The 60,948-nt window shown below is 37.4% G+C and overlaps 1 protein-coding gene across 1 annotated transcript; it reads left to right on the top strand.

Moving 5' to 3' along the window:
* Nucleotides 1-9,990: 9,990 nt before the first annotated feature.
* LOC129438171 (sialate:O-sulfotransferase 1) lies at nt 9,991-46,087 on the top strand. Its single transcript, XM_055196785.2, has 9 exons — nt 9,991-10,148; nt 23,449-24,143; nt 24,308-24,422; nt 34,936-35,120; nt 38,018-38,139; nt 41,610-41,781; nt 43,297-43,461; nt 44,153-44,353; nt 45,010-46,087. Exons 2-9 carry the CDS (start codon nt 23,726-23,728, stop codon nt 45,360-45,362), a joined length of 1,731 nt encoding a protein of 576 aa, XP_055052760.2. The 5' UTR covers nt 9,991-10,148; nt 23,449-23,725; the 3' UTR covers nt 45,363-46,087.
* The last annotated feature ends 14,861 nt before the right edge of the window (nt 46,088-60,948 follow it).

The raw sequence follows: 60,948 nt of genomic DNA, 5'->3' as shown, positions 1-60,948 counted from the left end.
ACAATTACTCCCTTACAATATAAAACGTGCTAAACAAAGGCGTTGAGAGAGGCATCGTGGGTATGAAGAGATTTACGACAATGCTTATGTTAACTTAATGAAATTGTAAATGATAGCGCAAGTAGGTCTCTGAATGCTAATACACTCATTGTCTGGTGCTGTAAAACTCTATACAGTATATGAGGTAGAGCTCATTTGTTATAAACAGGGGGGTGATAGAAAAGACTTAAATTATCCACTAACCCCACTTTGAAAAATATGTATCTGGGCTCTATCCAATTACCCTCGCAAGCATGATAACATAATTGCAATCTTGTTGTTGAACATTCATCATATCTACATTCAAACCTAAAGATAATCCCGAAGTATAGTAAGACATTACTCCAATGAAATGATCACTTTACCTATTTAGCAATCAAGCAGCCACGACACACTTCACACATAGCGGCGTTAGAAAAAGTCTATGTAGCTTTCTGCTAAAAGTGATTGGGCAACCTTTTCCACCTTTCATGCATTAGACTGCATTCATCAGCGTCACAATCAATCTGCATACAATTTATCTTCCTACTCCCAGTCAAGTGCTGCCAGAACACAACAGGCATGCGAGCATGGGAACCTATCCATCGCTTTCTTTCTCTCTCTCTCTCTCTCTCTCTTTCCGTGGACTTTAATTCAAGACCCCTAAATTGCTTCGTATACGTGCTGGGGGGCCTGAAAGAAGCTGCCAGTGTAAACTAGTCATCTAGCCAGTCATCTGATCTCTTTTTCTATCTAAAATGTTGCCGAGGGAGTTTTCAGTATAAATGGCAGTCCCTGTTTCTGTCTTCAGACCTGGAGTAAATGGGCCCCGATTCATTTTGTGCCTTGCATCTAAATATGCTCATTAGGTTACAACAACAGTTGCTTCCCTCTCTCTTGCATCTGCAGTCGTGGTACTGTATGTAGGGCATATGTGCTGCTGTTTCATGCACATACATTTACATTTATTCATTTAGCAGATGCTTTTATCCACACTGACTTCTAAAGCCCTCAAGGCTGTACTGTGTTAACCCTTGAAATATAACCGATGGTGTAGCACCTTAGCGCTTTACCAGTTGAGCTATCCAGTACAGCATGTGCATTTGTGTGTAAGCAACAGAAGCATTGCACACACACACACACACACACACACACACACGCACACACACGTTAGCATATTCTATAGACGCAATGCATTTTATACTGTACAAACTGTATATTTTATTCCCTATACCCCATTCCCTATAACCCCAACCGTCACAAAAACCTGTTGGAAGTCTATGAAAATTAAATACTTCCTGTGTCTCCGTAAACCATGTTTATAGCATAATAAACATGTCATTACTATTCATGTCCCCGTAAAGCACATATAGACTAACCCACACACACCCAAATACACACACATAAACATCAGCGAGTTTCATGATCATTAGTTCACAACAGTAGATGTATGTCTATTCTTGCTTCTCTCAGCCACTGTGTCTTTATTAATTCATAAATTATTTATTTCGTGTCTGTGTGGGTTTATGTGTAGCCTATGTGTGTGTGCATTGGTGTCATATACGACTACACAGGCAGCAGTGTTTTTTTTAGAGCTGATAAATGTTGGTACTTCTTTAGCAGCATACAGCGACTACACTCCCAGAGAACCGAGCGTGAATGTGATGAGCGAGCTCTCTGTGCTGTAAGCTCGCTTGTTAGCAGTATAATGCATTGGGTATTCAACCAAAAAACATTTACATCTGTTATCAATTAGACTGTGGCTTGAAAATAAAAAAATTAATGTTTAACTTCCTTATTACAGAGTATATTCATTTTATTGAATGCATCATATTTCAAGACTCAGTGACAGTGAAAGAAATGGATGGATCTTAGATGGTTGCCTGTGAAGATGACTGAATAGGTTTTCTTTAGCTTTTCTGCACCCCCCCCCCCACACACACATTAACATACAAATATTTTAATATTTGAATTGCTCTGAGGCTATCTCTAATCTTATTGTCAGATTTTAACCCACTTTCCTTTCAAGCCAGCCTTCACCACTCTGAACTGAGATCAGTGTTAGTAGGTTTACTGAGATATGCACTATTACTTCTTAGAAACAGAAAATGTTGTTTACAAGATCAAATAAAAGAGCAAAAATAATCTATTGTGTATATGGATAAACTTTGTCTAATTGTATTCTGTGAATAGACGGTTTCAGCAGTAACCAAGCGGCTGTCGCGTATGGAGGACCACAAGGGTCATGCAAAATGTAATAAAGAACTTCAATATTTAATAACTACCTGGACACCAAAAATAGCAATTAATACATCCGTTCAAAAATTCATTAATTAATTTATAAATGAGATTATAAAAATAACGTAGAAAGTAATAAAACAATTTACAAAAACAACATAAAACACCCAATAAGTTCATCATTTTAAAAATTGAACCACAAATACAGGTCCAAACTAGGCATTTAAAAGGGCACTTCCGTTCAACATTCTTGTCTTCACTTCCCGATGGTTTTCCCCATTCTTTTTGCTATTCGATTTGCTTTTCATTTCAGCCTCTCCACCTAGCCCCTCCGTGACTCCTTGTGTCCTTGCAAATGGTCAAATGAGAAATGCAAATTAGCTATGGCCAGGTGGATGTAACAAGCTCCCTGATTGGCTCTGATTGTACATCATGCGCAGATTTATAGATCTTGGATGAGGACCCAAAGAGTCACGGAAAAGCCAAATAGAGAGGCCAAAATGAAAAGCAAACCGAATAGCGATCAAATAGCGAAAAGAACAAGGAGAACCATCGGGAAAATGAAAACAGAAATGCCAAACGGAAACGCCCATTTAAATGCCCAATTCAACCCTGTATTTGTAGTTTAATTTATAAATCCAGTTATTTATTTCTCTTTTTAAATCGCTTTTTGAAATAAATTTTGAAATTCCATTATTTAATTTGTAAATGCAATTTAAAATGATGAACTTATTGAGTGTTTTATGTTGTTTTTGTGAATTGTTATGTTAATTTGAACTATTTATTAAGGGATTAATATTTCATTATTTTTATAACCTCACTTTTTATTGCCTAATAAAATGTTACATAATTTTTTTTGTAACTTTGTCTATTTATTTATAGATTAATTAATGAATTTTTAAACAAATGTACCAATTGCTACCCCTACTGTCCAGGTAGTCACCAAACATTGAAGATCTTTATTACATTTTGCATGACTCCCGAGGTCCTCCATAGTCGCGGTCCGCACGTAACTTCCGGTAAACTCCTCTAAGAATAAATAACAACAAAGTTCTTAACGTAGTTTATTTATATAACAAGCAAAAAAACAATAGATTACCTAGGAAACCAAAACATTTGTTATTTTCGACGAGGCATTTGTTCAAGAGATCAGTTTAGCAACTAGTCAGATCATTCAAAAAACGAAACCGGAAGTAAGGTTCGGATCCAGACGTGTTTCACGTGCGTCCGATGAAACTACTATAAATGAATAATATAATCTGATCAATACTCCAATCTGATCAATTTACTTTTTGATTTTATTTTATTTTTCAATTTTGAGTGCTTGACGATCAATACCTATAGGCTACTTAAAATGTAAACACGATGAAAATCAATTAAACATTTAAATATGTTTAGTGTTTGATTATGTTTATAACAAAAATACTTTCTTGTTATGCCAAGTTAAATGATATTTTTTGTGTGTAAACATAAAATGGAGTGTCTTGAAGTGAAAAAGCTCGAGATTCACAGCTCATATAACCGTGGTTTGCATCAAGTGATTATTTTCTGATCCGAACTCTCTTCCCCTGGTGCGGTCTGGTCCCTTCGACTTCGGCGCATGCGCACACAGGCAGCGCTGTCCGACTTAAAAACAGCTGGGCTCTTGTGTGCGTTCCCAAAGAAACGTGGGACCGCAAAGCGATGGAGACACAACAAGGATTTAGATACGGATTATAGCGGTTTCACAGACGTGCGAAATAAGAAAACGCAGGAGGATTAGTGACACGCGTGAAGTGGAGCAAAATAGCGAAAAGAGAGTGAGATGTATGGCGCTCGTTTTGTGTCGATTGGAGACGAGACTGACAAGCACGACAGATAACACACGTGTATACGTGCGTGTACGTCTCCATTTGTTTTATATGGAGACGTACACGCAAATATCACGTCGCGTAAACACGTCAATAACGTGTAGCTGTTGATCTATACAGACGTCATGTTGGCGTCACGTTAGAAATCACCGTGTGGATTACGTCTGTATGTAGAAACGTCTAAAGGACATGCGTCTGCCATACGTCTGAAGAACGTGCGTCTGTCTGGCGCGTGAACCGGTCTATTTTTCATTATTGTCTTCAGTGCTGGGCAGTAGCTTCACTACAAGTAGCGAAGCTAGTAGTTTTTCAGTAGCTTGGCGGTAGCTTAGCTGCTTTCTAAATCAAATAGCTTTTCAGTAGCTATAAGCTCTTTTTTTTGACCAAGTAGTGAGGTAGCTTCCACACAAGCTACAATTTTCCAAACATTTCTGAAGTCGTCCTGAATTTGAGAATAAGCGCGTCATTTGAATCGGCATAGGACGTCGTTTGTTCCATATTTTCGAGTTGTGCAGCCTTCATTCATACAAAACATTACCACTCGCATTCTGTGAAGACTCGTGCTCTACCTCTGACTGGGTTATGTCATCAAGCCAAGCTAATATAAAAACATGTAATAAATATTACAATTGAAACTATTAATAGAATGTGCTTTGGCGGGCACCTCACAGACTCTGTGCAGGCTACCTGCGGGCCGCCGTTGGAGACCCTTGTGTTAAGATATGTCAGGGCCAGGTGTTTTTAAATAAAGACAGCTCAAACATGCATTTTATTCTGGGAGTAGGATAAGTCTAGCAAACAGCCCCAAAATGTGAAGTACCTAGGCCTACATTATGCTTGTATTGCCTATAATTACCAAAATGATAAATTGAAACTGAATACATAATTACATAATGAAAACTGGTTAAAAATAAAAAAGTAGCTTGGATGTAGCAAGCTACTATTGATGTAGCTTAGCTTGCTACATTTCCCAGGGGGGTAGCTTCAGTGTAGTGAAGCTTCATTTAATGTAAAGTAACTGGTAGCTTAGGTCACTACATTTTCCAAGTAGCTTGCCCAGCACTGATTGTCTTATACATTTACTGAGCACTTGCTATTAAATCAATGATGAATATCAGACAGGGGCCAATCAGATTTCATTGGCCAATTGTCATTAGAGATAATCATGTTTATTTTGGCAAAGTTTACGTAGGACTACATTTGATTATATCGAATGCTGAATTTCTGTACCATACATCATGTATCCCAATGCTAGACGTAACTTTGTTATTTAAGTGTATCTACTGTCATGTATTGTCATACGATCTGCTGAGGGGAAAATAAAACAGCAGTATGCTAAAAAATTAAGATAAAGTGTTTTATTATTGTATTAAACTGTTGTATTAAAAGTGTTCTATTTTTTTATTGCTTCAACTAGGCTACTACTGAGGATGTAATGTCATTACATTTAAAACTATTTAAGATAAATGTACTATTTAATAGAGCTATAAACATCAAAGTATTTATAAGTCTAGCAGTTTATTAAATCTTAGCCTGACTACAATTTTTTGCAACTACAATGTTGAGAGCAGAGCATACAAAAATCTCACCCAAAGTCAGACAAAACAATTTACAGCTCGGATAAATACACAGAGGAGCAGTAATAGAGAAGCAACTGATGCATTTTGTTTATGGAAAAACAAACACTTGAAACTAAATTAAAACAAGAAATTACCACTAATTCATCTAACCAGTAGATGGCTGCAGAGGACCACTTGCATTATCACTTCCACTCCCTAAATCGACTAGAGTAGAGAAAATACTGACCCATAGAACAATTATGATTCATGCTTTCCTTTATCCCCCCCAAAATTATTTTCTTTAAAACACCTTTGATAATCAATAAAAATTGATTTTGTTTGTTTAAATGTACGGTTGTTGATTGCAAACTGTACAGAAACTGTCGTCCACATTACATGGAACAGTTTCACATGAGTGTATTTTTGTTTTGAGCAAAAAGGGGGGAACAATGTTTCACATGTTGTAACAATTTAGCAAATCTACATCAGATCTAAATTTCTCTACTTAGTCTTGTTTAAATAGTCAGAATAAACTGACAATGTTATGTTGAAAGACGTAGTTATAACGCTCACCTTAAAAAATGTTTGCACTACTAGATGTTGTGTATTCAAAGGAAAATATTTCAGTCAATTTCATTGGCGGAGTTTTACGTTTATGACTGAGGGGCACCTACAGGCAAACAAAGGTACTGTAATACTTTGAGATTTGCAAGAGTGCGGTTTCATGATTTTCACGTAATTTAATTCATTTCAACCATCTTATTCTTAAGTGACTTAATCTACCTATTAAAATTAGACAAATAAAATATGAATTCTTATATTTCTATTTCATTAGCTCATACAAAATCCCCTTTGGCTCTGGTCTCCATTCATGTGTTTGTTTGTCCCAGTTTTGGCAAATAAGTCTTGATGTACTGATGAAGCCAGTCATTTTAAATCCAAAATATGCAAATTCAAGCACCTTTAAAAATACTGCACTGCACCTTTTTCACAGCATGTCAAAGCTCTAAATGTTATCCTAAATGTTATTTTAAGTACATCCAACTTAATATAGTTTGTTGGCCGAAATTTATTTCAGAAGTAGTTTTCTTAACTCAAAATAATTGATGCAAACTGTTGCATGTTAGTTCTTTTGTTGAGTTTAAGCAATATTTGTTAGAGTGTAGCGGTGTTGGTCTGTCTAATATTTACTAAAAACAACCCAGGACTTTATTTACTATCCTTTTGCACATACTGTTTGGCCTTAATGTAGGTTATAGACTTTGATACATTTCTTGAATCATCCTCAAAATTTGCTAACCAGTAAATGCATTTCTCAAAGCAATTTATACTCACAGCATCACAAAATGAATTTTCTGCAAAAGCATGCAACTTGCTCAAATTTAATCTTTGTTCATTTCTCAAAAGAATGTAAATTAACATATCGGTGCCATCAGAATGAGAAGTTCTTGTGTCATTATTCACAAACAAGTCAAAATACTTAGTCATGTTGTCAAAATAAAAGTGTAATTGAGCAGTATTTTCACCTTGGCCAGAATGTTATGATGAACAGACAGTTATTTAGTTATTTAGTTAGTTAGTTAGTTACAGTTATGATATACAGTATGCACAGGACTATATGGACCAGAATGTTTATCCATTTGGCTAAATCGTTGAGACCATCAAGGCTTAATTTTCAAATAGTCTGCTATAGTGTATGTGAACAATGCTACTCTGAGCTTGGGTAGCAATGAGAGTGATAAAGTGTGCACAGACTATCTGACCCCCTCCCCCACCTAAGGTTTTTAACTTGAATATAGAGCACACCAAATGAAAATGATAAACACATTTATTGAATGGTTATGCTATTATTAATTTGCCATTGAATGTAAATACCAAAATTTGTAATCTATGATAGGCTACAGTTTTCTTTGTGTTCACTGTATACTTTACTTTGTCGTCCCCCAGGGGAAATTTGTCTTGGGCCTCACAATCACTGCATTACAAACGTACACAGCTCATACATGGCAATTAGAAAACAACAGTTACACATACAACCCCCCCCCCACACACACACACACACAGTACACACATTACAACAAGGAACAATCCAGTCCAAAGCTCCATACTGGGTAACGTACAAACAACCGGCTATTTATCATTAATCATCTTTATGGCAGTTGGAATAAAAGAGTTTTTATATGCATTTAATTTGCATTTTGGTACTCTGAAACGTCTACCTGAAGGTATAGGAGGACAAACTCCTTATACAAGATGTGTGTGGGGTTATCTAAAATTTTCCGTGCCTCCCTGAGAACTGACTTTTTATAGAGTGCCTGCATGTAGCCCTGGTCTGAATGACCTACAATCTTTAGTGCAGTTTTATCCAGACGCCCCAACCTGGACGTTAACTGAACTTTCAAATTGCCATACTAGGTCTGCATGCCATACTGTATAACATTCTCTAAGATTAGATGGAAAAATAAGAACAAGAGCCCGCTAACGACACCATACAGTCTCAATCTTCTAAAAAAATACATCCTCTGCCGGAGCTTAGAACAAAGACTTTCTATATGAACATGCCATGTAAGTGAGCAGTCCATAAAAACACAAAGATATTTATAAGAAGAGACCTGACGTATATGAAGAGACCTGACGTATGGGAGTGCTATGGATACTCACTAAACTTGATTCAGAAACTGCTCTAGGGTCAAAGATCATTTCCTCAGTCTTTTTCACATTCACAACTAGATGGTGAGCGTCACACCAATCTACAAACTGCTTAATTTTGGAGTGATAGGATGCTGTGTCTTGATCCCTATATAATAAGCCCAAGATGGCAGTGTCATCTGAAAATTTAACAATATAATTGTGTGGGTGTTTACTCACACAGTCATTTGTGTAGATGGTAAAGAGGACTGGGGAACTCACACACCCCCGAGGGGCCCCTGTGCTTATAGGCTTTAGTTGTGAAACTTCTTTATTGACTCTAACATACTACATCCTATTTGTTAAGAAAGAATAGTACCATCTAATAATAAAGGGGCTAACACACATATTCTTCAGACTTTCTAACAGTAAATAGGGCTGTATTGTATTGAACGCTGAACTAAAGTCAATAAAGAAAAGACGTGCATAGGCCTTAGTGTCGTCAAGGACCAGGTGGGTGATGCTACTTATGGCATCGCCTGTGCTTCTCTGGCATTTGTAGGCAAACTGCCAGGAATCAAGTTTGTGGCCTACCTGAGTTTTTAAAAGACAAACCATGTATTTCTCAAGACATTTCATGACTATTGAAGTCAAAGCTATTGGTGTAAAATCATAATTTTCTACAGGACATTGACATTAACAGGATAACATTGTGTTATAGATCATTTACAGCCAAGATTATGTCATTAAAACATTAAAATATAACATGCCATATGAACCAACAACAGCGCATATAATTACCTAGATTGCAATTTATAATGCAGCAACTTTAAATTCACATGTTTCAATTCTGTGTGATTGAATTTGGAAAATAATTTTTAAATATAATGAAAATCTGCAAACTGAGAAATTTTTTTTGAGGATTTAAAAAATATTTACAATTATGTTCCTGTAGTAAGTAGTTTTCATCTTTAAAATTGTATTAGAAAATCATATGTCCTTTTGAAAGAAGTGGAACATTTGCCAAAATATAACAATGCCTTGCCGCCACCTACTGGCGGTCTTATTTTTTATTTAGTTTTATATATGTTTGGGTTCCTTTAATTTTGGCATTTACAAGTTTATATGAGCTTGCTAGGATTTCATTTTTATAACAGATACACAGAGCATAATGATGCCCGGCCTAGTCTAGTTTATTTTATTATTCATTTTAGTATATTTCCTGTCCCAATGCATGCATTTGTTGTGAGATTACCTTTTTGATCAAAGTATATTGCCTTGATTTTTCTCAAGGATGTTAAATATTTACTTTAAAAGTCTATTTTAAATAGCTATTTATGTGATATTTCTATCTGCTGTTGAAATTACTTATCTAATTTGAAAATATCTTAAATGATCGGATTTTACAGCCATCACTGTTTGAATGGTGTCCTAAATAACACAAGCCCTTCATACAAGTAACTGTATAACAGTTTATGTGCACTATTTTGAAATTAGACACGATAAGTATGACGTTAAGACGAACGCACGTTCTCCACGCGCATATAAATTAGACACGGTAGTATGACGTTAAGACGAACGCACGTTCTCCACGCGTATAACAGACGCACGTTCTTTACGCGCATGTCACGCGCACGTTAACACGTCTTTAAGCTTGGTTTGGAAAGAAATGACACAAAGCGAGCGCCATAGAGATGCGGCTCGCTTCAGATGAGAGAGATGCTTGTTGCGACTGCTCGTGCTCGTCAAGACGAGTCTCAAAACACGGGCACATCTGAAGATTCGCAATGCGTGCGCATTGTTGCTTTTGTATGCTGTCGTTTACTTTATTCTTCATTGCCAGGAGGTAAAGGAGGTAAGGGTAATATCTTCTTTTAAAATGCATTTCTTTAGGGTTAAGTGTAACACGTTTCCTTAAATGTATCGCAAAGTTTATGTGCATTACATACAATTGAACTTTAATACATTTATATTTATTTTGTATAGTGGGATTTAAAATGAATGCAAACATGTCTTGTGCAAATGAATAGTCGTGTGTAGTGCTCAAATAATGTTAAATCTTCATGAGTAAAATATGACTGTACTTTAAAGCAATACACAAAAGAAGACTTAAGCTTGCTCGTGTGTGGTAGGTCATAACAGTTACTAAGTCTAAGGTTATTAAAATAATCACTTCTTTTAATAGGCTACAAAGAACCTTTTGTGCAACGTAAAGGTTCTGTGAATGTTCTTCATGGAACCATACAGCCCCACAAAGAACGTTTTACGAAAAAAAATTCAATAGTTTATTGGAATAATTTTGCCATAAAAGGTGAAATAGTGAATTAGCTTATCTTACCGGCAGCACTCATGTGTCTTGAGTGTGTGCAGATGGCATAGATTTCATTAGGTCTCCCCCTCTCATTCTTCATCATTATATCTTTAGTTCTTCATAGCTATGAATGTGGAATATATCCAGACCGACTGTTAATGAGGCAGACTTCAGCATTCATGCCTCACACGGTTAATCAAGATCATTTTGTCATGGTTGACCTTTCAGCAGCATACATTTGCCGCCAATGGGGCAACCAACCTGACCTCAAGAGTGGCATCTGTGCTATAGAGTTGAATGAATACATAATCCTTTATGATTACATTGTATCAGGGGTCTCTGTGTCAAAGAACTCTCCTTGTGCTAGTGTTTTCGACCTGCTCTGAAAAGGTGCTATTAAAGGTGCATTTATCATTTTCTTGACTTTATGAAAAGTTTTTAAAATACCCAGCAGACCTTTACTTTTGTCAAAAAGCCTCAAAGGTTTTCATTATGTGATTAATTCTCCGGCGACAAGGTCAAGTCAGTAATTACTGCAAGACATATTTTAGGTTAAGGCTCAGTTACTGTAACTGAAGCAGTCAAAGTGTTTTACTAGCCTTGATCAGGTCTTAATTACTGGGCGGTATATTGAGTTTTAGTAATATATTTGTGTTTTCCCCTGCGGGATAATACAGAGACAATACCAAAATGTCCCTCATTTGCAACCGAAGCTTTGCCAGAAATGTTCACTGAGGTCAGACCAGACGTAAGCTTTACAACCAGGTTTTGCATGTTGTGCAGATGTATTTTTATAGTAGGTACTAGGTAACCCCACGGAGGTAACCCTTTGATATATTATTTTATTGAAGGTGAAACCCTTGATAACCCTTGATACATTATTTTATTAAAGGTGATTGTGACATCGCACATGAGACTGTGACTTGCATGTAAATACCTTGTAGAAAACACCAAGATATTTATTGTATACCGACATTCATCCCAAAATTACCGATATATGAATTCAGGTAAATACCGCCCAATCCTTGTCCTAGTAAATGGAAATAAATTGGCAGTTCAGGCAGTATAAGCATTTTAATAGACTAGACTGATTTATGCAACCCATTTTCACCAAAAAGCGTACAAATGACACGCTGTGTGATTATCGTGCAATAGATACGCCAAATTCCGATTTTGCGTGCATATGATACGCCAATCCTTCCCATTCACTTATATGGCGAATTGTTTCGTGTCGTTTTATTTATTGTTTTCTGTTTTTTTTTCCATTGTCGCTTGGGTTTAGGGTTAGAACAACTTTTTGTTATATAAAAATGACATCCTAACCCAAACCCCATCTCTAACCCCAACTCCAAGCGACCATGGCTTAAATATAGACAAAACATGGAGAAACGTATATTAAATGACCTGCTTAAACAAATCTTAAATCTAACCCTAAACACAAGCCAAAATGGTTTAAAAAAAACAGAAAATAATGAGAAAACAATAAATAAAATGACGAAACGATTCGCCATATAAGTGAATGGGAAGGACTGGCGTATCATATGCACGCAAAATCGGAATTTGGCGCATCTATTGCACGATAATAACACTGCGTGTCATTTGTACGCATCTTGGTGAGAATGGGTAGGATTTATGCCATAACCCTTCACTGTAAAAAAAATCTGTAGAAATTGCAGCTGGGTTACCGGTAACTTACCGTAGATTTAAATTTATGTTATTTACTGGCAACATTTTGTTCAAAGTTAAATGAACATTTAAGATTTACAAGTCTTTGTCTTTACAGAGTAAAACTAAAAAAACAGCATCAAGCAAAACATTCTGGGAAACAAAATCTGAAGCAAAAAACAGAAAGGTAGATGATGATTTCTGGTTCCCAGAATGCTTTGCATGAGGCTGTTATAGTTTTATTCTGTAAAGATAAAGACTTGTTAATATTTAAAATTTATTTAACTTTGAACCAACTCTTGCCAGTAAATAACATACATTTAAATCTATGGTAAATTACCGGCAACTCAGATGCAATAACATTGTAATTTCTACGGAATTTTTTTACAATGTTGTTTTATCTGTTCGTGAAATGGATTTTGTAAAATTGGGTAAAGCCATACAGTAGTCTGCACAGATTTACCTAATTCATAAAAGATTTACAATTAAAACCTACTATGCACTTTCAGCAGCAGAAAAAAATAAGTAAAAATAAAAACAAGTCGTTATACTCTTATTAAATATGAATACAATATACAATCTAATACAACGTTATTCAATTTTTTCCAATGCCATTTCTTGCTATAGTCATGCAGAAGTAGTGCCTGTTTACACAATGCAAGGAAACAGTACTGTAGTATTTACAGTTTATTCCAGTGAGGGCTACAGTACATGCGTATGTGTGTTAAGTGTTCGTGTGTTGCAGTTGCCAGGACTTGCTCAAATCCCTTAGAGGCCCACAGAACGATCACATTTATCTGTGGTCTGTGGGTGTTAAAGGGGTAGTTCACCAAAAAATTAAAATTCTGTCATAACTCTTATGTTATTCATATTCTGTGTTTCTTTATACTGTAAACACTGAATAAGATATTTAGATGAATGATAGGAAACAAGCAATTAATGGTACCCATTGACTTCCTTAGTAGGACAAACAAATACTATGGAAGTATGGATGCATAAAGATTAATCGCGATTAATCTATAGCAGAGTAAAAGTTTTTGTTTACATCTAATATTTGTGTGTGAACTGTGTATAGATAAATGCACACACATGCATGTATATATGAAGAGTTTCGTTGCAAAACGAGATAACCACCCTTTTTTTAATTGTTCAGAAATCTCGTTTTTTGGTTGTGCATTCCAATTAATATCAATTCAACTGCAGTTGGTTTGTTTTGATTTAAACCTTCATAACTTAAAAAATACAGCAAAGTAGCAGCATAAAACAAAATTATAACATGATAACATAATAATAAACATGTTTTGACAAAAATGTAAAAAAATGGATTTATCTCGTTTTGCAACGAAACCCTTCATATTTAAGAAATGTTTGCATGTTTATATACATTTGTAATTTATTTTATTTATATAAATATATATATTTTTCTTAACATTATACATGCATGTGTGCATATTTATTTATACATAATTATTATACACAGTTCACATATATGATGTAAACAAAAACTTTTATTCTGCTATAGATTAATCACAATTAATCATTATGCATTCCTATATGGAAGTCAATTGTGTGCTTACCATAATTTCTCAATATCTTTTTTTGTGTTTAAAGAAACTCATTCAGGTTTTCTGGGTGAACTATCTGTTCAAAGCACTGTGGTGTCAGCACCCCAGCTACATATTTTGTGCACATATCCGATGTAGTTTAGTGGTCAATAAACAGTGTCCAGGGGCTGGCGTTCGGCATCAGCCAGCATTTATTGACCGAATTTTAGTTATAGTGCCTTGTTTACAGCCAGGCTGTAAATCTGCAGATGTTAATGTGCCTTAAGCAACACAAAGCATAAATAAGCAAATGAAAGAACAAAATTTTAATACATGTCTAATTTATCTGCTTTCCTCTATCTTGCTACTGTAAGGGTTCGGTAAATACTGTATGTGACCCAGCAAAACAATACACTTACGGTAGTATACACACATGCACTTAATATTATACACTTGCTCTTCAATATGTTAATAGTTGTCTCTCTCACCTCACAACAAGTACACACACAACAGTCTTAGGTTTTTAACGAAAAGCTTAGTTGGATTACAGGCAAAATCATGTGAATTAAAAACAAATAAACGTTTTAATTTGTACGGAGGTTTTCGACGCTGCAGTGAAATCAATCCCTGCAGTGGGCGATCAATAGTTTGAGTAGACTGTAAATAAAGTGATTGACAATCACCTGCGGCTCAGCTCACAGCTAGACATTCCTCTTTCAGAGGATTTGGATTAGCATTAAGTGTGATTCTTAAATAAGTCTTTCAATTTCAAATCAGATCAGACATGTTTTTGTCAGAATATCGGCAGACTTGGGATAATAATTTGGTTTGACTGAATAACATATCCGCTTGTTAAGTCAGGACATAAAGAATACTGTTTCTGGGTCCAAGCCTTCATTCATTATATTATTTAAACGGCTGTTCATAAGCACTTTTTATTCATATCACACATTTAAGCAAACATTTTATAAACTTACAGTGTACACTGCAGTTTCCAGCCTCGCAAAATCCCTAACTGAAAAATATTAATAATTTGTAAAAAAAAAAATCCATGAGTCCATTTCTGGTCCTTTCGGATTTTGCTATGCATGGAGATAAAAATTAGGATTGGGTGTATTTGGTAGTTTTGCATTATGATTCGAGTGTATATTAGCATGATTTTTTTGTTATTGTCTATGGCATTTTATAACAAGCAGATTGCCTGTTTTTGTTCTTTTTTCTCTATAAAATTATTTAAAACTGAGAAATTAATATTTTATCAAAAAAAGTTTTGCTTTTTTTACCCAAAATCATGTTATTTAAGCGTATGCTGTCATTTTTTCAATTAATAGTACAAATTTCTCTAATTCTTACATGACTCTTGCCATACAATGAGTGCGTTTACATGCACAGTCTTACGCCGATTATGCTAAATAAACTGATAACACATGGGGTCATGTAGACGCGTAAAACAGGTTTCCTTTATCGGGGAAAGCCCATAAACGGCGTAAGCAAAAACCGATCGGCACAGGTAGTTTTTTGCTCATTACGCCAATTTCGTGTGGCATGTAAACACCTTAACAGGCTTTCTCACGGTTTTGTCCATGTGCGCATGTCTCCGCGTATGAAAGATAAACGTCACACGCGGAAGTAAGTGCAAAGTAACGCATAAAAGTCTCCGCTCGACTAAAGCAGTTGGCAGAGAAACTGTTAAAATAGAAGCTCATGTTACATTTATAGGTTCTGTAGACACAGAAGAGATACAACAGTAGAGCTTAAGACAGATATGCCGTCGGCTTTTTGATCGACTACTATGTACTATAGGTGGTGACGTCACTGCCTGCGAGAAAACTGATAAGTATTCAAGTCCCATGTAAACACAGTTGTCTGCATAGCCGGCTTATTGAAAACAACAGAAAATACAAAACAGAGGGATTATTAATATTGACTTTTTAATCTGTTCTCACCCAAAGCTATCAGATGGCTTTGAAAGATACCTAGATACCCAGAAGCCACATAGTATGATTTAATACTTTTATTACACTTTTGTAATGGTTGTTGTGTCCGTATATCTGGCAGAAGCGGTGTACTACTGTACTATTCTTCCAAAATATTAACGTGTTCCAGGGAACAATTACAGCAAATAGGTTTGAAATAACAAACGGGTGAAGTCAATGGAGTACGTTCCATTTCTGGGGACTATTGCTTTAATGACCTCATTTGGGATATTTATAATCTATTTTATTATTAGCTGTGCCTCACATTAAGCATTTCAATGTACAATACTGCCACTGACAATCTGTACACTTGACAAATAAACTTGAACTTTTCATGCACTATTATAAATTCACTCAGACTGCAAATCAGTGACCTGCTAGAAGCGTCTTCCTATATCTTTTTGATTACAATATTCAACTTTCTGAAGCTTGTGATTCAGAGCAAGGTTATTACCCAAAACATATGAGAGAATATATGAAACACACATCAAGTATAAAGACTTTCTGAGACTCCATTAGCCCTGCAATATACTACTTAACTGCTTTCAAAAGAAATAAATCCTAAATTTCAAGACTTCCGAACTGCTTATTCGAATGGAGAAAAAATCAAGTTAAAATTCGCTTCATATTGTGACAGATTAATAGCATCATCTAAACAGTTTTTCTTTTCTTAGACTCGGCCTTGAAGAAATATTAAAGGAGAACAGATTGGGTTCACTGCAGGCCAGGGGATCAGCAAGCAATCTGTCACATGTCTGCTGTCCCACTGTGACAATATTCAGAATCAAGATGATTGCTATAGAAATTCAAAACCTTTAATAACTTTTAAAACATATTTTTACAAAAGCAACAAGAAATGATGTACTCGGAAGTGCTAAGAAGGACTTGTTAAGCACATGAAAACCAGATGGTGGCAAGATGCTTAACCAAAAGAGCTCCATGGGTCAGTCCTATCAGACTCCGTGATGGAAGTGTGGTCACCCTGGTGTAAGTAAGATAATAACATGCTGGGAAAGCAAATAATGAAGACAAATTAGTGCACCAGTTTAGACCCACTTGCTGCTATCCACTCAGCGGGATGAGGTGTTGGGCATATTATGCCAAGCGAACAACAGAAACATTAATAAAATGAATAATACAACAACGGTATGATATAATATGCTTTTGAACTTAATGTCCTCTAAAATGCAACTCCAAGCAGACTAGCCAGAACAGATAATGGCACCTGTGCAAATAGAAATGACCGTGGCTCTGTTATTACTCATGAATGTATTTGTTTCTATGTGAAATTGAATACGACTTACCAGCAGGCACACAATATAGCTAAATAGAAGGTAAGACTATCGAATTATGCAGCCCACACATCTTATTGCAATAAAAGTCATTATCAAACTTTATAATGCGGTCCTGCAATACACTGCACCACTTTACATTGGCTCCATGAATTACAGTTAATAATATTAGAAGAAAAACTACACGAAGACTGTCATACTTCAAGGTTAACCGATATGAAAACTCACATCTCCAGCATTTCACAAAACTGATTTTCAGCAGAATAAAGTGACATTTTTGGGAGTATTTAAAACTGTGGCTTTTACAGGGTTCTCATGGGTCCTTGAAAGTTTGTGAATCTGTGGGGGGGGGTCCAAGGTCCTGGGAAGTTTTTGAAAATATATATGCATAGATACAGGTCATTGAAAGAGCTTGAATCTATTTTATGCAAGAAGTTTTCTGGAAAAAAATCCATATTATTTCCTGTGTAGTGTAGGAAAATATCACAAAATTTCTAGACTTTTTAAGCACACGTGCTAAACTGTTTGCTTTAAATGCTTATATCTTCTGTATGCGAATGTAGATTTATACCAAAATGCTTTTTTGCATAGTTGTGTTTGACACATGAAAACGTCTCGGGTTACGTATGTAACTGTTGTTCCCTGAGAAGGGAACGAGACGCTGCGTCTCCCTTGCCATACTTCCTGCGTCCCTGTAACGCCGTCTTTGGCAATATTTCAGATAGCGATATACTTCCTGGCTCCCGCGTCACCCTGTCTTTGTCGTTAAGCCTTACCATTGGTTAAATTTGATATACACATTCAGACGCACTTACCCCTGGAGGCGTCCCCAAAGTGTCACCGCAGTGACGCAGCACGAGTTCCCTTCGAAAGGGAACTGTAACAATGTATTTTAAAAGGTAACACAATGTAACCTTGCTCTAACTAGAAATGTGTCCCCACATTTAGTCATTGATTTGAGGATATTGGACCTGGAAAGTCCTTGAAAGGTCCTTAAATTTGAAGCTATCTAAGGTGTAGGAACCTGCTTTTAGACATTGTTTCAGAGAACATAAAAAATAAACTGACATCAAGATACAATATACAGTACTTATAATAAATGAACCTTAAGACGAAACTCAACATAATTTTAAAGCAAGCAACATGAAAAATATGCAACTCTTTGCTCTCTGAATTGAGGAAACAGCTATTTAGATTTAGTGATTTGAATCTGGCTGTTTAATAGTCAACGAGAGTTTTATTGCTAGCTCTTTAAGAAGAAGAAGAGAAATAATGATTTGTGACAACATGCATCGACGTTTACATTCAATCATGCTGAGATATCTTCATCTCAGTTGAAAGTATTGAGATTTGACCTTCACTGCCTTCCCATGATCCTTTGCATGCAGTTTAGCAGGTAGAAGTAATAAAAACGTTGTGCCATAGAGTGCTTTAAAATGTCATACATAAATAAATCTATTACTACAGAAATAAAAGCATTGTGTTCATCAAATGTTAGTGTGGTTATGTCTCTAGCGCACTTAAATTTGTTAGGATATGATTTAGAAACTAGTCTCCTTACCTGTATTCACCTGTCATTTACTGAAAAGTGAGACAGGAACACAGCTGCTGTTTCAAGCACAACCATAAAGTCCGCAGAGGTTTAGCATGCTAGTTCAGCTGATATTGTCTCGACAATAACTCTCATTATGCAGAGTGGTATGGTAATCCAAATGAACAGTTCAAATGAAGCGTAACGCCGTACACTGTTGGGTGTTGACATAACGCGGCATGCTGCCATGCGCTGAGAAGTATCACGAGACAAATTCACCTGTTAATAAGGTTCATCTTTTGTCGTGTTTTAGGGAACTACTGTACGGCAAGAAAATTATGGATTTGGTAATGATTATGGGAAAAATTGGTTTATATTGTGATTTCATCTGGCTGGGTGTAAATTATCCTGTTTATTTTGTGGTACATTAAACACATAACAGTAGTTATGGTTAAGATGATACGGAGTACATGGATGAGCGGTACATTATCAATTTCAGTGGTTGCTTAAACAGACATATATAAATACATAGATGGGACATTGGCCACTTTGTTCCGTTCGTCAATGACACCTCATATAGATCGAAAGCCACTGAAATCTGTTGAGTAATGTAAATGATATTATGATTTTTATCCAGATACGACACAAATGGCACACAATGATAAATACACAAAAATTTTAAACTATGGGGTTATCGTGATTGCCGCAGAGGCCCGTGATGTCACATTTAAGAAACAAAAACAAAGACACACCCACACAGACGTAACGTTGTATAATAAAAAAGTATATGGCAGGGATAATATAGGTTGTTATTTTGATCGATGCATGCATGTTTGTCTTTTAAAGTCACCATGAAACTGAATTTTTTTTAATGAAATATTGTAGTTTTTTTATGAATGACTTATCTGTGGGCTTCATTTTTTTTATTCATGTGCCCTCATATTTTTATATCAAAAACATTGCTTCTTCCTAGGAAATTGATCGCCACGATTAGCAATTAGCAATGTAGCCCAGCTTCCAGTGATCCAATCAGTTCTCGATGGATGAAATCAAGCAGCACGCCCTACATTTTTTCTTATTTCAAAATCCATTTTACTCAGATGTACGTCATGATACAGCCACTTCCATTTCATGGAGTCACATTTCCGGCTGACCTCAGAGGTATTCAGGCCAATCACAATGTACAGGGGTGCGTTTCCCAAACAATGATGTAACTCGTTGCTGAACGACCATAGTACGATGCATCGTTGGAGAAACGAACTGCCTTGTCACGACTGTTTCCCGAAAGCATAGTAACTTTGTCGCACATTCGTCATTTGAACGATGTTGGTTTAACAACATAGTTGATGATGTCACGTGGGAGGTGAAGTACTAATTAATCTGTGCAAATCGATTTAATGTCAGATTACTGCTGTAAATAACATATATTGCATCGGAAGACTGATTTTGTTATCATGATTTAGTTATCTATTGTTAATTTTCAAGATATTTAATTCACGCGCACGTTCCCTCATACGTCACTCCTCCCAGGGATTTCCCAGGGTCTTAAAGCTCGTAGGACTGCGCACATGCGCAGTTTTCAAATGCAGCGCTTTCATTCTGTTTACAAATTTAAAGACGTACAGTAAAATAAAATTGTAATATATTTAGAATGATGGATATAGACTGCACTACATGTTTTTTGCTTATTTTGTTCAAAAGCATGATCAACGTAAGAATACATATGATAATAACAAAGCCCTATGCTTCTCACAACAGGTCAAGAGCTGTTGTTCCAATGTCACAAGTTAGCGATGCAGTTTGCGAATGTTTGTTTGAACGATGGTTTCGGGAAACACCAAATCGTTGAACGATGTTAGTAACGATAGAACTTACGATGGTCGTTGGCTAACGATGCTTTTGGGAAACACACCCCTAATTAGCTAGCCAATCGGGGACACAGCATTTTTGTACAAAATCAGTGCGTTTCAGGAAGAGAGGGAAATCTGGAGTTACAAAAATGTACGGTATGTGAAAAATAATGTGTAAACCATGCAAACACATACCAAATACACAAAATAACATTGTTTTTAGCAATGAAATAGGTGCTCTTTAAAGCATAGGTTTGTAGAAAGCCTCTTTATATACAGGCATAGAAAAAATCTACCAGACGGCAGTCACTCACTGTTCATAACTTGAAGAATAATGAGCCCCAGGGCTGATCGACATTCTCAGCCCACTCGTAGTTATGATTTCGCCTTTTGTTGGCAGGAATATCCGCCCCTGAATCTCAAGTCTTTATGCAAATCTAGGCCTTTTGCCAGTTCTGGGTTAGGGGTACACTGACAAAAACATGTTTCTTTACCCAAGCTGCAGAGTTGCAAAGGGCCCATTTATCTTTAATAAAAACACTCTTTCATAAAATAAGGAAAGGAAATGTGACATTTTAACCTCAAAGTATGAATCACAAGTGAAAATAAAAATAATACAAACATCAAAAAACTGGTTTACACTTCAAGTTTTACACATTAAATCAAATCCACATTCATATAAGGTCTTGTGATTATACTTTTAATGCCTTATCAATGTGTGGCTCTGTTTTTTTCTTCTGCACACCCAGCAGACATAGATGAAAAAGACTTGATGAAAATGTGGGGCGCATAGTGGGTTCTGTCAAGCTAGGCTCTCTTGATTGGCAAGAATGAATGGAACCAAGGGACAGCCCACCCCAGAGTTTAGTTAGACTTGTTACAAGGCTTGTTTTTCAAGTTTTGCCACACAAAAGGATTCTCAGTGGAGCTGAAATAATGGGCTGAAAGCTTCAAGAAATCAGTGGAAGAAAACAGTGCTGCATGTTGTATAAACCATTCGGTCCAAGATAATGAACCAGATTTCAGCTAAAGAGATACATTATGTCAAACTGCATTTGACTTTATTGCAGTGAGGAGCAGAAATTATATTTTTTAAAGATTTTTTTACCCCTTACTATGGATTAAAGATTCATCAAGCGATTAGTCAAATAATAAGGAATAGTTTTAGAATAATTACTTTTTGTTTTGCATTTTAAAATACATTTCTTCTGCAACACTGATTCCCTACCTGTCCTAATATAACCATGGCATAGTCCTAGTTTTAATTGAATTCCTGTCCGGGAAATTGCCCGAAAATGTTCAACTAATAATTTTTCATTAAAAAAAGATTTTTTTTAATCATATGCTTACAGTGAAACAATGAGGAAGTTACTGTAAAATGATCTTTTATGTAATATTTACAATCTGAGCTCCTCAACCAATCAATGCTTATGTGTTGGGGGCTCAAAGCACAGATTGCTTTATATGTATGTGGGGAGCCAGGAAAAAAGATCGGGAAGCATTGTTCTAAAGCAGTGGTTCACAAACGGGGGCCCGAGATTGTCCCAGGGAGGCCCCAATATTATGACATTGTATAAAATACATAAAGAATATTTGACGACGGGCCATTGGATTATAAGAAAATAATGCACACCCAAGGTGCAATGTGGGTGCATTATTTTCAAATAATTCAAAGGACCGGAGTCAATTATTCCTTTTATACCACGGTTACCACAAACATTGCTCTGGTGCCTATTTGTAAGTCATTTAACAAGTTAGGTGTGCGGTTATCAGAAATTAATACATACCCACAGAACATTTCTCAGCCAATCAGAATACAGCATTCAACAGACCCGTGGTATATATACATTTATTATAAATTCTGTGTTATTAAATGAAGTTTATTTAACTTGGTCATGGGATCCAACCAATCAGCGCAAAGAGGTGCCTATAAATAGCCGTCCTTCACCTCGGTCCCGTGACAGTTTTTTGCAGCATCCTTCCTCCACCCCTCACCTCACTCTCAGCTAGTTTCATCCATCCCAGTTAAAAGGGGGGTACTCTGGGTCGGAGCCCTCCCCTCGGATAGCACGCCTAATATGCTTCATCTTATTCCCTATCGATTACATGTTAATGCAAACTCATTATCTCTATAGTGCTGTTTTCACTGTCCTCAATCCGAGCTGATGTCTTCCTTGTTCTATGAAGTCCCTCCTTTAGAAATATGTATCGAGTTCTGATTGTGTAGTTTGTTAAGTGTGTTGTGATTCGAAAGCAGCTTAGCTTGCCGTTAGCTTAACTGGCGACTGACGTATTCCTGTGGGTGGAGTTAAGTCAAAAACTGTTCTAGTGGCATCATTAAAGCAGGAAGTAGAGAGCTGTAGTCCAAACCGGCCATTCGCTGTACATGCACATTTGTACACTGTACAGATGGGTGTGGCTGTTGTGTCTGTGTCCTATCAGGTCCTATATACACTGTACATTTTTGCTTTACAAGTCATTCAATCATACTACTTTTCATTTATTAATGTTTTTACATTTTTTCAACTCACCAAAATAATCAATTTCAACCTTATATGTTGCTGTAAATTAGTTTACTAGTTTAGTTACAAAAACTCTTTACAGGTCAAAATTAATAATAGAAAGTTAAATGACTTGTGATGCCAATTTGAATGTACTTAAAAATGTTACATATTTTTACATTGTATGTACAATATGTATGGGCTAATTACCAACAACAGATTTAGAAGCTGAAATGTTAAAAGACAGCCCTCTACCCCTGTTACATATTTCACATTTGTTGTGTGCTCATAATGAAAGACTAGAAGCATAAACTGGAAGTGCTTCTTCAGTCAGCGATGCCTCTTCCCCTAATGGAGATATACTACCAGAATAACTGCCACACACTCTCTATATTTCTTTCTTGTCTCCAGCGCTCTGGTATATCTGAGAATAAACAAGTGAAGTGCTCCAACTTGCGGCTAACTGCTTTCTATTTTCCCACCAGGTTCCCATGAAGTCTTTGAGCCATAAGAGCTCCGAGTACATCTAAGCACAAGTACCTGTGTCATCAAGAGATGTAGCGGTACAGAGTTTTTGCCTAATCCTCTCACAGGTAAACGGCAGGATATTTCGCCGGAGGAGTTTTTAAAAAGGATGTGAATACGGAATCAGTGGTAGAGCTTTCTGGAGAATTAATCTCGTGGATTTGCCGTCCTTTTTCTTTTTGGAACAATGGCAGCATAAAACTGTAGGACTGATAACTGTTTTGCAAGGAAGGCAACATGGCAAAACCCTTTTATAGGCTTCAACGCTTCCTGCGACGAACTCAGTTGATCTTACTGTTCCTCGGTGTAGCCTACATTATGGCAGGAAGTGTCCTTCTTCTCCAGAGACATGGATTGGTGGTGTCACAACGTGGGACGAGCAGTTATTTTCTGTTGCCGTCTTTGCCCTCTCCTCCCCGGTCCCTAGAAGCCCCAGCTTTACGGACAGGTTACGGCATAATGGGTCCACGGCTTACCGTAAAGGGAATGAGTTACAAAGGCGGTCTGTCAGAAGACAACGCTGGACCGCAGTGGCTGATCTCACGAAACCAGGAGATCAGACACTTGAGACGCCGCTGGTTCCACAGCCTGATGTCCGAACAGGAACTGTCCAGAGTTGAGAAAGTAACTCCAAAGAGGAAAATCAGACACAAAGGTGAGCTACTAAATGAGCTTAGTGCTTTTCTGGATGACAAATTGGCTGTTTTTGATAATCATTTTTTATCTCAATTCAAAGCTGTGCTGCGAAATCTTACCATCTGTTTGCATAGATAAAGGTCATATTTTGAATTTCTGATGAGCGTGTTACTCTTTACTCAGGCACATATGTCGGCTGCTTTCTGGATGATGCCAAGGACCGGGCTCTCAAAGGAATGTTTTTTTATGACTTCAGAAAAATGACCAGCACCTTGTGTCAGGATACCTGCACAGAAAGGTATTCGATTAGCATCCAGTAGGCATAAAGGAAAACACCACCGTTTTTCAATATTTTACTATGTTCTTACCTCAACTTAGACAAATTAATACATACCTATATTTTTTAATGCGTGCACTTAATCTTTGTACAGCGTGTTGTGAATGTGTTAGCATTTAGCCTAGCCCCATTTATTCCTTAGGATCCAAACAGGGATGAATCATAGACTGTAAAAAAAGATGGATGACGCGACGTCCCTCCATTGTAATGAATTGAAGCCAAAAATGTCCAACCATGGTCGCCGCCATGCTACGTAAAAACGTCAGTTTGGAGCCAAGGCATGCGCAGAAGGAATCTTCCGTGGAGCCAGACAGGTAGCCGCGGTACCAAACTTCCGCCCAAACGCTCGCGCAAGCAATTCAACCATGCCAATCATAACGACACGCCCTCTTTCTATAGCATCAAATTACTCGCTAAAATAAATCTTGTCACAAAAATTAACACTTGAACATTTATCAGCGTGATAACAACTACTTGAAAGGACCAAAACCATCTTTCGGAAACTTTTTTGGAAGTGTAAATAATTTTTTTATTTAGAGCAGAGTCCCATTCGTTTGAATGGAGAGGGCGGGGTTTATTACTTGTACTGCAGCCAGCCACCAGGGGGCGATCAAAGAGCCAGCGGTTTCACATTTTAAGACTTATGAGGCACACTCGGGATGAATTTAGAAGCTGTGATCTCGGGCGCAGTAATTTTGACGGAAGTTTGAGCGAGAGGGGTTAGTAGTCAGGAGTGATAATGTTACTGCGCACCGAGGTCGAAGTGCTGCAAACTAAGTGCTCTTTTGCCATACAATATAGTTCTCTTTTTTATCCGCTTAAAAAATCGCCACATTTTATTTTGTTCCACCATACTTACTCGTGTAACTACTCATGTAACAGTCTTTAAATAGGGAAAATATTGAAGTGTTTGGTGGCTTTTAAATGTATCCCTGTTTGGATCCTAAGGAATGAATGGGGCTAGGCTAAATGCTAACACAATCACAACGCGCTGTACAAAGATTAAGTGCACGCATTGAAAAAAGATGGGTATGTATTAATTCATCTAAGTTGAAGTAAGAACATAGTAAAATATTAAAAACCGGTGGTGTTTTCCTTTAAAGGTACTCCGAATAGAAACACATGTATGGCATAATAGATTAACACAGGGATTGGCTATATGCATGTGAAATTAAAAAAAGTACAAATGTCATCATTTTGAAAAAGTTTTACTCACAAAATATAATTTCATGCCCTAACATATTAAAGTTGCAATGAAAGTAAAAAAAACTGTCATTTGTTTTGTAATATGGTGTTTTTTGTTTACAAATGATTTATCTGTGAGCTTCATTAATTTTTAAAAATTCATGTGCCCTCATAATCTTCAATCAAAAATGCAAATCTCCCACCCTCCTAAAAACAATCTCTCTTTACTTCCGGTCATAATGTATGGCAGATGGGCGGGGTCCGGGAGAATATCGCTGCGATTAGCAATTAGCAACACGACCCAACTTCAAATGATCCAATCACATCTCGATGGACAAATTCAAATCCAGCCCTGCCTTATTTCATTTCAAAGGCTAGTTTTACTCGGATACACGTCACCACGGGGAAAATTAGGCAATTGATACTTCCGTTTCATGGCGACTTTAAGTTTGACCTGTAGAGGCGCTTATTTAGTTAATGCATCTATTGGTTGGATTTTAGTAGTAGAAGGCAAATTATTGAAAATAGTATGCATGCACATCTTCATAGTCGATGTACTCTTTCAATTAAATGCAACATTTATATCTTACAGCCTCTAAAAGCAGACGCTTATCTTAAATCAAGAAGAAATGAAAGAGCGTTTAGGGAAAAGAGCATACAGTGTGCATCCTTGTGCCAGCTGGTGGAGCTTATGCTGAGAATTGGATCAGGTTCAATAAATGGATCTGGATTTTGCTATGTACTACTGGAGATACCTTCTGGTGGAGAAAGATCTATCCTCATGATGGACTACACACTTTCCCTAGTTTCTAGACCGGTTGATTATTGACCACCAGAGAACAAGTGTAAGGTCAGGCTGATCTCAAGTAATTACTCCCAGCATTTCAGAGCTTATTTAATTACTTGGATGACATTTGCAATGTTCAGGCACAATCGAAACACTCTATTAGCAAACATGAACAATCTTCTTTGTTTAATTGGGGCTTTTTATCGAGAAGATTTGATGTAATTAACACGCATGTAATTGAGTGTTGACAGCCTCCTGACGGTTGCATCATAATATAGTCACTTTAGATGGAAGCACCTGCCAGTTGCATTAATGTAATGGTTGTTCCAGCAGACATGGATCTGAGATCTCGTATCTCATTACAGTTCATAAAGAGGCAGCGGGGAGAAAATCTCCTCTTCTTCTGTTTCTGCAGGTACACGTCTGCTGCTCAGACTGAGCGATTAATTCCGACTGCAGATTAGAGATGGGAACGTCCCCGGCTAGGTTGCCATGGCGCTTGCCGATGCCACGTTTCAAGCTGAGGATCAGGGAAACAATTTGCAGAGGAGCTCAGGCTAATACCTGTTGAGCCCTACACCAACACGCTCGAATAGAATCGTGCTGTGCCTTTTTTGCAACCTCCAGAAAAGTCAAGAGGGCCAGAGGACAAAAGCTTTGAGATGGAGGAAGATCTTTGCGGTTTGAAAACTTTGTAGAATGATGAGTCAGACTTTTTAGCCCTGCCCCCTTTTATGCATAACCTGGAAATATAAAAAAAAAACAATCATAACATACCCAAAGTTAAGTGGATTTTAGGTTTACAGATATAATTGTGGTCTCTTGAAATTAAATAGCTGTGATGCACCTGTCTTCAAGAATAGATTCATTGTGGATGTATGCAGAAAATGTGTGTTGTTGTGGTCATGTTGGCCGCTATGAAGTGACTTAGCCCAACTCCACAGGGTATAGAGATTGGGAGGCATGTTTGGCACCAGTCACCAGCTGTTAACACCCTGGGCTGTCTCTGGTTTACAGTCTGAGATGGCCAAAGAGATGTTGGTGGACTTTGGCAGAATCCCTACTGAGTCTGTGTATGCAAGGGCTTTAATGTGAGTGGTATAAAGTTGCAGTGCTCAAAGGCAGTGCCTCTTTAAATGTGAGGTTAGAGAGTAGGTTTAGGGTATGGTCAATAAAAATGATGGATTATTCAAAAGGTAAAGTGAGTCATTTCTGTGCTCACTAAACAGAATTGATTTTTCAACAAGGTTTCTTCTACCGTATAAATGGATAATTCTGTTTCAAACTCAATGTTGCTGTGTCAGACTAGTCAGGAGTTTGAAATAAACAGCATGTTTTGACAGCGTCACAGTATGTAAGAGAATAACAAATGTAAGGTGAGATTGCAACCAGACCATCGCTCACCCCTCCCTTTCGAAACACAGAGAGAAGCTACGGTAGCTGTAAACTCGAATTGCAACAAACAAATAGCTCTTTTTAAGACTTTATTATCAGCAACCCTGACAACAGCAACCACTGCTCACGGGTAAAACATAAACATACATAACATGAGGCATTCTCACCCCGTTAGCGCCCCCACAAGGACAGGATGTTAAACTAACAATCTCCCTCTTAAAAAAAACAAAATAAAAAACCAAATACACATTTTTTAAAGGGAGTGGAAACATTATCCTAAAAGAAGGGGTGAGCATATGTAACAAAATTAAATGACAGTAACATCTCTTTAAAGAGATCATTATCCCTTTTTTTTTTAACTTATTTACATTTAACTTATTTATGTTCCCATACACCTTCACTAATGGTTTTCAGAAGTAACAAAGTAGAAGCTCCCTTTTTAGTCAGAGAGTCAGCAAGTTGTTGCTTTGTAGCAGACCAAAGGATCTGCTTGATGTTTCCAGAGTGGATTAGTTCTTTAATGCTGCTGATCTCAAGACGAAGTCTTTTTTCTGTAACAGACTTTATGGACTTCACAGCATCAAAAAGAGAATGATTGTCAGTTACACAGATAACTGGCAGGTTGTTTAAAGCAATGTTGCCTGTTGTAATTTCTGAATAAAGAGCAGATATACACATCCCATTATCAATGCCATCGGCGAGCGCCAGAGTTTCTCCTGCCAAAGTGCTTCTGACGACTCTTCTGATTCTCTTAGATTGCCAGGAGATGGGAGAAAATTTTCCATCTTCTCCCACCAAGAAAATTAGATGTCCACCTTGAGTACCGCCGTCCGGAAGATTTCCCAATGAGGCATCACTAAAAACAACCAGTTTCAGGGAGCTGTCTTTTCCCAGGTTCTGAAATTTTAAAATGACCTCCTCTGACTTTAGTTTTCTGATAAGCTTGTTTACATCGTGCAAAGTCTGAACAGTAGCATGTTTTGTAGTTGAAGCAAGGAGAGAAGTGTCACACATTATATCTGGTCTACTCTGTCTAGCAACCCACTGGATTTGTCCAATCTTGGACCTCAGCATGTCAGCTTCCAAGTTTGTCAGTGGAGCTGTACGTTGCACAGCTCTGGTTGGATCCAAAACAAAAGGCTGAAGATTCTTTATATATGTGCTTTGACGTACATGTATCTCTCCATTTCCAGAAGAGATTTCCATTCCCACATAATTAAAACTATCACTCTCTTGACGGCCAACTTCAAAAGCTGTTTTCAAATGTGGGATGACCAAAGAAGAAAACGTTTTCGAACCAGCCCACAGAAAATCATCAACATGAGAGGCGAGGATTCCAGTCAACTCACCTTTGTCGTCCAGCCAGTAGAACACTGCAGGGTCAATCTGTGATACATGACCTCCCAGCTGTTGCATGGTATCTTTTACCTTATTATACCAGTACAGAGAAGCATCCACTAAACCATACACACATTTGTTTAGTTTCCATAGCGTTCCTTTGCACATTGCTTCTGGAGGAGGACGAATATAGACATTTCTTGACAATTCTTTTCCTTGAAGAAAAGCAGCTTTGATATCAATTGAGTTCAGGTGCCATTTCCTTTGACATATGACTGCCATAACAACTCTTAGAGAATCTGAAGCACAAGTAGGAGAGTCTTTAGGAAGGTCACTGACATTTAATTCTTCGAAACCTCTTGCAACTAGTCTTGCCTTAGGTACTATACCATCAGGTGTTTCTTTAATTGAACACACCCACCTTGTGCTGATACATTTTTGACCATCATCTTTCACTTCCTTAAACACACAGTTACTTTTCCAGTTGTCCAGCTCAGTTTTCTTAGCTGCAGCAAAAGGTTCGTCTTCAATAATCAGCACATCACTTTCATGGTGAGGATTACCTTGTACTGTGGTGACTGGGGTAATAATCTGAAGGTCATCCACTAGTGTTAAGTTAGCTGACCCAGTAATACCTGCAACAGTCTCTGGGTGGGTGTACTGTAGATTGTACCAGTCTTTGTGTTTTCCTGTAGCTTTTCCTGCTCTGCTAAGAATTTGTGCTGTACGTGACTCACCGCTTTCTCTGTCTGTAAAGATAATGGTTTGTCCCGCTTTCAGTTTAGGAGTACAACTTCTTGCATCTTCTCCTGATTGAGTCAGTGTGTCATCTTCTGACTGAGTCGATGTGTCATTTTGTTCATCAATTTCACCTTCAACATTTGCTTGTGATTTCTCAATGCTATCAGTGTCATCGTCGTACTCCATTCTGTTTAAAACTGCAGGTTGTAAAACTGTACTGTTCTCAATGTCTTGTTCTTTTGCATCTCCGTCTTCCTGTATTATGTGATTTTCATCTGTCTTTCGGAGCCTAGAATGGTGTACACGAACATAAGTACCTCCATGCCGTACAAAAATCACTGCCCCGTCCTGGCCAATCACGACACCTGGGCCTTTCCACTGTGCACTATCTGCATGCTTGTAGTAAACTTTGTCACCAGTCTCATATTTCTCATCTGTAGGTCGTAACTGTTTGCGCAAAGCTCGTCTAATTCTTTCAGAGCATTCAGACTCTGTAAACGCTCTCCTTGCAGCATGTAAAACTGAAATGTGCTGTCCTACCAAAGTACTTGTACTACTACTTTCCAGAGCTGGCGGTTTGTCAGTAAGGACTGATGGTAGGTTTGGATTTTGACCAAATACAAGCTGGTAGGGACTGAAACCGTGGACATTGTGCATTGAGTTTTTTGCCATCAGTGCCCAATCCAGGGCGGTTTTCCAGTCACATCTGTTGTCATTTTTCACTTTCATTAGTATGTCTGTAAGCGTCTGATTGTGTCTTTCCAAAAGACCATTACTCCAGGGACTATATGCCGCAGTGGTCTTTACCTCAATGTTGAACTTTTCTGCCATGCACCTCATTTCCTCATTGTTAAACTCTCCACCATTGTCACTAAACAGTCTTTTAGGTGGACCATGTATGCTAATCCAACAGTGGATGAAGCTCTTTACAATTTCACTTGCCTTTTTTGTGGTCATAATAACTCCAGCACTAAAGCGAGTGAAGTGGTCAATAGCATGAAGATACCACACTCCTGTATCCAGTTCATGCAGGTCTATAGCTACTGTTTCATTGTAACTTGAGGCCATAGGCAGTCCCACCGCAGGCTTAGGTTTGGGCCTGCTGTATTTCACACATGTTTCACAGTGATCTACTATGTCCTTTAAAATCACAATGCACTCCTCATCATGATTACCTGAACTGATCAGCAGCTTTTTTAACCTATCCACAGTAGCATGGCCAAATTGTTTATGCAACTTTATTAGGACTTCTTTCTTTTTCTTTGAAGTCATGTTCTCTGTTACAAATAGAACTTCATCTTCACTACATTTCTCAGCATCACAGGAGGAGTCTTGATCCGTCAGGTTTATGCAGTAATGTCCTGATGAGGTAAGCTCAAGGGTCACAGGGTGTTTGAACATTATTGCGGTGTCATTCTGAAGATCCAGTACAGCACCTGCTCTTTTTAAGGACGTTTTGCTCAAGAGCAAAGGGATATCAACTGGGACTACTTCAGTTTCAATGTAACATTTGGTCTGTCCAATCATAGCTGGAATCTTGACCTGTTTTGTAGAATGTACAACTTTTCCATCTCCAAACTTGAAAGCTCTTGCACTATCTGTGCGTTTCAACTTTTTTAGCTCTGCTGTTTTTAGTCCACTGACGTAGTGATCAAACCATTTCTGTCCGCACACTGTTTTAGTACAGGCTGTATCAATAACTGCTGACCCAAGTGATTCAACCATAAACACTTCTGCATCTGACAAAGTTTCTTTAGAAAACAAAGTGATGTTACATTGCTCTACATCCTCAGTCAGCTTTGCTTGTTCAGTTCTGTGAGGGCAGTCTTTTGCCCAGTGATATGTACTCTGACAGATAGCACATTTAGATCGCCTGCCATATCTATCGAGAGGATTCGTTCCTGGCTGTGTTTTCAGTGGTCTTTGTAGACGTGGCTTGTTTTCTTTCTTACTAAAATCAGTGAAACATGCAGACTCACCAGTAAAGTGGCTTCCACGCATGTAATTTTCTCCAAAAATTCGTTTCAGAGCAGATTTCATGTCCGCAAATGTGAGGGTTGCGCAAGCGGTAAGCGCTAATTGTTTATCTTTAGCATCGAGACCCGCTGTGTCGAGCAGTTTAAACGCCAGTACAGCATCTGGAAGTGTCATACCGAAATTCCGCAGCTTGTTATATTTGCTTTCAAACTCGATGATGTAATCGGCCATCGGGATTCCGTGCTCTCGTGTGATACGATCAAACTCCGTATACGCGTCGTATTGGCGATCTTTTTCTTCTTTCAGGAATACAGAGTCCAACTTGTCTAAAATCGTTTTCATACCATCATCTTTGTTTAAATCATCCGCAGATATTTCCAGAGCAGCATCTCGCGCCCTCCCCGTTAACGATAGCGCGACAGCCAGTGCTTGTTTCTTTTTCTCCAGCTCTGTGACACGCATCCACATTTCCACCTCATTTTTCCAGCTCTCATAACACTTCTTTTCATCAAACTGTGGCGGGACCTTGTAGTTTCCCGCAGCCATCCTCTGCTACCAATGTAAACTCGAATTGCAACAAACAAATAGCTCTTTTTAAGACTTTATTATCAGCAACCCTGACAACAGCAACCACTGCTCACGGGTAAAACATAAACATACATAACATGAGGCATTCTCACCCCGTTAGCGCCCCCACAAGGACAGGATGTTAAACTAACAGTAGCCGCCACAGGACAAACATGCTGTCGTCTGAGACAACGTATTGAGGAAGCGAGCTTTGTAGAGCGGTTTGTCCGTTAAGGGTTACTGTAGAAACATGACGGTGCAAAATGGCGACTTCAATTAACTGTTTTGTTGCAGGCAAAAATCCTTGATCTTGCGGGAAGGTTTTCTTAAAAAATTAGATGGAATATGTGGGATATTTAGGCAATTTTATGCGATGAAATTGCGGGAACTTGCAAAAACGGTTTTCAACGTTTGCAGCTTTTCAATGATGTTCACGTCACATAATCACTTCACTTCATAACATTTGCATGGCAACGGGGGACATGGCTGCGCTTGTGTGAGGTAAATGCAACATTTTTCAACTTTCTGCTAAGATATATGTGATTATGAAATCATGCAAGCCCTGTATATATTTTGCGCACAGAAATCTGCAATTTATGCTGCAAAAGTGCGGCGTATTTGAAAAAATGCATCCCCGCATACATATACACACTTTGGCTGATTATGCGCTAAATCATGCGATCGCATAATCACGTTTTTCTGGAGGGACTGGTAATTAAGAGAAAACGCTTCCCTGCCAATGACACGTTTTTACGGCAATCCATATTTCCGCTATTATCCACCATGTGGCGCTCTTACCCAACTTATAAAACTCGTAAGTATTCCTTAGGGCAAACAGTTCAAACTCTGTGTATGTTTTGAGGATCGCTCTGAATCTGAACAAAAGTCTTTACAAAAACACAATTATCTCAGCTTTTGGCCCAAAATTTGGTATTTTTGAAGAAACCTACCCATATTTGAGAGATGATAGAAAGAGGAAAAATAAGGTAGCAGAGGGTCATTTATTTGATATATTGTATGTTTATATATACAACACACACAGCGTATGTAGATAAAAACATCCATTCTAAGGTAATAGAAATGTAACAGTTCGTTATGTAAGATCTTTATTAGGGATGCTCCAAACAGGATTTTTGCAGGCCGATACCGATCACCGATTTGTTGTCTTCGTGATCGGCCGATAACAATGCCGATAGCAATTTTTCTTCAAAGAGAAATTTAATATGCCTTTAAAAAGGCTTATGTCTGTTAAAAGTAATGAATATAAAACCCTCAGAGGTGTATATTACTTAAGCATTTTAGTTACTTTTCTAAGCATCTGTGCTTTATCAGAGTGTTTGTCTTGGGAAAAACTTTACTTTACTAAAAAATTTTCACTACATTCTAAAGCATATAACATACTGTGTATTCCTTTAATATTGCATATTAAAATTGATTTAATACCTAATTACATAAATATTCTGTACTTTTACTTTCTTGACTAAAAGTACGAAAGTACTTTTTACTTAAGTAAAAGTAAAAACATGTACTAGATGTTTAATGTAATTAAATATTAAATATAAACCAAAAACCTGAAATTATGAAATGTAGTGGAGTAAAAATTATGATAATATGCTTTGAAATTATGTTTTCCAAAGAAAAACACTGATAAAATACAAATACTTGAAAATTTACTTTTATGTAGAAAGTAAAAATACTTAAGTACTATACACCTCTGAAAACACTACACAGTCTTTATTGTATGAAATAAATATACACGCATTTGTATGAAGTACAACAGTTCTTTAATAAAGAGCAGAGAGTGATTTTATTGAGAGATAAATTAGGTTACTGTAGCTTTAAGACATGAGAGAGATCGCTCTGTTCACGTGCACTGACGACAGGCTGTATGCAGATGAGAGCAGCTGTGAGGAATATTAAAGTTTAAACGCTAAAAACTTTAAAACGCATGCAAATAATAAATGTTCGGCATCAGGATGCAATTGTCTGCGATATATACGCTGTTTGATGGGGATGTGAAGACATGTCGCGCTGTTGACCAGAGCGCGTTTAGCGAGTACCGATCGAGTCATTTAATGCCGTTATCAGCCGATACCGATCCCATTCCGATCGATCGGAGCATCCCTAATCTTTATACACCATTGAACACCACATAGTTATATTATATTGCATTTCTGTCAATAGATCCTCCTTAAAGTTACACACAGCTATTTTAAGCTGTCATAAAATGTATGTTAACATAGAAAAATTACACCTATTACTATGAATACAGTCCAAAATCCTGTTATAGCCTACTCATATTAATGTAAGTCAATCAATATTGCATAAAGATAAAAACGAAGTTAACATTGCATTAACGTTTCTTTTTTATAACTGTTGAATTGTTTTGTGTTCAGACAAAGAGTTTTAACACAATACATGTTATTCATCTCTGGTGACTTTTTTACGAGTTTAATTTGATTTTGCATGTTTTGTTTCACACAGCGGGTACCAGTTTGCTGGCCTTGAATATGGGTCCGAGTGTTACTGTGGCAACCGCATCACAAGTGCTCGGATGAAAGAGGAGGAGTGCAATTTGGATTGCAAAGGCGAGAAAGGCTCCATCTGTGGAGGTGTGTCTCGTCTGACTGTTTACAAGGTGGAGGAAGTTCATCCTGGCCAGAGGAGATGTGAGTATCTCAAATACGTTTACCTCACCGCAGGGCAGAACTTCACTTCCCACATCCATATGTCAGATGTCTATTATCATGAATGTCACATATTTATTGAAAATATATTTATTTTTGTAATTCACCTTGTGAAAAACTGTGTTTGTTTGGCTCTGATGAAAAAAACCACAGAGTAAAACATAAATATCGAGTAGATCAAGATATTATTTATATTGTCCAGCTCTACCCTGCAGTCAAATAGCATTCCAAATGTGTGCATATAAATATTACAAAACACACACACATATATGAATACACACACACACACATATATATGAATACACACCTGCTACTTCTACAGGTGATCCACAGTCTGGCAGTACACTGTATGTGGCCATATGTTTGAAACTCGTACCTTCATCAATCGCTTCCACATGCTGTTTGATCTCAAAATTTGACTCAGTGTCCCGATGCAGCTTGAGGCCAACTGGAGTCTGCCCAGCTCAACACTCACAAACACGGCTATTAAACCTTGACCATATGTTTCCTATCCTAAATTGGAATTGCTATTCATTGTACTAGATAGTAATGTCTTGTTAAGAGGGATTTGTGTATTGTTCAGGCTGTTGGTTTTACCATCTTAATGTAATGCAATTGGAAAGCTGTCTCTAAAGAACCATTTGTATGCTTGCAAGCATAAACCTGTTGGATGAATTGTAAATGTGTACATTTAATAGCCACTTGGGTAAACATTTCCCCATATCGTTAAAAAATTAATAAAATCAATCTGTTTTCTATTATTGAAACTGCAATGAATACTCTTACTGTGGGATCACACCAGATGCGAGTTCAACGATTTGCGCGAGTAGATTAAATACAAAGTCAATGCAGAGACACGATCAGACGCATCTTGGCATGGGGCGATGCGAATGACACGATATGGGTGGCGCGTTTGCTGCGAAAACACGCCCTATTTGCCTCAAAGGCGTCTTTGCTCAAGTTAAAAATATTTAACTGGAGCGAAAAATTCGCATGACACAAAGTTAAATCCCGCGGATAACATAGAGTGAGTAACGCGATGCCCCACGTTTGGTGTGTACATAGCATTACTGTGTGTTCACACCAGACGTGTTTGAGGCGTCAAATTCTTGTGTACTGGCGTAGTTGGACGCTTGAAGATTTTGAGTGTATTTGCTTCACTCGTGCGTGGAAGCCGCGTGTGAAATTCTAGTCATCGACGTGAAAATTTGCGTCATGGGAGGGGCTTCTGCAACTCTGCTCGCATCCTGTAATCACGTCACTACTAGAGCAAGCTCCTGATTGGTTAACATGGCGCGTTTTTCCGCCAAAGTTCAGATTTTTCAACTTGCGCTTTTCCCGCGGCAACCCTCAATTTGCGTCATTCGCGCAAACTAGACACACGAATAAGTCAGAATCATGCTACACGCCTCATTCGCGTGGCAAGACCTCCAGACGCGCGTCAACGCGTCTTTACATTGACTTAACATTGAAATCACTCGGGCTTGATGCCTCTACTGTATAGCATATTGTTGTATACCAGTGTGAAGATATATTTTAACTTAAAATATATGGTTTATGTGTCCAAATATATCCAAAAACTTTGGGTATAGACGGTTTCAGCTGTAACAACATAAACAAGCGGCTGTCGTGGTCCGCACGTAACTTCCGGTAAACTTCGCTAAGAATAAATAACAACAAAGTTCTTTAAATGTAGTTTATTGATATAACAAGTAAAAAACAACAACACATAGATTACCTAGGAAACCAAAACATTTGTTATTTTTGACGAGGCATTTGTTCAAGAGATCAGTTTAGCAACTAGTCAGACCATTAAAAAAACGAAACGGAAGTTCGGATCCAGACGTGTATTGCGTCAGCGCACGTGCGCCCGATGAAACAGTCTATATAAAATTTCTAAGTGATTTTTCCTGCGGAGCTTCTTTTTATTCTTTTTAAAAATATTTTTAGGTTTGACTTGGTCCAAGTACATTTTGATTCATCTGTTTATATTTCATTGAAAAGATAGTAATGTCTTTGGCTCCTGTATTAGTGTCCAGACACATGAGTGGTTTACCGTCAATCTCATCCGAGGCTTGCCTCTGCGCTATAGCCAGTTTTGTTTAATGTTTTTATGCAGCTGTGTCTCATTTAAGGCCTTTACAAAGAATCTTGTGATCCCAACAAAAGCAAACAGCATTCTGCACGGCCTCTTTATTTATTTGAAGAGGCAAATAAAAGCCCTGGGGTTTCACGGAGTGCTGGTTTACACCCCAGAGGTGATGAAGGGCTTCATTGTGTATCATGGCTAATGCACCTGCATCTGTTTTAATCACAGCGTCCATTTGGTGTTCGTTGAATCCGAGACGGATCGTTTTTTCTTTATTCAACCGGGTTTGTTTCACCGTAGGTTGGATATTTGCATCGGTTATATCGTGGCGCTGCAGGCTCCGTAATAGCTTGTGACATTTATACAGTTATATACCAATAAACATTTATTATGATGACATAATTATGCAGACATTCAGTATATTGTGTGGGCTGAATGTATAGCATTATTATGCTTCCAAACCCGGTACATTCACTATCATGAGAAATGGGTCTGTAAAATAAAGACATTGTGGGTTGTCAGCAGATTCATTCATCTCCTTGCTAGAAGAACCTGCTAAACTAAATACATAGCTGTGCATGGAAAGGGTTCAGAAACGGCAACTATTTAAATAACTTTACTTTTCCCTCATTATCTATATGGCTTGAACTGTTTAAAGTTTCTTTAAAGCTCTGAATGGTTTTCAAGATATTGTACCTAATTCCTGATTCTCATCAGATTTCCAGACCTTGGAGCAATGAAATAAACGCTGGCACAATTTCCTCTAACATTTTTTTCTTCCTATCTACAGATAGAAATGTCCGCTATCGTGGTTGCTTCAGAAAGCCTGATGACACAGCAGCCGCTTCTCTGGTCCATGTGGTCCAGCCCAACCTCACTTCCCAGTGGTGCATCAAGACCTGCATGGATCAGGTCTGACTTGATTTCATCAGATCATCTGAAACCAAATAACATTTTTCTTCTCTGACCGACCGTGTCAATACTAGATTGTTGTGGATTGGACATGGTTTCCCAGTTTGCTGTAGTTATTGCTCTGCTACAGTAAGTGCACACCTGATATTTGATTTTGAGGTTGCACAGATTTTTGAACTTTGTGCTGTAATTTGACAAAGACAACAAATTTACTTGTAATCTGTCTTTCTTGCTGCTTTAGTGCTTTGGTTATGGTGTTACTGGAGACTCTTAATCAGATGGTCTTGTTGTGTTCCACTCCAGCAACATGATCAATTGATTTATTCTTCTCCTTAGCTGAAAATCTAATTGTGTAGCTTTAGGGTATAGCTGCTTCTTCTCTATCGGATTGCAAGTTACTGGCAAAGTAACTTTATGTTGGTTGAAGTGAAGTCAAACTGAGATTACTTGTCAAATCGCACCCAACAGCTCAAATTATGAATCATTATTACACTGTTAAAAAAATTGTCAAAATATGCACCCCAGCTGTCACTGGGGCTGTTCACTTTAAGAAGGCCCTGATATGTTCCATTGGGTACAGATATGTATGCATTTGGTACCAATATTTACCTTTGAGGTACGAATATGAACTCTTTAGGTGCAAAGCAGGGCCGGCCCTTGGGGTTACGGGGCCCTAGGCAAGACCTTGAAAATGGGCCCCACTGGTGAAATTAAAACAGACAAAAATGAAAATGTATATATTTAAGTGTAGAAGTTTTTGTAGAAGTGCAACACATTGTGAAGTGAACTACAGTACTGTATGTATCAATACAAATATCATGGATATTAACACTATAGGGTGATACAGTATTCTGTATACTGTTTTTGAACAATTTTATTTATATAGCGCTTTTCACAATTTGGTTATTGTATCAAAGCAGCTTTACATTAATAGAATCAGTGAAAAGCACAGAAAATCGACAGATAGCACAACATAATACACAATAGCACAAGCAGCTAAATTTGCTGCGGCTATAAATCAACATTAAAGCAAATGTATTACTAATGTAACGTATAGAATTTAAGCCCACGAAGGCTGCCTCTCCGAGTTGAAAAACCCCCTAGGAGAAAAAAACACGGATTTTTTAGCCGGGGAAGTAAAAAAAGTCCTAGGAGGGAAAAACCCTTGGGAGATATTCCGACTTTCACATTTACCGGAACTGGATCTGTTTGTCTCATTGTCCTCGGGATCATGGACGAGACAGGGAGAGAGAAACAAAATCTTATTAGCGTAGGGGCCGTTCACATGTAAAGCAAGTGTCACACAGTGATGTGGTTTAAGTCAGCTCGGTTCTGGACAGGCTAACTATTGCTGGTTAAGTGTATTACATATAGTTGATGATTTTAGAAAATTTGTGGGCCCAGGGTGAGTCTATGTATGGGGCCCCCCATATGATCTTTAAAACAGAAACAGAAACTCGTTTGACTGAAACTCGTTTGCCTGTTGGATGGGCCGGCCCTGGTGCAAAGCTATACATATTTTAACAATTTTTCCTGACAGTCTCTGCATCTAAAAACGCCTACTTTCATACTATATTGTAGGTGAAAAGAAGTAGGTAAAGCGAGTAGTATATTCGAATTCATAATATTTCAAAAAACGTCGACGAAAAGTACGCAGATGACCTACTACTTACAGCAAGATTTTGAAGTGTGCATTTGATGGACACTTTACTATCTTGTGTGCTGCCGGGAGAGGAGTCACCCAACAAAGAAGAAGAAGGAGAGACGTCGTCATATTCAAAAATGTCGGAAAGCGGTAACAAGGCTCGATTTAAATGTAAATACATAAGAAAACCATTGTTCCTTGTGGTAAAGTAGCACTTGTTTAATATCATCCAAGTTAACGGCTCACTTGTCATTATGACAGCTCTTTGATCGCCCACTGGTGGCCAGCTGCAGTACAATTCATAAACCCCACCCTCTACATGCTAAGAACGGGACTCGGCTCTAAATAAAAAATGATTTACATTTGGTCCTTTGAGGTAGTTGTTATCACGCTGATATATGTTTATGATACATTTCATTTTAGCTAGTAATTTGATGCTATAGAAATGGGACCTGTCGTTATGATTGGCGTGGCGTTTGGGCAGAAGTTTGAAACCATGGCTTAGCCTCTGCCTCCACGGACGATTCCTTCTGCGCATGCCCTGGCTCCAAAACTGACGTTTTTATGTAACATGGCAGCGGCCACGGTCGGACATTTTTGGCTTCAATTCATTACAATAGAAGGAAGCAACATTGCGTCATCCATCTTTTTTTACAGTCTATGATCTCACGTGACGTATTAACATGATGGATAAAGTATGTCTGAATTTTATTCATACTACCCATATTCATACCATATTGAACATACTGTTTTAACAGTTGATGAGAAGGTACTTGATCTAATTTAGTACATACTGTCACAGTAAGCTTATCCTTGTGAATTGATGTAATTGCCCAATAACTGATTTTTGTTTATTTTTAACCAAAAAAAGTTTCAGCTTTAATGTCAAATAGATGTAAATTGAAGTTACAGGGTATAGAGATACTGTAGGGGTTGGCTGTTGGCTTCATCCTTATACATATATGGGTTTTAAAGTTTTTAGCCTGTAGTGTTGTGTGTTCACAGACAGCTGGACGAAACGCAACAGATAGGATCACAAATCTGGGGTCTCAAAATGTGTTTTTCCAGGTCTAATTATTTTAATGACACTGAAAAACTGCAAAACTTGATGCAGGTTTTGTCTGCTAAAATATAACTTCCCAGTTCCCATACAGCAAAAATATATATTTTTAAAAAATATTTTATAAATATTTTTCAAAAAAATTTTTTTTTTGAACATGTTTACAAAAATATTTTTTTCATTGATATATTTTTGGCCATTAATATATTTTAAAAATAAATAAATCTTAAAACTTTAAAATATATCCCCCATATATTTTAATCCAAGGTAATATATTCACGTCGCAATAGAAGAAAAACTTTATTTATGTTATGAACATGTAAACAGTTTTAAATAGGTTAAAATTAAATATATTTCTACTTCAAAAAAATACTTTATATAATTAACTTATTTAGCATATATTTCAAATATATTTTAGCAAAGAATACAGTTTTGCCATATGGGATGTAAAATTTAGAATGTATATTCTTGAAATACATTTTAAAATATATGTTGAAATATAAAAACTAAATATATTTCCAAATTCAAAAAGTATATTCAATTGAGCATTACTTTCTACAAAATGTATTCAGCGTATATTTAAAACATATTTTTGGCCAGAGAAATGTATTTTTTGCCGTATGGGTGTCTGGATACTCTGTATTTGGATATTAAAAATATGAATGCAATTAAACTACAATGAATGCAATTAATTATTGGCTTCGTAATTGTTTGTCAGCCATTGTAATATTTATTCAGAATTCTGTATTTTGTGTATTTTCACAGGAGTTTCCTCTAGCTATGATCAGAAAGCCCGACTGTTACTGTGGCTTTGCCACCCCTAACTTTACTCTCCACAAGCCGGTGAAAGAGGAGCTGTGTGTCATGGATAACATCAGCATATCCACACAGAATTCCCAACAGCTCTTCCTCCAGGTCTATCAAACACCCGTTCAAGGTAAGACATCAGCTACTATATGAAGACAGTCTCACTGGTCTTAATAATTGCCTCAGTGCTTGGATTTTCCTTCTCGGACAGTTTATTCCTCTCACGTAGAGCTCGGCCTTGAGACGTAACCATGCTAGTTTTAAACGGGTTCCTTTTATTATAGTGTTTTATGAAACTTTTCCCTTCATGAAAAACGTGTGATGTGAGTGAAATGTATGAGTTGGGAACAGTGACTTTTGAAACAAAACAAAGTAGCTGAAAGGCACACGTATATCTGTAAAGCTTTGAGACTGATACGTGCTTGAAATGTATATGTCTGATCATGCTGTTGGTGGAACAAAGTAAATATCATAAACGGCTGTGAACAAAGTAACGGGTGAACTGCTTGCTACCTCAAAGAATAAAAGGTACTGATACTGTAGTACAGTACTGGTACTTTTTATTTCAAATATTAAATGGGTCATGTACTGTACATTTATTTGGCTTAATCCAAAGTGACTTGCGTACAAATAAGAGAGAATTCAACATTTTGTCTTAAGAGGCAACAAAAAGCATAGTACACAAAGTTACGTTTACAAATAGGAATAGAAACGAAGCTAGAGGAGAAGAGAACAGCATAAGGGGCCGATCACACCAAATGCGTTTATGGAAGTTGCAGTCGCCTGATTTTCTAAGTGCAGTGACCGTTATGCGCACTGTTTATGCATGCTAAGCGCCTTGCATTTTTTCCGCCTGCTGCAGCACGCATTTTTTTAAGGAGCGCTGAGAGCGGAAAAGGGGCCGACGTTTTTCGCGTCTTTTCATTGCCCAATCAAACTACACCTGTTTGAAATTGATAGAGTCAGGAAAATCAATTCTGGGAAAAATTATGGTAAAATCTGTAAGTGCAAGTATAATCATTTTCATGTCTTAAGTTGGGTAAGATTGCCATCTAGTGGACAATAGCGGAAATATCTATTTAAGACAAAAACAACCCAGAGAATGTTTTCTCTTTATTGACGAAATGACTCAACAATATCTATGACATTTATCTGGATATCGCCATACTTGTGCAAATGTAGAAAAATTTAAATATGATTAAAGAGTGTGGTGATTATTTTCATAAATCAGTACGCAGCAACAGTGGCGCAGTGATACGTGTGATGCGGTCTGAACCATGGGTTTACCGGGGTATTTTATCACGGCTTAGAACGCGTTTCAACCAATCAGAATGAAGAACCAGAATGAGCCATTTTATCATTTGCATTTTAAAACAGAAACCAAACGTCCAGACGCCCAAGTGCTTTGCTTCCCATTGATATGCATCCTTTGTATTAGGAAAGATTTAGGTATTGCTAGACAAGTACTTAATGTGCTTATTTTATGAAAATCTCAAATTCGACCAAAATCCACATTTTCCACTTGAATCTTTAGTTTAAAATTTGGCAGTGCACATTCCGACTCATTTAGACAGCACAGGTCAGATGTATTTATTTACTAGCTTAGTGTTTCATGTGGCCAGTGACATATGATATCCCATTGAAGATTCTAGATGCACAGAAAAGACATTTCTGCCGGAGAAGTCAAGCTCAGTGGTGGCATTATCCAGTTTTCCTGGGGCTGGGAACACCTGGGTCCGGCATCTGATCGAGCTTGCCACAGGCTACTACACAGGCAGTTACTACTTCGATGGCACGCTCTACAACAGAGGTAAACTTATTGCCGTTCTCTCCGCGATCATAAATCTTGTCATTTTAGGAGCTCACATACATCACCTCTATGGCGATCTGTTCCACAAATCCAGCCACTCCGAAAGTTATTGCATAAGCACTTGATGGGATGTGTTTATCATCACCGCTATGTCTTTTAATGAGCTAATGACACATAGTTTAACATTCTCTCTATCCTTCTGCTGTGCACATCGCTCAGTAGGGTGTTTTATAAAAGCTAAGCATTAATGAAGTTTTATTGCCACAAAAAAAAAATCATTGGCTCAGTGTTGTGAGTTGCGCTGGGCTGTTTAGTGATCAATGACAGACGTAGAGTGTTCAGGAAACCTTTTTGAAAGCAAACATTATTTATGCTGATTCTAGCACAGAAGTACACTTCAGCTTGAAGGAAATAACTCATTTTTCACTCAGTGTGCATGTAGTGGGCACGGCTGACCTTCGGTTTTCTTTCAAATGCCAAACTTTATTGAGCATCATTAAAGAACTCGACCTGCCTCGAAGTCTCAGCGCCTTTTCAAATCCATCACTGAGCCTAACGTGCTCACGCCTACCTCGACACCATTTTTGATGCAGTTTTTGAAATGCATCTGTCTGGGTTTAGAGGCGACACAGAGTGACGCCCCGTGCACTTGGCTGTATAATCTAATGTTGTTCTTCATCCAACTGTGCAGGCTTCAAAGGTGAGAAAGATTACTGGAAGAGCGGAAGAACCATCTGCGTAAAGACGCATGAGAGCGGCCAGCGGGATATAGAAATGTACGACTCGGCAATCGTGTTGATAAGAAACCCCTACCGCTCGCTCATGGCCGAGTTCAACCGCAAGTGTGCCGGACACCTCGGTTATGCCTCTGATCAGCACTGGAAGAGCAAAGGTATGACAAGCATATTTTAAAGGGACAGTAAGTAGGGTTATAAGTGTTTTATTAATCAAAATCAACATTGGAAAAGCGAGGCGCTAGAGAGCACTATTCGTTTGAATGCAAAATACAATTTCACCACTAGATGCGGGTAAATCCTACTTATTTTCCCTTTAAGTTTGGTTCCACATTTGTGTAAACAGAAGTATAAACTGTGCTTTTATAAAAAACAATGTGTCCTACATCGAATAGTTCATCGTAGTTTCAATAATGCAGATTTGTTTTTATGCCTCTTCTATTTTCATTTATGGGTTATTTGTGAAACACACAGAAATATATGGTTTAAATGTAACTATTTATAACACCTTGCAGTATTCAATCTATTTAAACATGCTTTAAATGCTCACTGAATATGAATAGTGTTGCTCAGTTGGTAGAGCATTTCATTAGCAGTGTAAAAGGTTGTTGGTTCGATTCTCAAAGAAAACACATACAGTATATAGCTTGAATGCAAATCAGTCGCTTTGGATTAAAACATATACCAAATGCATAATTTTCAATATATATCCTTGCATTATATAACAATCCACAAGTTTATTTTATTTTAAATGATATGCAAATTCTGTGTGTAATATTTCTTTCCTCTTCCTGTCTCTTTCCTGTCTTTCTAGAATGGCCAGAGTTTGTGGGAAGTTATGCATCCTGGTGGGCTTCTCACGTACTGGACTGGCTGCGTTACGGAAAAAGACTCCTGGTGGTCCATTACGAGGAATTGCAGGAATCGCTGGTGCCCACGCTACGAACCATCACGTCGTTCCTCAACGTCAGCGTCAGTGAGGAACGTCTCCTCTGTGCCGAGTGCAACAAGGATGGGCATTTCAAGCGCTCTGGTGCGCGGCGACCCACCTTCGACCCTTTCACCCCAGATATGAAGCGGTTGATTGACGGTTACATCGGCGCTGTGGACCAGGCCCTGAGAGCTAGCAACCATACTGGATTACCACAGGAGTATCTTCCAAGATGATTAACCCAGAATTAGAGCTATTTCACATTCAGGGCCTGAAACTACGATGTCCAAGACAAGTGTTGGAGTTCAAATAATGGGGAAATAGTGCTGTTCTTAGATCAAATACTGTGGTGAATAATTTCGAAGATTAGCTCTAACAAAGGAAGAACATCTTAGTTTGGTGTTAAATGTAAAGTTTTTTATGCATTTGGAGTGAAACTTATCTAGTTTGTTACTAATACACTTCAACTACAAGTCAACGGGAGGAAGTTATTGCCTTTAAACTAATCAGATGTGTCTACAATAATAGAAATGTTATATTTTACCACAATAACATAAAATACCATTTCATTACTGTAGTAAACATTGACTACTGTATTTAAGAGCAGATTTGAACTATGATGGAATGCTTAACATGTTTCTGAGCATTTCAACGGCGATATCTTGAACACTAGGATTGTAGTAACCTAACAACATAGTGGATGACGAGGATGTCATCATCGCATATTCAGGATTGGTATGGAAGCCATATTGTGTATGGAAGACATATTTAACTCTTTCCCCGCCATTGACGAGTTATCTCGGCAATTAAGAGAAAACGTTTTTCTGCCAATGACGCTTCCCTGACGAGTTTTTACGGTTATCTGTAATTCCGCTATTATCCATTAGATGGCGCTCTTACCCAATTTATAAATAAAACTGAAGCAAATACAAATCCAACAACATTTTAAACTCTGTGGATGTTCTGAATCTAAACTCTAACAAAATTCAGCTTTTTACTAAATATTTTGTATTTTTGAAGAAACCTACCCATATTTAAGAGGTTTTGTTCATTTCCTGTTTTGTTTGTTTGAAAGCAGGCGCTCCATTTTTAATTGATATACTGTATTTGTATGTTTATATATTTATAGAAGAAAATTTTCCTGGAAAGCATTTTGTGAAACTTTGTGAAAAATCACAAAAATAAGGGCTGTCAAAAGATTAATCATGATTAATTCCATGCGAGGTGAACGTTTGTGTTTGCATAATATACAGGGTTCCTACGAGTCCTTGAAATACTTGAAAGTTTGTGAATCTGGGTGAAAAAATTCAAGGCCCTGGGAAGTTTTCGAAAATATACATACATAGATACAGGTCATTGAAAGTGATTGAATCTATTTTATGCAAGACGTTTTCTGGGAAAAAAATCCATATTATTTCCTGTGTAGTGAAGGATAATATCATAAAAATTCTAGACTTTTAAGCACACGTGCTAAACTGTTCGCTTTAAATGCTTATATCTTCTGTATGTGAATGTTGATTCATACCAAAATGCTTTTTTGCATAGTTGTGTTTGACACATGAAAACGTCTCTGGTTACGTATGTAACTGTTGTTCCCTGAGAAGGGAACGAGGCGCTGCGTCTCCCGTGCCATACTTCCTGCGTCCCTGCAACGCCGTCTTTGGCAATATTTCAGATAGCGATATACTTCCTGGCTCCCGCGTCATCCTGTTTTGTCATTAAGCCTCACCATTGGTTGAATTTGATATACACATTCAGATGCACTTAATCGCGGAAGCATCCCCAAAGTGTCACCGCAGTAGCGCAGCGCGAGTTCCCTCGAAAGGGAACTGTAACAATGTATCTTCAAAGGTAACACAATGTAACCTTGCTCTCACTTGAAATGTGTCCCATATTTAGTCCTTGAATTTGAGGGTATCGGACCTGGAAAGTCCTTGAAAGGTCCTTGAATTTGAAGTTAACTAAGGTGTGCGAACCCTGAATATATTTGTGTGTTTTGTGTGATTATTATGTATAAATACACACACACGCACACATTTAAATATTTTTAAACTACATCCATCCATGTGTGTATTTATACATACAAAATAATTACACACAGTGCACACACATATATTATGCAAACACAGACTTTTATTTCGTATGCAATTGTTGTTAATCTTTTGACAGCCCTACAAAAAATGCTGGCAGGCAACTTAAAAACTTAAAGGCTGGCGGGGAATGAGTTAATGTTTAAGCCCATGATGGACGATAAACAACACACTGTTCTGAGAAATAATCTAAGGTACTGTAGCACAATGATAAAAACAGGTGTCACACTGAAGACATGTGATGGCATGATGTAGCAATCAAAATCAAAATGGGTGGTGACTGTACCCATCTTGCTAACTATCTGAAGCATGGACTTAAGCTTTCAGCTGGACTGATAGAATGATGCTAGCCTGATGCTAATCCTCCCAGAGCTGATTAGCACGCCGGCAGGAAGCTCCAGATGTGTATGGATTAAGAGCTGGGTTAATATGACAGTACACATCACCAAACTGGAATCAGCTGCAAATTCAGACAATGTCGCTGTAGTGGCAGTAGAGTCCCGCAGGGTTCTGTTTCTGTACCAGTGTTCATTTGTGTGTAATTTGGAGTTTGATCCATAGGTTCATGTTTATTTTCACTGTTACTTTTATTTTTTATATGTATGTTTCCTGTAAGATGTATTAGATGAACCACGACATGCAAAATGAATAGTCCAGAGTCCAGAAAAGATGGGAATACTTTTTAAAAACCTCAAATGGTAACTACACTGAAGATGCTAAAATACCTTAAACTTTTTTAAAGGTAGTACTGTATAGATATGCTGTACCATTATAAATGGTGCATTCAGGTTAAAACTGTCCCAAGCTACCTGAAATCAAACAAGGGTGTGATAAACATTTACATATTTCAGATTAAATAAATCCGGCTGGCTGGTCTTATAGAGCTTTTCCTTTTAATTCTTTAAAATAGGGGTTCGGGAAGCCTCTGGTGTGGAGAACAGAATGATGTGCGCCCAGTATGAATTATAAATGAATTCACAGTGATTTCCTGCAGGCTTGGTGCTGAGGTCATTGTGTCCTGCCTGGAGAACTGTGACAGATTAATGTCTAAACGAAAAGGATTTTGATTTCCATGCTCATGTTGCAGTTTGCTCCAGCAGCACATGCGGGTACGTTATGTTAGTGTGCAGTTGCCTGTGTGTGTACTGTTTGTGTGTGTGTGTGTTTTGTTTTAGTGCCTCATTCTGTGAAAGAAATGTGTTCCTTTATGAATTATGATTGCTGATCTTACCACAACAGGAAATTGCTTTTTTCAGCAAAGAAATGACAAGAAGAGGGATAATGAGTTTTTTTAAAGGCTTTTTTCGTAACTATTGCTCAGTAAGACTTGGTGACCAATGTTCACTTGTGGAGCTCTTAAAGAGGGGCCGGCCCCCAAGGTTTTACTGCTGTCGTGAAAATACAATAAAAGTCATGATGCAAATGAGCGTCTTTTTCTTATTACATTTTTTTTTTGACAGTATTATTTGAGTCTGTAATGGCAGTCTAAGCCATTTTCAAAGTTTTCAGGGGCTGTGCACAAAGGGATTTGACGCATAAACTTAAACTTGCATTGTAAGGGACCAATCACACCAAACGCGTTTTAAACGCTTGGAAACGCAAGGTGCGTCACACTGCCTTTTTTTGTCACATTGGACTTTTTATATTGCTATGCAACCACTGTCATCTGTCTTGTCAATCAAATATTGATGCTTGAGCGCTCTTTTGCTGTTTACTGTCTTATTTGCAGAAACTTTAAAAAGAAGACACTTGCTCTGACCTTGATCGAGGGTGAGAGGTGCACAAAAACGCAGGAGAGAGTGAGCAATTGCAGTCTTTTGTTTTTCCAAACAACTGTAAGCTTCTGTTACCACAACAGAAAGCCCGCTTCTTCCCTCATTTGATTGGACAATGCTCTCAGCGCTACTTCAAAAACGCGTGCGGGGGCAGGCGGCAAAAAACGCAAGCCATTCGGCGCGCATAAACAGGGCGCATAACGCTCACTGCCCATAGAAAAACATTCAAAAAAGGCAACTACAACCAGTGTTGGGGGTAACGCATTACAAGTAACGTGCATTATGTAATAATATTAATTTTCTAAAGTAACAAGTAAAGCAACGCATTACTTTATAAATTTATACACATTAATATTTGACTTACTTTTTCAAAAAAGTAATGCAAGTTACTTTTCAGTTTAATTAATTCAATTTAAAAATTAAATAATGCACTGAATTAAACTAAACATAATAACATAGAATTACGCACTCTGTGCGCCTGAACGGGAAGAGTTTGGGTCAGAAATGGAGATGGCAGTCCAGAGCTTGACATTATTGCGATCATAAAAAACACCTGAAAGGCCTGAAAGAGATCAAGCCTCAGCCAAAAAGTAACGCAAAAGTAACTTAAAAGTAACATAAGCATTACTTTCCATGAAAAGTAACTAAGTAACGCAATTAGTTACTTTTTGGGGAGTAACTTAATATTGTAATGCATTACTTTTAAAAGTAACTTTGTCCAATACTGCCTACAACTGCCATAAACAAGTTTGGTGTGACTTTATTTGGATACAAAATAAAAATCAAGTTTCCAATTAAATATGGTTCTTAAAATTTCTATTGTCGAATGCTGAGCCTCTTCCTTCTTCTATAACTATACAGTGTTTCTGTACTTTTGCGTCAGCAGCGCTGAAGGTCATGGTTCAAACCCAGGGAACACAAATTCTGAAATAACAACGCTATCTCATGGATTTGTTCGTATTTTAACAGGTGGCTAATTCGTATTAATTTGTAAGACCATATTTGTGCATTTTTATACAATTTGCCCTTGCCCCTGTGATGTTGGGGTTAGGGGTGGTTTTTTTTTTTTTGATAATCGTACGTTTTTACACGATTCACTTCGTATGAATTCATACGATTTAGCCAAGTCGTAAAAAAAGTAGGAATTGTCGTGAGATCAGGCTGTAAATAAATGTAAATCTTGTGATGCACTGTAAGCTGATTAAGACAAAAGCGTGAACATGTTCTACTGTAAATCAAAACCAATGGCTACACTGCAAAAAAAAATATTTTCAAGGGAAAAATTCTTATTATTTTTGTCTTGTTTTCAGTAAAAATATCTACAAATTCTTGGATTAAGATGCTTTTTCTTGATGACCAAAACGACCCAAGAAAATAAGTCTAGTTTTTAGACCAAAAATGTAAGTTATTTTGTGCATAAATCAAAAAATCTGCCAATGGGGTAAGCAAATATTTCTTGAATTTTTCTTGAATTTAGTATTTAAAAATGTTAAAAATGTAAGAAAAAACTAGACTTACTTTCTTGGGTCGTTTTGCTCATCAAGAAAAAGCATCTTAATTTAATCATTTTTAGATATTTTTACTGAAAACAAGACATTTGTTGAAAATCATTTTTTGCATATGTTGAAATGTTATTCAAAATAAGCATCTTATTTACAGTCAAAATTGCCAAAAAATATTACCATAAAGTATTCTCGTATAATATCAAACTTCTCAATGGTATTCGTCTATACAATCTGTAGCTACACTGCAAAAATGACTTTCCTACCTAGTATTCCTGTCTTGTTTTCAGTAGAAACATCTAAACAAAATTTAATTAAGATGCTTTTTCTTGATGAGCAAAATTACCTAAGACAATAAGTCTAGTTTATATACAAAAATATACAATTTAAGTTAATTTGTGCTTAAAACAAGCTAAATTATCTGCCAATGGAGTGAGAAAAAACTCTAAAAAAGTTTCGATTTTTTTTCTTAAACAATTAATTTAAGCTAAATTTTCTCACCCCATTGGCAAACAACCTAGCCTATTTCAAGCACAAATCCACCCAAACTGCACATTTTTGTCTAAAAACTAGACTTCATTTTGCTAATCAAGAAAATACATCTTGATTTAATATTTCTACTGAAAACAAGACAAAAATACTAAGTAAGAAAGTCATTTTTTGTAGTGTTTACATTAATTTTACACAGTAGCGTTAGCTCAGTGTAGTTGATACGCTTTAGCTACGATTTGATAAGGTCATTTATTTATTTATTTTGCTTGTTATCAGAAATTATCTACACAGGGACCCTGTTATTATCAGAAGTTAAGTTTGGGCCACAAAAGCCGTTTGTTTATATTGTTGCTGCCAAAGCTGTCTATAAGTGAACAGTGACTACTTGTTATGGTCAAGATAATCCACACGTGTACATAAAGCTATTGATTCAAAAGTCTTAAAGCATGCGTGTTGTATGATTTAATCTTATGCTGCCTTAATGGTGCTGTATGCACTTTTAGACTTTAACAACACTTATTTTCAAAAATGTACCTTCCACGTTGCACGGAAGAAGGTTTGAACATAAATAAATGTGACTGATTGGAATAATTTTATATAATTTTCAACGTAATAGGTTTCAATGCCATGTTCTTCCACCTTTCTTAGAAGTCAGGGTGCCCGCATCTCTCTCTGCTCTGCATCAGACTATAATCATACTTTTGTTCTCTCTCCATTATTGCTTTGAGCCTCCTTTCAGCACAGCATACAGTAAAACATTCTTGCCTTTCATTCCCTTGAGTCATTCGTAGCTACAGGCAATTTATCTTTTAAATACAGCTACGTGCTTCTCTGATAGTAGCCGAGGTTTACCTTTATGTCGCATTTGCATTGAAATGGCTTTTATTTCAGCTGACTCCTGCCCTCGCTCGTGTGTATGCAGTCATTTCAGATGCAAAGAACTTATGGTATGGTAGCAATGCCGGGAGACGAAAGAGTTTATCTGAAATTTTGAATTATCTAGAGAGGCACGTAATACAAACTCTAACACATAATGTTTGGTTTTGGTGGCTCACATTGAAGTGTAAACGCATAAAATTATGATAAAATTAAATTATACTGTATGTGAAATACATTCATAATATTGAATCTGAAACTGAATATGACCTCCCAGATGCAATCAGCACATAGTCAAACACATCCAGATTATGTCATGTTAGGAGTCGGTGAACAGATGGACCCCTGATATAAGAAGTTGCAGTATTTCAACAAGACTGGGACTGAGATGCATACTGATGCTGCCATACAGATGGCATTTCACCTCCAGTAGCAGACTTTATGTCACATTAGCATTAAAAGGCCTTTCATTTCCAACATGCATCTAAAAAAACAGGCTCATATGAACAGACTCATCCGCTGAATTCGTATGCTTTTCTATCATTATGCTAATGGAATACTCAAACCTCTCACCCTTAGCCGACACATCTGTTTTTAATAACATTTACAGCTGATTTTATGAACGAGCACAAGGGACGTTTTCGAAAAGGAAAATAATCTTTGTGTTGTGGAAAGGACTTAAGAAAAAGATTTTTGCCCTTGGTGGTGTAACAGCGGACCATGACTAACTTGTAATCTTCTCGGAGTGGTAATGTGTACAAAGCATCAATCACAGTCCAGCTGTATCTCACAGTGGTGCAAACGTAGCCTTGAAATGATTTTACAATGAAGTGATATTTTTACATTTCTGCTGTGATAAAGGGCATGGAGGTACGAAAATGTCTCACAAAAAGAGGTTGGTTCGGTTACACAACCGGAGCTGTAATACACATAATGCTGTATTGCTGATGTGTCATTCCCCAGTGCATGTTGGGAAGGAAGAGGGCAGGTTAGGTTGAACCACATAATCAGACAGAACCCTTGTTATCGTCTGTAACCGTTAACAAGATTTAAACTGTAATAATGTTCAACCACATTTTTTTCTGCATAGTGCTAAACTACTAAATGTCTTTATGAATATTGTTGTTCAGTACTTTATTTTAATAAAAAAAATGTCATAATTTACTCACCCTCAAGTTATTTCAAACCTGTACACATTTCTTTGTTCTGCTTAACACAAAGGAAGAAATTTGCAACCAAACAGTTGTGGAGCATCATACGCCTTAATTCAGCCTGCCGCCATGTTGATTCCAAAATGAGGTGTGAGGGATGGAAGTTCACAGCGCGTGCTTTATCTACTATACACAGAAAATACATAATATTAAAGTCAAAGAACCTCGAAAATCATGGATTGTTGAAATGAGAAGAGACATAAGACCTAATTTTAAGATAAGAGCAGTGCAATGTGTAATGTTTTGTTATTAGCCTGTTGGCTAATCGTTAATTTCTAATGTTGTAAGCATGCTTACTTTTCTATAGAAACTAATATAGTCCTATAACTAAGTATGTCTCCAATTCATACAGATTACAAAAAACGCAAGGCGTGAATATGTTAAAAACTTTTCTACGGTAGTTTTTAAATAGGGTGACCGTACGTGCCATTCTTCCCGGACACATCCCGTCCAGGATTTCGGTGCGTCTTCCAGAAGTCGTATTTGTTCAGTTAAAATCATAAGATATACAATCGTAGTTTCATTCTTACCTTAAAATGTAACGGTTGCTTTTCTGTAATAATAATAATAATCCTCTATGACGTATGCGGTCGACAAATACGACTTCCCGAAGACGAACACAAAATCCTGGACGGGATGCGTCCGGGAAGAATGGCACGTATGGTCACAGAAGCAGGATTCATTTCTATCTAAATAACATTTGTAGGCTACACAACTTTGGGGGTTCATATGGGGTTTTACCCCCATATGCAAATAGTTAATCACACATTATTAAAGGGGACTTTTTCATGTTTAAGTGCTATAATTTGGTTCCCAGTGCCTCTATCAACCTAGAAAATGTGAAAATAACAACCCATTTACTTAGTTTTGGTAAACCTTCCTCTGCAAGCATGTGAAAAAATAGCTAATTAAAATCTGGCTCCCCTTGCGGTGTCAGAAGGGGATAATACTGCACCTTAATCTGCACAATCCAACCACGATACTGCCATTTAGTGCAGAGATCAGCTCATTTGCATTTAAAAGGACAAACACAAAACGGCACATATTTGCGCACACATACAAAGTGGCAATTTTAACATGTTATAATAAATGATCTATATATATTTTGAGCTAAAACTTCATATACGTACTCTAGGGGCCACCAAATATTTATTTGACATCTTAAAAAAGTCTTGTGAAATGTCCCCTTTAAGTCAATGTTCATCTCTTGAAAAAAGCACAGGACATACTTTATGTTCTATGCAAACGGTAGATGTATACTTAGTTGTTTTCATAAAATATTGTATTGTTTTGTTGCACTATATTAGAGTTTTAAAGAAAAGTAATCATGCTTAAAACATGAGAAATGTGCGATTAGCCAACAGGCTAATATCCATAACCCCAAAACAGATATTATGTTCACAAACTATTCTCATCTCAAATAAGGTCATATGGTACTTTTTATTTTAACAATCCATATTTTCTGTGGTTCTTTGTCCTGTGAAAATGTGAAAAATTATGTATTTTTTGTTTTGACCAACATCCTGATACAAAACAACAGGTTTAAAGCACACCCTCTGGATGTCCATCCCTCACAGGCTTGGTTTGGACTCAACATGGTGACGGACTGAATAAGGTGTATTGATCTTCATAGTCAATGGGGCTCCTGCTTTTTGCTTTATAACAAATATCTTTTGTGTGTGTGTGTGTGTGTGTGTTCAGCAAAACTCGAGAGTGAGTAAATAATAACAGAATTGTCATTTCGGGTGAACTATTCCTTTAACTATTCCTAGCAAGCATAAAATAACAAAGCAAGCTGAAGAGCCACAGATGGTCAGGAAGAACCACTTTACGAAGATTTATGATGTAATTATTGTTTTGTTAGGTGATCCTTCAATGTCATATTTTAGCAAAGCATATTCTTCAAATAATGCATCTAGCTTGACAGCGATAAACAAAAGCAGCTGATTTCTCAGAAGGAACACTTTGTGTCATTTTTACGGAAAAAGCCGCACTATCGTCTCATGTTGTTTAATCCTTATATTATGTTCCGGGCTAATGTGACCCATTTTGATATTTTTGTGACATTTTCTCATTTATAGCCATGAACATGCTTGCAAAGTTAGGATACACTTATATGTTTTGAAGTGTACGGTAATCATTTTGTAAAAATGTTGATGTTCGCGGGTAAATTTGACCCACGTTTGTTTTTGTTTCAAAGCAACCCTACAGACCCAAATTAAATATATGTCTTCAGTGTATGTTGCTATATTTGTTGCTTCTCCTCAAGACTTTTACAGACACAGATGGTAAAAGTGCGCTATAATTTCTATTTACAATGTACTGTATATGAAATCCTACTCAAGTTATCTTTTTCTTCCAGACATTTTGTCACTTTTTCTCATTTAGGGCCATGAACATGCATGCAAAGTGAGGATACACTGATGTGTTGATGTGTTGGTGTTTTACTACCATGGAAAGGGAAAAGTGAGCTTTTCCTCACTATTTTCAAGACACAAAAAAGTAAAAGTGAACTATCATTTCTATTTTCCATGTGAAATACCATGTAAAGCAGATGAATTCAGACCCACAGAAAATCCAGAGGTGAATACGGGTGATGCCAGTTGTGCCTCACAAAACATGACACCAAATCAAGCACCATTTGTTAAAAATGCAAGAAGGCGGAAAGCACATGCTTGATGTGTGGACATCATGTAAACAATGATTTCTTGAATTTATGAGCCTGTTTAGGAAAAGAAAAGTTTTTTTTTGTTTATTTAAGATTTTTTTTTAAGATAAGTTTGAAACCATGTTGAAAAAAGTAATCCAATACAAGGGTTAAAATGCTCTGACATGCCTAACCACAATACATTTCAAAATCACATACAATATTTGGGAATTAACACCACCAATGCAATCTCACTTAACTCTGATTTTATGCACATTTTAAAAAGGTGTTAAATTGTCCAGCAATCCAATGAATAATAATTGCTTGAAACTTTATGTAAATTCAGAAAGCACCTTAACATAACGTTAAATATAAGATAGGCCAATGGTTTAAATTGATGACCTCATGAAGCTTTGCCCTTCATTGTTATTGCGAAGGGAAAATGTGCCAAATGAGAGGCAGGGGAACAAAGTGCAGTCAAAACAGTAAACTACTAAAGATCAAGCACGCCAGCCCAAAGGCTCGCACCAGAAAAGCGTACAACAACCGTCTCGAGGAAGAAAAAAAACACGCTATGGGTTTAATTTCAGCGGTAGATTGCAGATGAAACCTGACAGGGACTGTTTCTTTTTGGAGTGTTTGTGTGGTAGGTTGTTTATGCTTAAGGGGTCAAAGCGATCGTGGGTGATCGTCGAGATTTGTATCAAACCAAGATGCGAAGAGATTTGGGCTTTTGGCATTTGGCTTTTTACAGGGAAAGTCTTATATTGACAATATGGGAAATAAATCCAACACACGTGTTGCTGTTTGTGTTGAAATGATCTAATGCAACCTAACAAATATGCAGAGGTAGTAAACATATAATTTAAATCTATCATGTTTTAACAACAAAAAAAGATAAAACACACACTATGTGTATGCAAGCAAACATAGATGGCAATGCAATGTCTATTTATAGAAGTTATATGGGGTGTTGCTGTGTTTGTGAAATACAGGGAGGGAGAGAAAGAGTGCAGAAGCATCATTTAGCTTTGTCAGAGAAAACCATTAAAGCTCCTGGTGGGGACAATGAAATTATCCCATTTTGTTCACACAGACAGCACCATTTTTCAGAGGGTGGACACGGCCACAGACACAACTTTGAAAGAAAGGAAAGGGCTGTTCAATGGCTGATGGATGTGGAAAATATAGCTCTCTACTTATAAAGTACTTACTACTATATAGGTAGGGGCAGTTCCAGGAAAGCTGTGCCACTTTTTATATACAGTACATTGTCCTTTAGGCAAGTTGGAGGTAAAACTAATAGGCATTATATGTTTTCTGCTATGAAACGAGATGAAAGTCTCTATACAATTGGAACACAGAAACTTGGCCCGCATTGGGGTAAATTGTGTCATGTCATGTCAGGGGCTTACTTTTTATGTTACATTTGGAGCCAATCACACCAAACGCGTTTATGGCAGTTGCAGCCGCCTTTTTTGAATGATATTTTATGGGCAGGGAGCGCACGCCTTGCGGTTTTTGCCGCGGGTCGCGCACGCGATTTTTGAAAGAGCGCTGAGAGCGGAAAAGCAGCTGACGTCATTCGCGTCCTTCCATTGTCCAATCGAATGAGGGGAGAGGCGGGCCTTACGTTGTGGTGAGGGAAGTTGACAGTTGCTTTGAAGAACCGGACTCTCCACTCGCTCACTCTCTCCTGCGTGTTTGTGCACCTCTTACCCTCAAACAAGGTCAGAGCAAGTGTCCTCTTTTTAAAGTTTCTGCTAATATAACAGTTAACAGCAAAAGAGCGCTCACGCTTCAATATTTGATTGACACGACAGCTCGGTGGTTGCCTAGCAATATACAGTAAAAAGCCGCGTCGAACTGCTCTATTTAAAAAAAAGGCAGTGCGTCGCGCCTTGCGTTTCCAAGCGGTTAAAACGCTTTGGTGTGATTATTAGCCCCTGGTGTTTTTATTTAAGTTACTAAAGTTTTCTTAAATGGACCCGTTTCAGAACGGTATTGATTAGTTTTTAGATTAAGGAGACAACACAGCGTTCCTACTTAGAAAACTCTCCCTTATGATATTCTCTATGCGATAAAAATATTAAATTGGCTAAGGATGAATGGATGTATGGACAAATAGCTCTTAAATTCCAACAAGGTTAACACATTCAGGTTGAATGCCAAGATTAACAGTCTAAGGCTGTTGTTATATGGGGTCCCATATCCTCCTTACACCGAGGGCACCTGCTGTTACTTATTACAGAGAATCATCCAGCTGTTGACACGCTGCATTAACTTTGCATGGCCCTCTTTAAAGCTCTTAGCTGCACAAGAGCCATTCACAGCAAGCTGCTTTATGCACAGATATTGCAAGCCCAGTCTATGAGATGTATATATAAAGTGCATATGAAATTATGGGCTATTTGGGTTGTGTTTTTTTTTGCATGAGTAAAAGATATAAACATGGCGCATGTTCTGCATAATGCACAAATCATGCAACAGGTGCACAGAGCGGTTGGATTTGTGTCTTTCTGACCTAACCATGGATTGAAAACAACCCAGCATTTTTTTTTTAGATTGAATCTGGAGAAAGCTATTTTGGATAACGTACAGTAATAGGCAGCAGACATGAAAAACAGCATTTTAGTATATCATAATGAAATTTTTCATGGTTTATATGTGCGAAAAACATCTTGTCAGAACATGCAGCTATTTTCAAAGGAGAGAAAAATAGAGAAAATGCATTCTGCGGCAGGGGAGACTGTACTGCGTGAACAGACCAAACCTTGACCCCTTGAAACAGGCAAAGGACCACTTCAAAAAAATATCTGGGAAGGGTTGGTGGGCAAGAAGCGTTGTGATGAGCACACACAGCACTCGATGGATCTCAGTGGAGGGCAGGACACTGAAAAATATGTTACCTATAAGGTCACACTGCTCTGTATCAACACACTTCACAAACACACAATAAGGAAGAATCATAGAGGTGCTGTAAAACATTGTAAACACCTTGACAACACAACTCTCATATGATTTTATCTGAGGAGCATTTGTAAACTACTTGTCATTTTAGCACACGAATCATTGACAGTTTAACAAATCTTGAAGTTAAATTTGCCTCACCATCTGTATATTGTGAGACCTGTGATTCTTAAGTTCATCAGTGTGTGTGTGTCAACAGAGTAAAGAAAACTAGTCAGTCGGATGAATAGTCAACTCTTAGCAGCATTTGATTGTAATCTACTTAATATTTATTATAAGGGCTTTCAGATTGATGCAAACTAACCAGATGCAAACGATGTATACAATGTCAAAATTACAGCAGCAAATCCTAATTAAACTTGTCGAATTATAATTTTCAGAAAATATCTTGGTTCTTTCCTTCAAAGAGCACCTATTTCATTGCTAAAAAAACAATGTTATTTTGTTTATTTAGTATAGTACACTGTGTTCGCGTGGTTTACGTTTAAAAAAAAACATTATTTTCCACATACTGTACATTTTTGTAGCTCCAGATTTCACTCTCTTCCTGAAACACACGGATTTGAAAACCTAATCTGTACGTTGTGATTGGCCTGAATACCTCTGACGTCAGCCGGAAATGTGACGCTCCTTACCATGTTTGAAAGATTCGCTCACAATGCAATGCTAACAGGAGTTAACTTACAGGCTGTGAGTCCGAAACGAGAGGAATTATGATAATGTAAGTCTTGTCTACGTCATCAATCCCAGGAAGTAAACTGTTGCCTACAATCCGTGTGTTTGTTGTAGTCCAAGAAAAGAGATTTACGTTGGAGATGATAACTCGCATCATCGTTTACTTTATGGTATGCACCTTTTGCATATCGTTAACATGTACTAACTAATACACACTTACACACCAAAGTAAATGTAAAATTGTAAATTAGACCATTGGTGCTCTTTAAAAACACAATTGGCCAACTGCTAAAAATGTTTTGGTGGATTAAATTTTTTAAGGTTTCATTTTTATTACTCCTGATTCAGTAAGGAGCTTCCACCTAATTGATGCTGTGGGGGACAAGGAACCAAACTTCTAATGTTATTCACCGCCAGCAAACTCAGATTACATGCAATTTTCTATTCTGTCAGAGTGACTTGGAGCCCTCATGCTGAGCCCCTTTTCTTTTCTTCTGCTGGATTGTCACAATGCTGTACATTATTTAACCTTGGGTTTCCTCTGCAAGCTAAAAGGGTTTTTCGGATGGTGCTTTGATGCAGGTGGGGTGTAATTATGGCATTTCCCTAGTGAGATCTGTGAAGATGATCATTCGTTTCCATATTTTTTTTTGCTAGGTCAAATAATCTTGACAATTTTTATATTTTAAAAAAATATACAATATTTGAATATATGAGTCCATAGATGTGAACATATAGGCTAAATATCCATCAATGTTGGAATGGAATTATAGCTAAAAAACGGTAAAATTTACTATTGCAACTTAATAACAATGTAATAAAAAGTACACTTTAAAAATGGCTGGGTTATTGTTGACCCATAATGGGTAAATATTGGACAGAACACGTGCTGGGTTAAAAATTACCCTGTGCTGGGTTAAAAATGACCCAATGTTGGGTTGTTGTTATGCAACCATGGGGTATAATAACCCAGCAGTTGGGTTAAAATAACCCCGCATTGGGTCAATTTTTAACCCAGCACGAGTTCTGTCCAATATTTACCCATTATGGGTCAAAAATAACTCAGCCATTTTTAGAGTGTAATAACAGTTTACATATACGTGACAACGGCCATTTACAATAACCATCATTTATTCCAAAATGCTTTTCTTGTGATAAAATCTTTTATTTATCTTATAAAACTTTTTTTATTTGTGGATTTTCTTTTTGCTGTACGTGCACCCTGCCCACCAGCGCTGGGTAAGTAGTGTACAGAACACACCACTTGGTTCAAATTGACCCAATGCTGGGTTGTTGTTTACGAGGTTGTAACAACCTAGCATTGAGTCATTTTTAACCCAATGATTAATACATTGAGGGGTGGTTTCTCAGACAGGGATTAGACTATTCCTCTACTAAATCAATTTTAAGAACTGTCCAAACTGAAAAAAACATGCACTGACATATCTTAAAATTCATCAGTGCCCTTTGTTTAGCCTCAAAATGCTGACAAGAAATGTTTTAAGTAAAGCATGTTTGCTCAAACTAGTTATATTTCCTTATTAAACTAAAACTTAGTACCACTGTCTGGGAAACCGCCCTTGA

Source organism: Misgurnus anguillicaudatus, chromosome 24 (assembly GCF_027580225.2).
Source record: "Misgurnus anguillicaudatus chromosome 24, ASM2758022v2, whole genome shotgun sequence".
NCBI classification, from domain to species: Eukaryota; Metazoa; Chordata; class Actinopteri; order Cypriniformes; family Cobitidae; genus Misgurnus; species Misgurnus anguillicaudatus.
The sequence above is the reverse complement of the archived record's forward strand: the minus strand, read 5'-3'. Positions and strand labels throughout refer to the sequence as shown.

Bases quoted from the DNA above. Each gene is read 5' to 3' on its own strand.
- LOC129438171 (XM_055196785.2), top strand. From the start codon at position 23,726: ATGGCAAAACCCTTTTATAGGCTTCAACGCTTCCTGCGACGAACTCAG. The intron at 38,140-41,609 runs GTCTGACTTGAT...GTATTTTCACAG, and splicing joins TCAAGACCTGCATGGATCAG to GAGTTTCCTCTAGCTATGAT. The intron at 41,782-43,296 runs GTAAGACATCAG...ATCCCATTGAAG, and splicing joins CTATCAAACACCCGTTCAAG to ATTCTAGATGCACAGAAAAG.